The sequence below is a fragment of the Sinohyriopsis cumingii genome, chromosome 17, assembly GCF_028554795.1.
Source record: "Sinohyriopsis cumingii isolate HCF-2022 chromosome 17, ASM2855479v2, whole genome shotgun sequence".
In the NCBI taxonomy this organism is placed as follows: Eukaryota; Metazoa; Mollusca; class Bivalvia; order Unionida; family Unionidae; genus Sinohyriopsis; species Sinohyriopsis cumingii.
The window spans coordinates 63,035,620-63,100,950 of record NC_142977.1 but is presented as its reverse complement, the minus strand read 5'-3'; the positions used below and the strand labels follow the sequence as shown (position 1 = coordinate 63,100,950).

The window sequence follows — 65,331 nt, the reverse complement described above, 5'->3', positions numbered from 1 at the left end:
GTTATGGCAGAATGTAAAGGTAGTACAGAGGAAAGAACTTCATTGATTCGGCTTCGATTCAAATTTCTTTGGCAAAATATTTGTTCCAATCCTGAAGGGTAATGCAGATTTCCATTCACTTATTCTAGCCCACAAAACACTTAGCATAACTTGTATTGGTGCACACAATCACATATCGCCTTGCCTGATTGGAAATCTTGAATATACAATTTTTTTACATGTGACAATAGAGGAATGAAAACATATGAAAAATATTTTACCAATTATGCTCTATATTTTAAACACAGACACATACACACACATAAACACACACATATCTATCTTGGCCAGCACAAACTGCAAAGTCACTTTATACTTTAAAGACTAGACTTAGTCGGTTTGGTAAACTGTCTTAAAAACGTCTATTCAAAATAGTTCATATCAAAATAGCCACAAGTTTGAAATTATGGGTCGGAAGTTTGGGGTTTCGACAAAGCAATTAATATTGAAGCTCTACATGTGTCATTTTGCAAATATATTATTGATGTTACAAAATACACACCAAACGCCTTTCTTTATGTTGAGTGAGGTAGAATGTCAATTCAAGTAGTAAGATAAAAAAGAATTCTTAAGTACTGGTTCAAATTATTAAAGACTACTGATTATAGATTTCAAAAACACGGCTCTAATCTGCAATTGATATGGGGCGAAAACTGTGACTGTTGCTTACATAAAGCTAAGAATCTGCTATTTTTATACGGAATGGGACAAGTTTGGGTTAATCAAGGGGTGGGTCTTGAGAAACTCTTTTTCATTATATTTAAGCAACACCGTACATATATTTTTCAACAAGAACAAAACGGAGAGTTAAATTCATTGAATAGATTACTATTTTTTACTAAGATCGAAAACAATCTGAGTTGTCAATACTTTATCTGAACTTTTTATGCAGCGTGAGCTTCCTAAGCATGTTCAGAAATGGCAGTTGTTCCATCATGGCAAAAGTACAAAAATATCCCCTATGTTGAAAGATTGTCACCTTTTTGTGCAGATATAGAACATGAGTTTCACCTTGCTAATAAATATCCCTTGTATTATTATTTGTGAAAGGCATGTTTACCATTATACGTTCATTTTAATGTAAATAACATCAAGTTTTATAACTTCATCTAGAAAATAAATAAGAATATTAATATCCTGCAAAACGTTTGCTATTTATCCAGCAAAATAAATCTGTAAAAATGAATCATTGTCTTAATCTTAGAATGGTCATGTTTTGTGGTGTAACATATTTTTAATACTTGCATGTAATGTGGGCCGATGGCCTATTTTACGATATATATATATATATATATATATATATATATATATATATATATATATATATATATAGTGGTGGAGTATGGTAAAATCACTAGATAAAATACTGAAATACGGTAGAGATGTAAAATATTTATGACTGACAGTTTAACTAATGCATGAGACTTTGTGGGGGCAGAGAGCAGATTTAATGTTTTATCAGTTATCATAAGTATATTCAGTTATCATCAATTTACACATCAAATGACTTCGATGGTCTCAGTAGTAATGGATAAGAGCTACGGACTTCCTAGCCTGTAAAATAAGACACCAATGAGCACACAATACTGACATTTAAGTGATTGATACCGAAATTGAAACCACGTACTCGTGATGTTTATATGGTGTATTTTATTAAGACTATTTGGCCAAACAAATGTGAGGAAATGAATTAACACGTTTCAAGTAAGCAAAACACTTTAATTTTAGCAATCATTATAAGTTACATGCTTATGTTTTCCATATTCATTTTCGATCAATATAAGCTCTACCATAGCTTGCAGTCCCAGATGTTCCGTGTATGTTTCAAAAAAGGTGTTAAAGCCCCAGTACCACCGTTTTAATAAGTTTTATCATTCTTCCAATCTAATTGGAATGAAAAGTTTTGTTAGAAAAAGTACTATATTACAATGTTAGGTTTAAACGATGTTCAAATATTCAGTCGCCGAAGTCGCTTGCAATTCCGTTCTTCTTCGGGAACGCTCCATAAGTAGTGATGTCATACATTCGACACATCCCTTCGCTAATGACTAACCTCTGTGTGTGTGATTTGGATTTTTAACGTAGCTTTAACAATTTTTCAGTCATATCGCTACGATGTCTGCAGTGTGACAGTTTATAGCGATGTCTAACACTGGGGCATCATGCCGCATACATGTAGTATGATGTCCCACCCAGTTACATTATCCTGACACCAGGCCGACCAGTCATAACACTAACCTCTTAATGATGAGCGCCAAGCGAGGCAGCTGTTAGTACCATTTTTGTAAGTCTTTGGTATGACTCGGCCGGGGATCGAACCCACGACCTCCCGCTTCCGAGGCGGACAATCTAACCACTAGGCCACCGGAGCGGTAATGACTAACCTAATAACAACAACAATCAAATATTATCAAGTTTTAGAGGCACCCCAACGATATTTAGGACCAAGATATTTCAGGTGATTTGGCGCATACGACCCTTTGCACGTAACAATCGCATTGGGGCTTTAAGGAAACAATCACTCATATTGAAATAAGACCTCAAAAATTACTCACCCACGCATTGACCACAAGTCACTTGACATGGTCACCAAGGCATGGTTAATATTCTGATTACTCGGACTCAGTCTAGCAGAGAAGGTTTTATTTTTAAGATATTCACATAAGTTCATGGGACACGTGGCATTAGCAAGTCGAGCATCCAGGACACATGGACTCGCACTACCAAGAACTCTGATTGCGATACGTGCCTTGAGTTTAGAGTTACCTCTCCATGGCTCGCTCATTGTTTCCTCTGGGGCGCTTGAAAGCAATATGTGTGTGTGTGTGTGTGTGTGTGTGTGTTTGGTGAGATTATACACCAACTTACCGAGGCCACACCTCCAACCGAGGACGTACTCGGTTTGAAAAATGGTAAAATCTTGCATCTCCCAACTGTTTTAGCCTAGAATAACGTAAAATCATGATTTGTAGGAAGGTCCCCTTTTACACGCTTGGTACTTGTTCGCGATTTTGGAGTGTATCTTTCTTCCAAAGCTGGCGATACACACCCCCGAAACTATGTCCTCGATTGCCCGGAGGAAAACTTGTAGAGAGATCTCAGTTATCAAATTACACGTTGCAAAAACATATTATCTCCCTTTAGATCCAAGCATCAGATGCCAACTACTTAGCTACACTATAAGAAGATAAGCTGGTACATATAACAGTCCCTGGTATTTTTTATTAGTATTTCATGCATGTGAGACAATAGTGTTGGGAAACTCACGATACATTCATACCATACACGTCCAATAATGGCAACTAAATCTACACATGTACGAAAGAAGTACATCAAAATGCTATTAATAATACGCATGAATTCATTGTAGAGTTGTACCGAAATTGTAAAGTTTAAACGTCCTGTTTGCGGCGAGGTTTTACACACGTAAAGATATTGAAAAGACATCCTTGATACGCAATTTTTTTAATGATTATTAAATGAGCTATATCCGCCCCTATTTCATCATTTGCCTACTTAGTATTCAAACAGGAAAGAACAGATGTGAACCAAGTGAAACATCCCGTTAAGGTGAGATCGAATGGGATCGAATTATCACTAACCGAATTTGGAAGTTACATGCACAGAACTTCAGTAAATATATAGAAAGATAAATATAGTATACAGAGGTCAAACGATTATCATCAAGATGATCAGCACCAAAATGAAACATTTAATTACAGCAATATGTTTTTATTATCGCGCTCTTAAGACCTGCGACTAAACGTGCAAGTAATCATAGACTGTTGAATGCATTCAATGTTTTTTTAAATGTATATACTTGCTTCATTTGGTGATTTGATGACTTTGCTTAACATATCACGAATATTTGTATCGATAGTTCTGTTGTAAACGAAGTCATATTAAAACAACACACAACATGTAAAAACAAGACGTCAATCTGTATTGCTTTTCCAAATTTAAAGAGTTTTATTTTTTTTTTTTTTTTTTTTTGCAATAACCATGACGTTCTACTGGACCAGCTTGTATTTATAACTTAACAGAACATTTATTTAGAGCTACATTAAAATGTAATGTTCTTACTCATTTAGTCTTTTTTCAGTAGGTTTTATACAGAAGGCGACGCGGGGTAAAAAAAAATGTTTAAAATTCCAATCAGCTATACAAAACACCTTTACGTGGTACCTTGAATTAGCAAATGTATAAACTAAGTGATTTGGAAGGTGAACCAAGAGAGTGTTGCATCATTAAAGTATATTCTTGTTCATTCATGGCTCCAAAACAATACAACAGAATAAACTGTTTGTAAAAAGGTATTAGAAAATTATCCCCATCCACTAACTCTATACATACATCTACTCTCATAGAACTCTGTTCTTCACTTCTGCAATTACTGAACTTTAAAGCTATTTAGGAGGTTTCAATTCAGTTAACATCGATAAGTTGTTGTTGTTGTTATCAATGTTTTAGTCTATCATTATTGTTTGTGCTGAGGTTGAGATAAAACACTATACAGATTACAACAGAAATAATGTTGTATGCATCATCGATTTATTCAGCCAAAGTAAATTGAAAAATACAAAGCCTCCGTAAAAAACACAATATGGGTAACACAAACATTCGTTCTTATTTTCAACATTATATTTGCACATGCCCAAGAGAGAGAGAGAGAGAAAGAGAGAGGTTTCGTACGCGTGTTACGCGACGAAGATATTAATCTATTTTGTCAAAAAGCGAATAGTCATTGCCGATAAGGTGAGTTTCCTTCCATAAATGCTCAGATCCAGCCAAATAGTATTGTTACAAGCCATGGGTATTTGCCTCAGTGCTTAATAAGCTAATGAATTAAATTATTAGCATGTGATTTCAATAACTGAATTTACACACACACACACACACACACTCTCTCTCTCTCTCTCTCTCTCTCTCTCTCTCTCTCTCTCTCTCGTGTATGCATATTTCTTCTTGGCAAACTTTGATTGTATACACTGTTCTCGTTTACAAATGCCTTCATATTAACTTTGGCTACTTGCCACAAGTAATCCAAGTGACATTTCAAAGGAACTTGCTTTTATTTGTGTATTGCAACTACCATGTGTTATGGGGTAGACAAGTCATGTAACCATTCCTTCAATTCAGCGTCCTCCCTAAATTATATATAATTTTGTCCAATCATTATAAAAGGATTTTGCAGAGTTTATGAGCTCTTCGATTTGTACTGTAAATGGAGCCGAATACAAACATGTGTAATAACCCAAATCAAAAACGTAATTTATTTTTTCTTTGTACTGCTTTCTTTAATCATCTTGCTATCCGGGTTGATGATGCTAATTTCAATGTAACCAATAAAAGTAATCTATAATTCTGTTTCGTTTCTGAAACATTTGAGTAATTCTTAAATTTGAAATCAACAGATGAAAAATATTTTTCTCTTTAAATATACTTTTACACAACCAACTTTGCCCACGTTTTATCCAGTTGATGATATCGATATTTTTGTTCCTGTGTAAATATCGTTATATCTAACGCTTGTCTGTAATACTTTACAATTCATTGCAATATAAACATTTTTCATTATTGGTGATGTAATAAAATATCATCTACTATTTTGTTTTGTTACTTGTCATGATCGTCTAACTGATTGAAATTTTTGCAAAATAGCTTGTTCAGTAATCAAGTCTTGCTGGTCTAGTGCTTTTTAACTGGCGTTAACATTAACGTCTGATTGGCTCAGTAATATTTAGTGTAAAATACATATTCACAGTTCTGGATTTGAATTTTTTTGGTTCAGTCATTTATTTATGTCCTTTTAACCAAGTTGAAATAGATTTCCCTCTGTTTATTTAATGTCAGCATGAAAACTACCGGCAATTGTCAACGCCACACCCATCTTGAATGCTATTCAAATTGTTCACGTATGTTTTATACTTCCTCAGAACGCAACGCTCAAGTTTGTTCTATAGACATGTGATCTATGCAGGAATGGCAATATCGGGATTGACTCAATGGCCATTATCAAACTAGAACGAACCAGACCAGTATTGCGTAAATGAAATACAATCCATCAAGGAAGAGTGGATTTAGACTTAAAACATTTTTAATCGATCAAAGTCGCTTTAAAGTAAAGATGTACATATTGGCGAGCCGGTAAGTTTCGTAATATTTGTATGTCTGTTTATTTCTGTGTATTTTTTTTATAAAAAAGGGGGATAAATACTATCTTCTTTCTTACTTTGAATGTATTACAGTCCAGTGTTCAATTATTACGTGTGGTCTCACTTACCCAATTCTATAGTCTTTTTATAATCTAATTCGATTTGTTTTGACTAGCTGTTTTGTATTTTGCTATGCATTATTCTTGCTAAATGCCGTACTTGTAGGTGTTATGCCTTTTGTATTAATGGCTAGAGCTGGGAACCTCGAAAACGTTTGTAACACGGTATTTCTGAACATACCACACTTATATTACCGGGAAAAGGTTTAATTTTCTGGGCAGCTCTCAAATACCTGAAACACATATTGCTCTGATTTATAGTACAACAACACGATGTTATGTCCAATACATTATTTTTTTTATTACAAAAAAAAATGAATTATCTTCAGATAAAAGAAAATACAATATCCCAGCTTAAACAAAAATCTCACCCCCCTCACGCCAAAATTATTTCGTCAGTATGACATTGAAGACGTATTTGTTGTATGCATGTTAATTGCTCTATTGGTTGTCTGCTAAAACATGTAACTAAAGTGGGATGATTAAGTTCCACTACCGCTGACACGCTGTAAACATTAACATTAGATGGCATGTTGTTAAAACTATTGACACAGAAGTCAGCAGTTTACTAACTACACTTTATTGTAACAACAAGGGAAACTTTGAGTTGGGTGTCGACACCCGGTTAAGACATATATCAGAGAAAATACTAGTCTCCTGAAAATGATTATTCTTGGTCTTAAAAAGGAATGCATCTTCACAACGTCCATTTAAGCCGCCATGATGGTATACATGACACGTGTAATACATGTGATTCAAGGTTTATAACATGTGTACCTGTAATTCCCTACATCTCTAAAAATGTACAGCGTACATGAGAGTAGTACGTTTTGTTCACCTAAATAATTTACTCAGTTTTTATTTAGAAACATACAGAAATTAAATAAATAACTAAATATGTCGGTAGGACCGTAGGTTTGCGACTTATTCTTTGTGAATTAAAGTAAGATTGCAATGCATGCAGTTGAAGCTGAGAATCATCCTGTTTAGAGTTTCTTTGTCACGTTAACCGTTTACTATTTCTGACCAATGTAAGTGTGTGACAAAGCTTTCGAGTACCTTCCCGTGGGTCGGTGGCTCTTCACGGGGTTTTCCCATGTTTTTCCTCCACCATTTAAACTGGTCGCCATGTATTGCCTAACATATGCTGAAAAATGGCATTAAATCAGCAACAGCAACATTCCTTGTAGTCAAATATAACCTGTCAAATTACATAATTTCGTCAGGCTGAGTGCTGTTAATTTTTCAAAAAAATGAGAGACATGATATTTGGCTTTATCGATACGACTAGGTTCATTTACAACATATGGAAACAGACACATAAATAATTTTACACAGATCGCAATGTTAATGATTTGCTGTACTTTCGTGGTAAGACCGGTAATACATGCTTATATTCTATGCATTATATATTCAAGAGGAGACAATTAAAACAACAAAATTAAGATGCTGCGATTCTCTTCTGAGACAAATAACCACGTAGGTGCTCATTGTCGGATTGCTTCACTGTGATATCTCCCTCGTTACATCTTAGAGTACCTGTGAGATGACATCAATACAAAAAATATAACTGAGGTCTGCTATTACGTGTGATTCACCTATACATTGTCTTATTCACACAAAAAAAGAAAGAAAGAGGTTTGAATTTCCTGCAATTATTTCCAGCCAATCAGCGAAAGACAACTTTCCTCATTATGGTCTTTAATATTCCATGAAGATATTTAGTTTAGTTCGAGAACGAGGTATGTGTAATTTAGTATACGATTAAATAAAGGAATTTTAACTAAGAATAATGTTCTTTTAAATTCTATCAAACAGGAAATCTGTACAACGGCAGGAGTACTTTCTAATATATTTGACCAGAACATTTTCTTTCAGATGTATACCATCCTTTTTTCCCAGACGTTTTGACACGAACATACGTACTTAGGCTAAGTTAAATTAACTGTTGAGTCACATTTTATACTGCTTACTCTAGAAATCATTTTATCATTGCTATTATAGTTGTTGTTGTTTTTAATGTTGTTGACTGTGGTTGTTTGTTTTTTTTTTTCAATTCGATATGGTGCTTAAATGCTCTCATTGTAAGGTAAACTTCACCTATATACTGGTTTTACGGTGGTAAGTTTTCGTACCATCTGGGATTTTTTTTTTTTTATACACTTGCATTATAATCAGAAACTTATTTGTACATAAACGATATGTTTCCACTATTGCATAATGTCATATTTACACACTTATTGTATTGTATTCGTCCATAGGCTACTGTCTTCTTAACATGAGTTATTCCTTCGGTAAACACGCTCTTATTTTAAACTATGTATAAGTGGGCTCACTCCGATTACTTCGGTAAACATACTCTTATCATAAGCGGTGTATAAGTGGGCACACTCGGATTTCATCGGTATACACACTTATTACATATTGTCTTTATTGCTGTATAAAATTATGAAACAACCACAAAAGTTTTGAACCTTCCTAATGTCCAGTTATTTCTATTTTGATGTCACACATTCGTTGTCTACTCAGTTCTAATCGCAGTTAAAAGCTGCCACATCTTATGGAGTGATTATTGCATTGACTTGTATATACCATACCTGAATCGAACTTTGCCAAAATATGTAAATGCTTTGCACTTTTGCACTGACTATATACGTGAAGGAGTGTCATTGTTGTATTGGAATTAGTATGCATTTAAGCGTACTCATTTAACGCTGAATAAAAACTATGTACGACGAATTTGTTTAAACAAATGATATTTCAACCACAAGGAGTGTTCATTTAGATAAGGAACTACAACTATATGACGTACTTTATATGCCTGGACTACCACAGTGTCAAATCGTCGGTTTGGCTGCACTGATACTCGTCGCACATCAACAATATGGGATAGTCACAACCTCTTGTACCCAACTATGTCGTTTCCAAACAAACAAATATGCATGTATGCATATGTACCTACTGCGGAAATGGGGATCGAACAGGAGTAAGCGAGAACGAACTAAAGTGATTACGAACGACGAGGAACATACGAGATCGACGTAAGCATTCGTGTATGGTAGTAGCATTTTAAGGCACATCAGCACAATGGCGGTTATATTGTGCCAACTAAATGCAAAGTTAGGAGAAAGTAAAATTGAATTCCATGAAAAATTAGGAAGATAAGATTTTCTAAATAAATGCAAACATGAAGTACAGTACACGATGACACATTAAACATAAAGGCGTTAAAATTATATAAAATGTATATAACATAAAAGATAAAAATACCACAGGCAATATCCTTTAAAGATATTCTCAATATTTGTATATAACCGCCAATCCCTCAGAGTGGATCATGATACAGTTTCTTCATTCAGCTGACGTCAAAAATACTTCCGTCTCACAGGGGTGAAGTCAACATGCTCGACAAGAATGCTTTCCACTTGCAGTTTATGCACTGAGGTCGCGATTTATTCATCAGGATGTATGCCCGAGTCAGGTATATGTGTTTAGCTGGTATAATAACACCTCATCTCTGCAATCTGTTCTGTGATGGTTTTATGTTCTGAAGTTTGTGGAGTTTTCAAAATATTTTAAGTCAGTATATGGATTCCTCCATTCGGAAGCGAGTGACTGCGAGGTAGCTTTGGCTGCTTGAACTTTTCTTTTGTTAGCCTTTATACCCAAGTGTCTAGGTAGCAAACAGTACAGAATACTTTTCCCAGATCGTATTAGTACGTCATGTTTCTGAAATATCTGGTATATTAATGGATTGTCAAAGTACGATTTAGCAAGGTTTTTAATGTGGAAATGGATCCTAAAAATGATGAAATTTCTTTTTGTGAGGCTTCAGTGTTATTAATCGTTTTTGTGATCACAGGAATTTCTGCAATATAACGTATTTCTTTATGCAATAACTGGTTCTGCATGGTGCCATAGGATGCTGCAATAGCATCTCCAGCTTTGTCTCTATCTTACAAACCATCTTTACACAGACACAGGTGTCTACGGTAGGTAGCTTTTCTGTAACTGAATTTACCCTTTAAAAAAAGGATTTATTTAATAATGTTTTGAACTGGCAAAGATCAAATAAGGATTGCAGGGTTGTTGATAACAAAAGTATTGGTTTTGCAGTACAAAATTTTTGCAGCATTTCCAACGTTGATTTTCTTTCCATTTCTAAGTGATGAGAAATTCATATATCAAAAGGTGGAATAAAGGTTTCTGAAATAGATGGCACATAACGTAGTTTGGAAGTATACAGAATAGCCATTTCTTTTTTCTAAGATAAAATAATGTCTCGTTTGCCTCAACACGAGGCTTTCTTATATGGAAGTTCTAAACTCATATTGTCAAAGTCCCTGACTGTGTATCAGAACAAGCATCTAGACTTGACAGCCGGATCCATAGACAGTCATACTATCGTCAAAGTCCCTGACTGTATCAGAACAAGCATCTAGACTTGACAGCCGGATCCATAGACAGTCATACTATCGTCAAAGTCCCTGACTGTATCAGAACAAGCATCTAGACTTGACAGCCGGATCCATAGACAGTCAAACTAGAGTCAAAATTAGATCTTACTAAAGACCTTCAAATCTGCTTCCCAATCTGTATTTTCCACGACGCTTAAATCCAGATTTTGTTCATTAATCCACAATGGATTTATTGTTTAGAAGAGAAGTCCTTTGCAATTGAAAATAAGCCGTAAAACGTTTGTTTGCTCTGTAACAGGACTAAGAGGACCGTGGAGGACAGATATAAGTCCAGAAAAAGTTTTATATTTCAAAAGTCTTAACCAGGTTTCTTCTATTTCTGAACTCTGTTTTAGCTGATCTTATGATGCGCAATACAACTTAAGTTGGAGTGCGGTGTACTGGTGTCATTAAGGATGAGTGAAAGAGGGCCAGCTGAGAGTGAGTGAGACAGGTGAGATGGCGTATATGAGAGTGAGATGGGACTGCGAGCTAGGGAAATCCAGAGTGAGTGGGATCGCGAGACTAATTTACGGTGAAAGAGCTGGAAAGAAAACAAAATGAGGAAGGGTAACCAGACAATCAAAAATGAAGATTGAAACTGAGTTCAAAGATAAGTTATATCATCTTAATGGCTGTCTTTGCACTCCTGTTGATTGAGAAGAAAGAAATTGGAGAGAGATTTTTGTCCATGCTTGCGTCATATGTTTGTTTCAATATATAGTATTACCTCTCATACTCGAGATTCAGAATGTTGTGCCAAAACTAGTTCAGAGGAATATTTCAATTTTACGGGGGCTCTGGTTTCGGTAGTGAATTAGGCCAGAATTATATTTAATAATAATTTGGTTTTGTAATTTAAAAGGTCATAGTGATCAGAAATCCATGCCCTTTGGGTATCACGCTTTCTGCTTACGTATTCCATATGGTTCCTGCATTAACAAATTGGAAGCATGATAGGTCATTAATAATTTATTATATTTCAGCATCCTACACACGCACGCACGCACGCACGCGCACACGTACACACACACACACATACATAGATACACATATATATATATATATATATATATATATATATATATATATATATATATATATATATATATATATATATATATATATATTGAATACTGCAATTAGGGTATTATATCATGGTTAAAAAACCTTCTCTTAAAACAACCGGAACGTTTCCTAAAGTAAATTTTCTGTACAATTAGATAGTTAAAATAATGCTCGAGGAACGCTTAAAATGCAGGAGCTTCCGGATGCTTAGTCCAACTGACGTACTTCTTGTTTACAGCCCACCCGAACCACTACCAGCAACACAATATTTCTAGACCAGCCCCTGTTTATTAACATTACATATCAGCCTTGTGATTCAAAAGGTCTGTCAGACAGGATCAACATAAAAACAAGCAATGGACACACACTTTCTAAATTTCCTCTTTATTTTTTTTACAGGAAATTTGCAAGTTCTATTTTGTACTTACTGGTCGTCTGCATAGAAAGATGCATTGCATATCCCAATTTCCAGTTACTGATTCCAAATGGCGAAATAATCCCACATCCATGTAAACCCAACTACATCTGGAAGGGGGTTGGTCATCAGAGAGTAAATGGCGGAGGCGAGAGAAACTCTTTTGGGCGAGCCTTTGATAAAACTGGCAAGGTATATAAAGGAATAAACTTAATCTTCATTGTTACGACTCTATAACCATAAACTACGAAACAAAAAGAAGAAAAATAACAATTTTTGTAAAACTTAACGAGTTTAATTACCAATGTAATAAAATTAAAATTTAAGAGGAACTTACCGTATTATGCATTGAATCCAAAAATCCTTTTAAAAAAATGTCCTTTCAAATCCAAAAGAATGAAATGTTCCTTATAAATTTCAGATCCACCAATATGATCCGCCAACAGTCTTGACGTATCAAATGGCGTTGTCTAGAACTCCTTTGAATAATTCACAATAGTTTCAAAATAATAGTATAGTCCGATGAGCACTTTCTATTTCCTCTGAATAATCCAAAGAAATCTTTTTCCTCTCAAATAATATCTAAATGCAACATATAATATGTCTACAGAATTGATGTTACAACAAGATCACAAGAAGTAAGAATAAGAAAATTGCCCAGTAGTCCGGGCTACTTATATACAGTTGAAAGGGCTGAAACACGCATATCATCACTGAAAGAATTCACACGATTTAACCCATCCAAAGGGAATTAATTGAATTTTTCTAAGATACCCCCTGACTGACCTGTCCAATGAGAAAAAGCCCGAAACTTGCAAACATATTTACTAATAATTTTATTATTAGCAACTGTCAACACGTACGTAAGCACTTATTTAAAGATCTTATGCAATCTTACGTTGTTTAAATTCTTTAAATAGAACATATACACGTACGAAATTTCAACTAATGATAACCACTACAATTTACAGCCATGAATAAAAATTACAAAAATTATACATAACATCATAATTTATACATATTTACGACAAGGTCATCTTATACTTCTAATGGTTAACATGACGTCAACATAATAAATATTTTACACACTTTTCAGAGATTTTTGTGTATGAAATTCTGAAATTTCATTTTATCACCTTTGCAATATTATGTTCTAGCAAGCTGGAATCCTGTAGAGAAGTTGACTACAGTGGCTGCGGATAAAATGCAATTTTGATGGTTTGTTGGTTGGTTGTTTTTTACTGTACTTTCCGCACTCTCTCCTGCTATGTCATCACGAGGAGATGGAAGTTGAATCCCTTTTCCAACGACAAACCGAGGCGGCCTACAAGGTCTCGGCTAGCCGGGTATCGAACTCGCGACACTTCGATTACGAATCTGACGCTCTACCAACTGAGTGTTGAGAACAAAGACTGAGTACGTTTTCGAAAACATTCATAAGATATCATCATCACGATATTGAATTCATTATACTTTAATAAAAGCCTGTATGTAATATGAGTTCTATGTAAATCAAAATTATTTTCTTCTAGACATGGACAAGAGAACTATGTCAAGCAGATTCTGATGGTGATGGTTTAACCAATGGTCAAGAACTAGGCGACCCCAGCTGTGTGTGGACAAAGGGAGCTATTCCCAATCGAACAACCGGACTTTCCCACCCAGGTAAATATTCTATATGGTTCTTGTACAATCATTAACATTTTCACTTTTCTAAATGAAATGTTTTTTCGCGAACAATTGCATATATACTTAAAGAACGCAACATGGTGTATACCGAAACTTTCCCACATCAGAATGGACCAAAATTAGAATAAATGACAAAGTGACTTTCAAAATGTTATATGGGATAAACTGTCCATGTGTCCGACTCCAGTCAGCGAAGACGCGGACAAACATGGGACGGAAGTGACATTGTGTAATGACTATCAGCTTTCTACTTTTAACGCTGAGGAGTCCACTGGGATCACCGATAGGGAAGTGCCAATTAACAATTGTCGATAGGTCGATTAATATACTGTTCTGTATCATTGTTAGACTATCAATCATAGGATAATATGTATTACAAGGTATGAACGACCACTGGATAGTTGTGCAGCACAGAAGAAAAAAAATAACAAAGCATTTCATTCTTTTAGTTTTAAATTGGCATTAATTTAGACCAAGGGTTCCATCCGTTAGTGTGAATGAGCCATCCCGTACGAATGTTGGAGATTGAATATGCATCCAGACTTATGTCTTCTCCAATACAGGATGGGTGATCATTATTCCGAGTTAGGTTTCACAAAAGAAAGCAAATGACAACGAAGTGTCTTGATTGATTGATTGATGAGTGATTGATTGATTGATTGATTGATTGATTGATTGATTGATTGATTGACCAGAGAGAGATAATTCTGCAAATATTCGAAGTTGTAGTGGGTCAGTGGGGTGTACAAACTACATATTTAAAGCCAATGAGGTATCTTATTTGTAATCTCAGTTCAATCTGCAACTATTAGGTAGGTTAGCCATAGTTTCTATATATTGCATGAGGATCGACATATGAGGGAGAAAATTTCGGATCTTAAAACTGTGCAGACCCAACGTCGGAACGTCAGGTATGCAAAAAATATTGATACTTATATGCTGATGTGTTTCTTTCGTGTAAGTGAGAAATATGAATTCTATCCCAACCCAGGTGTATGTCAGCCGTTCGATAGTGCCGCTTGCGCAAATAAGACCGATCAGCTTAAATGGGTGAACTGCAACTATGAAGACTTTAAATGTGATGCTATTAACAATACAGGTAATGTTCTAAAAATCTCTCTCTCTCTCTCTCTCTCTCTCTCTCTCTCTCTCTCTCTCTCTCATGCTGCCCTTGTAATTATGCATCCGTGCTTCCTAGAATTTAGCTTCTCTATATAATTTTCTTCTTTTAGTCAAGGGCATAAGTCTTGCTCATTGTAACATTTTTTTAAAACTCCAGTAATTTCCAACAAAGTCGCCATGTTTGTATAACTGGGATTTGAGAAGAGTGATAGAGTTATTCCCACCTGTTTCCGTTTGAAGTATATAACTATCTCTCTCTCTCTCTCTCTCTCTCTCTCTCTCTATATATATATATATATATATATATATATATATATATATATATATATATATATATATACACACACAAGCAGACGGAGATATATATCTCCCATGATGCGTCTTTTGTCGTATGCTTTGAATTGATCTTGATTTAAGCAGTGCCGGATTAAACCTTGTGGAGGCCTTTAGGCAGTCGAAATCTTGGGCCCCCTCGCAAATTATCTCCTAATACGTTTTTAATTTTACCAACCAAAAATTTTAATAAACCAATTTTATTACACAAAACAAATATTAACAATTATTAATGTTATTAAACAAATTAATATATTATGTTGTTAAACGAAAATGATTAAATATTATTAAACAAACGTTGTCGCGGGGCCCCTAAAACGCGTGGGGCCCATAGGCCGGTGCCTACTCTGCGTATTTGGTAATCCAGCACTGGAATTATGGCATTAGTTTCAAACGTCAACACACTATTAATATCTTAGAATATTCTTAATTGTGTTTTATTTCCTCATCCAAATGACCACCCTACAGAGATTTTGCTACAGAGCGTATTTAAACAATAAATTGAATGTACTTTGGGATTATTATTTTTATAATGTGTTCTCTTTACCGAGCAAATCAAACACTCGCGTGTGTTCTGCTCTAAGTCCCTTGTTTTCCCCTATTTCCGAGAACTTCTAGACTACAGTCGTTGTCAACTGGAAGTTCTAGTAACGCGCCAAGACAATAGATCATTTTTCTTTAATCACTCAATGACCACAAAATATTCTAACTTCACATCTGCATCACAACTTCACATTTGTATGGCAATCCAACAACTGCATGGTTTCTCCTTGTTAGGATTCCTTAACGTAGCGCCAATACTTCACACAACGAAAAGATAAATTCAACTCAAACACTCAATACATGGAACTATTTTCATGCTCTGTCCTTTGGTCAGTCGAACCACGACTTTGGGCCTGACTTCACCTGTATCCCTCCACCATATTTCCCTTCATAGCAGCATTAAAAGGCGTGTCCAGATAATGGAACAACCCCTTCTCAGTTATTCCATTGTACTAAATACCAGTCTTTATCACAAATATTTATATGGAAATACACAACCAATCAAAACCTTTGGATTTAAATAGGAACTACCACTTATCGGCCTCTGACCTGAACTCAAATACGAAACTAATCCATGCCATGATGATATGTCATCAATATGCAATCTGTGACGTTTGCCCTCAGCAATTGGCAAATTACTTGGGCTGAGAATATATCTCCCCAAGACCGACTTCCCATAATCAAACGACTAATCAAGAAAATCTAATAAATCTACAAAATGGAGACGTAAATATTAATGGCACATACCCTAAGTATATTATATTATTATCAATTTCTATTCGCTTTAAAAATGGTTTTTATAACAGATCTCATAAAAAGTACAGGATGAAGGAAATGTTTATGGGAGATAACCGATGAGAAGAAGAGATCTTTGTTTAACCTTCAAACATTCGTTGCTGTCTTCCGTATAACTGTTAGAATAGTTATTCCTTTATTCTTTTCAGGTACATTAGTCCTTGAAAGATATAGACCAAATTTGATGTTGTGTGATAGCACACGCATTAAACTGAGGCCATTCTGATCACAACGCAAAGACTTTCTCATTCACATCCTTTACCTCAAACAATAAATATCAGCAACACCAACATTAAATTCACACAATCAGTACGAAACCTAGGTGTTACTCTGCACAGTACTCTCACATTGCACCAACATGTCATCAACATATGCAAGGTTGCATATCTTGAGCTGAGACGCATCAGCTCAATTCGCAAATATCTTTCAGTTGATGCCACTAAAACACTTGTGTGTTCGTTAGTACTTTCAAGACTTGACTATTGTAACTCAATTATGTCTGGTTCATCTCAATATCTGATCTAGAACTTCAAAAAGTTCAAAACACAGCAACTCGGATCCTACTTAGAGTACCATGATCAGAGCACACCTCCCCGCTGCTCTGTACCCTACACTGGCTATCCATTCGATCCAGAATCAAACACAAAATTTGTTCTCTGTGCTACGTTTCACTGTCAGACTCTAGTTCAACATACCTATCCGACCTCACCCATGTGTACACACCAACAAGATACTTACGCTCCACTTCTGACAATCGTATACTCATTATTCCCACCATGAAAACAACGTCATATGGACAGCGTTCTTTTGCATACCAGGGCCCAGCAACGTGGAATGAATTGCCCATTGAACTTAGACACAAAGACACAGTGATCACATTCAAGAGGGCTCTCAAAACTCACTTATTTCGACTGCAAGAACAAACTTAAAGACCTAATAATGTTTCATACCTTAAATACTCTCAGCATGTTTTTTTGTTTTCTAATTGCATGGTGTTTGCTTTTTGTAATCATATCATTATATGTTTTTTAATGTTATATGTGTTGTCTATTGCTGTAAAGCGCTTAGAGCTTCTAAAGATTAGGCGCTATACAAAGTCCTCATTATTATTATTGTGATTTGCACATTAAAATAACGTGCAAATGATTCTCAACAAAATGATATATGAATACATGATTTATGCCTTCATAAGCTTTCCGTATATAACTGAATTTCTCCATAGTTTTTGTAGGCTGTATAGCTTTCTAATTTGTACCGATATGATACTACTAACTTTAGTGTTTCCAAGAGTTGCATTTTATTGTGAATATATAATTTAAATATGTAGTTCTTTATATAGTTGTAAAATCAACTTTAAAATGTCATCAAATTTGTTTTGCTATCCTAATATTGTATCTAGTGCTAAGTTAATATGTACATGGTGTATGCATTTATATTTCAGCCACTTGAACAACTGTATCAAAAATATATAACTAAAGTGTCTTTGTTTTGTTGAATAATTGTAACAGAAATGACGTAGTTCGTCTATGTAACATAGGAATCTTCTAAATATTCTTTCGTAGCACCTAAAATATCCTCGTATTTTAAAAAGTTGATTCCATGTGGATACATTGTTTAAAAAGAATTAAATAATAAACTGATTGCACGTGAAATGCACGATAATATTAACTCCATAATTGTCCAGCCTTTTATTGAAAATTATGTGATCTCCGACTTCCATATTAGAATTGAACCACACTGTTTTAGCTAGAAACTATTGCTATGATTCAAACTTGCTCATGTTTTGCAGGTTTAAACAACTGAATAAAACATCCTTCCATAATAGTTTTTTATGACACCTATAGAAATTAGTTTTAAAAATTCGATTCAGAAGCAACACAATCTGATATTTTTGGACATTTCTGAATTAATATGTTGTTTCTACCTAGCTGTATCCAAAACATGTCCACGTGTCCAAGTTGCGTTCAATGCCGTCACAACAATTTAAATGTTAATCGTGTTCAATCCTCTTTTATAACATTCTTGAGCACAGAATGGTCACTTTATCTTATCATTTTGTTTATCCCATAACAAATTAAACAGTCGTCTGATTAAGTTTATTTTTATAATAGTTTCTAAATTCCCTGTTACCATTGTGAGTCAGTACGTTTTATTTCGTCAATATTTTTTTGATAGTTTACTTCTATAATTTCTGTTTATTTTGTTGTGAATATAATTCAAAACTGTGTCAAAAGACCCATTTCCCATGTTAATGTATTTTCCTGACAAAACCTATCTATGCTATTTCTCTTTTTGTCCAATCAAAGCGGTGCTAATACTTTCAATGTTAATGCTAAGACCAGAGAACTTTTCAATGAACTTCAAAGTATCTTTTTTTCAAAGACATTTTAGCAGCATCTGAAATAATAAAGACATCATCTGCATATTGGGATAAAACATACTCTATATACTCAATATTAATATCTTTAATCATGGGATTTAACTAAAATGTATGTCCTAGAAACTAGGCATATAAAATGAAAATATATGGCGATAAGGGATCACCTTCCCTGCAGCCGCGTTCATAAAAGAATTGGTCGTTAATCGTAAACTGCATTTTTGATTTAGTTGCAATAATTTTAAGAGAATTTACAGACAAAGCTTATTATTTTATAATATTCTTGATACTTTCCTTAACAGAAATGATATATTCATGGCCTCTTGAAAAAAGCATTATTCGATTTCCAATACGGCATTGGTTTTATTTCTTCCCGCACGTTCATCCTTAAATCAAGCATCATTAAAGAGTGATCAGATCTGTATTTGGCTTCAACACGGAAGTTCCCACATTATATATCAGTTTGTCTGAAGGAGGATGAAATCTCATTTCTTCAGCTTAAGTGGAGTTTTGGGCCTCTGAGAAAATCGTTTCTTTTCCATATGTAACTCTCCCCAGATATCAAATAATTTACATTTCCTGCCTACCACCATCTCTTACTTTATGATTATTTATCTGATTATAATTTTCTGCATCTTTATAAGGATTCTTAACTAGGTTAAAATTGCATGCCATAATTGCATAAGCATGTTGATCTATGTTTTCAGATGTGCTTGTTTTTGTTATTATTTCTGTATACGATGCCGGAGAATCAGTTAGGACTATATATCTAGTGAAACTTCACAAACGCTTTCTGCTGCCAGTGCAAATTGGAAATTTTCATACCCTTCATTCCTATTGAGATCACTGTCTCTCTGATCGTTGTTTTAAGTTAATTGTCCATACTATGGGGATATTGTAACTTGAATGCGGCAAGTGCAAGCTCCTGCCTCTTTTTCTTCATGTTTCATGATAAATCTGATGCAATTCTTACATTCTTGCGTAGCTGATTATCCATACTCGGCACTGGTGCTCCATCCTCAGAAGCAAAACACGTACAATAATTAACTTGGGTCCTGATCTTTCACTAAAAATCCTGTGTGAACCACATGCTTTCTACATGTTCTGGGTCCATTCATCTCGACTGTGTCTTTAAGGAAGCTTTTAACAACCTGGTGGATGTTTTCAAGACTTTCTTTTCAAAGCACAACGTATAAACGTATATTCATCTTTCTTGGGTATTTTTCAAACCTATGAAGCCTCGTTTCCAGTTCCACATCTGTACCTACTTTCGTTTGTTTATTTAACAAAATTTTCTTTACCGATTCTCTGTGCACCTCCATTCTCTAACGCTTTTCTGTCTCAAACTCAATTACCTTGAGTTAAACTGAATACTGGTCTCTTCTTCCTTCATTATCTCCTTCACTTGTTCTAACCGCCCCTGCACAGCACGTCTAGCAGCATCAAACTTACTTAAGATCTTGGACCGACTTATTAAGTTTTAATGCAAACATTTGATCCTTTAAAGCAAAACCTCTTTTGTTTTGTTACGTACGCTTTTTGTCTATATTTACATCACCTCTCCGATTTCCAGCTCAGAGTCCCCAGTGGGAGCCAACTGATTTAAACTGGAGAAATATAGGCTTACCTCTTACATGTCAAGGGAAATTAGGCCTCTTCAGGTATTTCTACCTTCCAGCCCTGACTTGCAAGAATTTATCCAGCGCTGGAGCCTTTTGGAGTATATCTATTTGTTGAAGACATCTTCTTTCTCTGCTATTCAATGGATGACCTCATGTTCGTGTAATTCATCGACATGTATATAACTATAGTAAAAAAAAAAATCAGCACGTTGAAATGCCTTATAATGACAGTTACGTTGACTAATTGTATGGTCCTCTTCCTATCCGTCTACACCAATAGTTGCACGCACACACACACTTTTAATTACCTCCTTCTTTACAGGTAATGTTTGGAAGATATTCTTACCTGCCTAAAGGGTACACCATTGCAAGTTCAAGCGGGAAACCGGAAGTCTTATAACATTCCTTACTTCATATACTTTTATCTTCTGAAGATACAATATTTATTTACTCAAAAGGCCATTAACATGAGACATCGATAACAAAATATGTCAATAAAGATAGTATACAATCTAAAACAGATTATTGTTCTCGGACTGTTATTATTAATGTATTATTCTAAATGTGTATTTTCACATTTGTATGTATTTTCATTCACTTTTCAATTATTTTTTAGATACAAAGAATGTTACTATTCGTCTTCCTGTGACCCGAGTTCCCGCCATTGACACGACCTACATGTGTATGACCTTTGACCTCCCAAGTGACAAGGAATATCACCTCATAGCAATTGAGCCGGTTATCGACAATGCGAACATAATGCACCATATGTTACTTTTTGGATGTAAAGATGTCACTCACGAAGGTATATATCAGAGATGTCACTCACGAAGGTATATATCAGCTATTTCATAGTGACAGCTAACATAATGACCACATGTCACTTTAAGATGTAAATATGTCACTCACGAGGGTATATATCAGCTATTTCATAGTGACAGCTAACATAATGACCACATGTCACTTTTGGATGTAAACATGTCACTCACGAAGATAAGTATAAAAACTATCATAGTGAGATCCGTTGATAAAACAAAATATCTTTTGCAATCGATTGAAAACAAAATCCATTAGTGTCCTAAGTAAGTAAACTAGGGTAGTGTTTTGACGACGCTACAATGACCTTGTTGTAATATTGCGACGTCATTGTTCCAACCGAACTCGGTTCACCATTAGTAAAATTGCGATACCAGAAATATGGGGTATATGTATTCTGATTGCATACACTGATGTAGGATGGTTGACTGGGGCTCTTTTTTATTCGTACCATGTCTGTTCTCGCTTGTGAACACGACCTTGCTTATGCTTCATGTTTGAATTAATGTTTGATAGGAACAGATACGTTTGTTCAGAGCCTGACACTAATCACCTGGGGTCAATATAATCCACATCATACAGAATACTCGGACTCTTTCTGTATGCTGATGTGTAAGCATAATAGTTTGAAGTCTTCTATAAAAACAGACTATGTGTTCGTAAATCTTTTCTTCCAAAATGTACTGAGTCTTCTTTGCTGTTATGAATGCTTTACGTCCATTTTGTCTTGCTGGCAAAAGGTTCGACGTGTGAATTTTATTCGACTTGAACATTGGTCATTTTGCTTAAACTAAATCCCCAGTTCTTATCGATAAGTTTGATTGCAAATGGCATCACGAATGGTATTGGACGCTGCATCTACAAATATATTAATGCACACAGTATGAAAAATGGCTAAGAGTAGTTTCTATTATTTTGGCATTAATAATTGTCTGGCGTTGTTTTCTCACTTAATACTAACTTATATATTTAAATCATCCTGAAAATGCCAAGTGCCTCGTAATGTTAAAATCGCCGCCATGATCTCAATGGGCTTTCACCAAGTTGCGCATGCTACAATATCTGGGTTATGTACCATTTCAATAATTCATCTTAAACATTTCGTTTGGGTTTGCTAAAGAATAATTTTTTAAAGATTATTATATTGCTTATTAAAAACAACATGATGTTTGCGAATTATGAAACTACATTTTCACGAGACCTATCATGTGCCCCCACACATGTAGTGATATACCAGTCTCTACCTGCTTGTTCATGCTACCACAAAGTAACATTACGAGCGACATCACCATTCGAGGATGAACTGAAGGCATATTATTGGCGTAAAGGATGAAACATATGAAACTCCTATAAAGTGATCCCATTTTAGTCACCTATTATAATATTTGAATTGATACACTATTTGATGTAGCAGCAATTCCATTCGCGATGTCATTTGAAAATAATGTATATATCTCTACATTACATGTGGTATAGAAACCCAAGATTGTCATTGTTCAGCAACTTCGTGCCAAAACTCACTTCACAGGTTAAAATAAAATCCTATAAAACACACAATTCCATCACAATACCTATCTAACTTCTACCTGCATTAAAATCTATTGAATCTACAGCCACGATTAGATACATACATACATGCATGCATACATACATACATACATACATACATACATACATACATACATGCATGCATGCATGCATGCATGCATGCATGCATACATACATACATACATACATACATACATACATACATACATACATACATATATACCTTGTCTCATGGCTCGTGTTTTGTTCCAGTGAACCAGCCGTACCCTTGTGGCATGTCGGCCGGTCATAACTGTTCTGATATCCTAGGACTATGGTCTGTTGGCTTAAGTGGACAATGTTTCAATGAAAAAGCTGGTTTCAGAATTGGACAGAAGGGCTTCAGAAAGGCAGCGATTCAGGTACACACATCTTTAGTGGAATTGGGTTTTATTATTATGTCTTCACATTAAATGTCCACATTAATAATCGGGCCATTCCAATAAGCTTGTTCGTGCAAATTTCATTATCTGAATCCCGCTAGTCCCATTTAACTATATGTAACATGCCGTGAGCTTGTCAAAGTTGGGCATTTGCATTTTGCCTTCTTGCAAAACTGCAAAATTCTTCATTCCAAATTCAGTACCGCGGATATTAAAACCGACGAAAATAATTTTTGATCTTTGCCATTGCAAAATATTTTCTGCATTGGAACCGTCTCTGGCCGATTACCGGATACAGCCTCCATTTGTACCGCATAAATTCATATCTTCTAGTTAAATTGAAACATATATATATATATATATATATATATATATATATATATATATATATATATATATATATATATAACAAAATGAAATTGCATCGTCTTCTCAGATTTCCTTTTCAAAAGGAAAACCAGGCAAAACTCTAAATTTTTAAAGCCTATTAATTTCCAAAATCTTTTATAAACATTGTTACTAACAAATCAGGAAAATGTATTTTGTACTGTTGTTTGACTTTACACAATTGTATTAATGATAATTAAAAATTAGACAAAGGAATAGGCTCTGCAGTCACCCGTTTTCTTAATGGAAGTGTCCATATGATAACTTCAAATATAATATTAATCGGTATGTCCGACATACTTGGTAAAATATGTGGAATGAGAAGTCCACAAACAAACTTCAAGACATCAAACCCATCACTAGAGACTTGGATCCTTCATTTAGAACAAACTCACAGAGATGATATGGTATTGCGCCACTCGCGTATCGGACACACATGCCTGAAAGTGCATACCTACTGAAGAGTAAACCTCGACCAGGATGTATGCCGTACTAATGTATATTTTTTAATGGGAACGCAGTTGCGAAGCTTTTTTGCTGATGCACCACTAACGATAATCTTGAACATTATAAAACAATTTTTTGACCCTGCACTTTAAGGAGATTAAATATCATCCTTTATCTTTTATTATAGTATCTTTAAAAGCATTTTAATAGCTTTACTATCTTTAATTATATTGCTAATTTTTCCGTTCACTTTACATTGTCAGAATTGTGCAGCATTTTTCCATACTACATGGCTTTAAAGTGCACGACGCGCATTTCTAAAAAAAAGGAGTATCGTGTATGAGTAACTACTTTGATTGCAAATAAACAATGTACGTACATGAAGCTTACGATTAGCTTTTGGTTTATTAGATTTCTTTGTGGATGAACCAAACAAGCTGTTTCGTCCTCTTGAAAGTAGAGATGATAAAGGTAACGATGCGGACAAGTTCACTGAGTCACAATAAAAACTTTCACCCAAGCAAACAAATGAACGTGGTATTGGCAATGTCCACAACTAACGTTAGACACGCAGTATTGAAAACACCACTCTAATCATTGAAACAGTTATTTCGGAGAAATGTTCATAACTTTTCGCAAATAGAATGATTCAGACTAGGATCGACGCTCTCTATGGTCTATAAAAATTAGCAGAGAAGTGCATGTTAAGGTTAAGGGGTATCACATATCTATCAGAGACATGCCATTTTACGAGTCAGTCAACTGAAGGTTTTGGTAGAAAATTAAGAGGCTCAGAGCCAATAAGCCAAGACGACAGAGAAGTCTTTTTTCGGCTGGCTACTGGACGGTCACACAGCAGTTACTTTGCAATTTTCTGCGTTTAACTTTTTTGAGACAAAGTTTTGGACTTTGGTCTATAATAGGCTCCCTAGAGAAGCCATACAGGCCATTTACCTAAACGGAGTGCCTTCCAAAAAGAGCATGCAAGTGACAGGAAATAAACAAATGTTTTCTTTAGCTGGTAATAAGAATGGCAATAAATATACTTACATTTTTGTATCTTGACTTTTCTCAAATATGCTTTCTTAGCTCTGCTTATCCGAATTACATGGCTCAAGTCACAGGTTCCAAAACTTGATATATAGAACAGAAACAGAGGTGCAGTTGTTCAAGGCAGGTACCTCCACTGCTCCAATCACTTATACATCGTACGGAATTGACTCAGCTAATAAATCCAGTCAGGCACAAATAGAAAAGCAGAAATGAGTTGGATAGACAGAACAATAAAATCCATACAATCTGGAGCAACTGTTGGTTCAATGCGCATTCATTCACAATAATGTTAACATTTCAATTTTGAGTAGACCAAAACGAAATGTTTTCAATCTAATGTCGAGCACGTGACGATGTTCAAAGGTCGCTGGGTGGTGCTTTGTGCTAGTGTTTCTTTGTACTACTGAATCTACAGTTGTGTATTTATATTGGAATACAGCATAAATTCAATTACTTTGTTTATTGCAGTGTATTCTTTTATTAAAAAGCCTTAGGTTCAAAAATAAATTGAGCATAAATAAAAAGGTTATTGCATTTTTTATGAGAAAATATGTACTCGTTTCTCGGAATAATCCTGCACTTCCAAGGGGGTGCAGTATTATGCAGAAAAACTATTTCATATTTTCCCATACAAATGCAATAATCTATAAATCTTGAAGGACTACATATTGCGTTTAACTGGAATGCTTTATCTTTCAAGAAACGTTTTGTTGTTTTTCTTGTTTTTGTTTTTTTTAATAGCTTCTTCCTTTTCATTTGTTTTTCATTTTTATGTGGGGCAGGTGGGAAATTTTTTTTTTTTACATTTTAGGAATATAGCTTTTTATTTGTACTATATAACCGGGAACCGAGATAAATTTGATGTACCGTTAAATTTTATATCTGTCTATCTCTCTCTCTCTCTTTCTCTCTCTCTCTCTCTCTCTCTCTCTCTCTCTCTCTCTCTCTATATATATATATATATATATATATATATATATATATATATATATATATATATAGAACGAGATATTGAGAGAGATTTACTTATTTATTTGTTTATTTATATATTTATTTATCTAAAGAGAGATAAGCGGCGTGGTTGCGTACTTTACGCAATCAGATTTAATACACGTGCACAAAACAAGGTTTTAATGCCTTCAGATCACGTAAAAAAATTAAATTTGAAACATTTAGCTCAAAGTTGACAACGTATTGTTTATGCCTTGAGCAAAGTCTTGATTTCACGACAGCGCATTAGTTGAGGATATATGAAAGAGATACAAGACGTTAGGACACACATACATTACTTTTTAAATATAAAGATGTGTTTGTGTGTGCTGACAAAAAATAAAATTGATGACTGATTCGTTCAAATTCCAACTCTGTAATACACCTCTCACTCTGTAACCCTTACCCGATGTATCTGACACAGCTAGAACACTTATAAATTTAGAAGCAATATCCTTCAGCTTCATTTCACAAATTATGATTTTATTTTATTAGTGAAAAATCATAACTCCAAAATGTCTTGAAATTAAAGGCCCTATTCTAATGTTAAACATTTTCACAGAGTTGATAGAAATTTTAAGTGAGTTTAACAACAAGCACTATTTTCGGTATATAGATATACTGTGCTTTGTCTAGAAGTTAAGGTGTGATACAATTATCGTCAAAACGAGATACGATGCAAAACAACATGCAACAGCACACAGGTGCTGATTTCTTCATTTCAAACATCAAAAGCGATTTACTGTAAAGTTTCGGAACAGATGCGGATTTACAGATTACATTCAATTATCACGACAACAAGATAGGAAGCATCACTCTTGATAGCATGACGACCAATCCTATGTCGCAAGAAGAAGCATTAAAGTACGAATTTGATGTAAATAAATACAACAATAAGAATTCGGCTAAATTTATTATAGTTTGAAGAACTGGAAAGCAGACAACGATGATTTATTAAAAGTAGAGACACAATGTAAGGAAACAAATTAAAATTTAAACCAGTACAAATGCCTCATGTGATGTACCTGTTATTTAATCGACAACAACAATGACAAAAATTGACAAAAATCTGACATCATTCATACGATTGCAAAATACACAATGGTGCAAATTTCTTTTAAGAAAGGGTTTATTTGTGGCTGGATGTTCTTTTGGATTATGTATAGCGCCTAAAGAAATTATGTCAAATTTAAAGTCTTTTCTGGATGTTTTACTGAGTTTTAAATTACCGAGAATGAACCGTACCTAAGGCATTTTAACTACGATCCTAAAGGTACGGTTGCTTACACAAATAACAGTCGACTGTGGAAACAAAATAAAGGTGAGAAAAAGAAAGAAAAAAAAATAAACTGATTAGAAGGAGTGGTTAATTAAAGAATCTACCTACACATTACACTAGCACGCGATAAAATTCCTTCCAGCATAGCCTATGTTAGTCACATCGATGGAAAATGGCAAACAGACATCGTTGACAAGAAAAAGGATGAAATATGCAACGATTAATATTTTTAAAAAAACTTCTTGACAGTGACCTTTCGAAAGTACACATGGGGTCATAAAGTAAATATAATAAAGGCAGAGTCTTTTACATCTTCAAAGAAAGAAAGTCTGAAATGATAAAATTTGATGAGATTAAAGAGTTTCGCAACATGAAAATCATGGATCTCTTGGATTAGTAAAATGCTGAGTACTTTTCATCCATCCTGATAAAAGTGTATATCTATTGGAAAAATTTAATATATCGCTCAAGTCTTGAAAATGAACGTATTTCACCCAATATAGAACTAAAATATGGTTTGATGTTTTACCAAAGTTGATTGAGTGATACAATAACTAAATGCATGTCAGTAAATACGACTTTAATTGAAGAGAACAAGGAGGATCGTGGGTCAGAAGGTGGGATCAGTCTATTAGGTTCTTTGACAACTGATCAATTGCGGAAATTAGATATTGATAAAACAATTAGAATTTCAAAATACACAGCAATATTTGCAAACGGCTATATTCCTTACTTTATCAAGGAACTATCAAAATCAGGCAAAAATTTGTGTACTCCGCTCATATGCAAGCTTGATGGAAGATTACATATAAGACATGCAAGGCGAGCGTACATACATACATACATACATACATAAAGTTGTGGCATCACCTATGACATGTGCAGCGTGATCATCATTTTGATAGCAATTTACAAGATTATGACAGTTATAAGACCGATCAGTGATAGCTGATTGATTGATTCCTTTGTATTTAACAGCGTATCCATAAATGGATTTACATGTTGCCGATCAAAGCGTTAAGAGTTAGCGATCTACAGGTTCCGTCTGTATTCGTGTATACGTTAGATCAACCTACAGACAAGATAATCCCAGATCTACCGTCACTTACTGCGCAGGCAAATCATGATGAATGTTCTTTGTTCTACAGATAAGTCCTGACAAATTACTTAGACTCAGATCTGCCGGTGTAGTATGCGACGATAGATTTAGATCGCATAGCGTGCTGTTGGATCCTACTTCTAAGTGAGTGAAGACAGTAACGGTAAGAGGCATTGGATTTCAGTCTGGGATTATAACGATAGTAAGGCAGTCTAATCTCTAACGTTTTTAATGCACATGGGAAAAGAGACTGGCATGAATGAAGGTCGATATCAGTCAAACGTGTGGGAGAAGACTAACACCCTGTACAGGAAGCCATGCCTTTACAATTTCAGGTTCACTGGAACAATCCTGAACTTCAATCAAATTACAATGACAGCTCTGGAATTATACTCTACTACACGGAAACTCTCCGACAGTATGATGCTGGGATTTTTTTGATAGGTCAAACTCGTCTCAACATTCCGCCAGGGAAGGAAAGCATGGCTGTCAAAGGGGGTTGCCCTGGAGATTGCATGGCTACAATAATGAGTGGTCCGGTATATGTCACTGCGGTATATAACCACATGCATTACTTAGGTAAGCCAACTGTATCAAAATACGATATCAGGAACGAAATATGAACATTATAATCGTCATCATTAAATATACATTTAGCAACTGAATCATCACCTTCGTGATCAGCAGCAACAAGCATCTCACCCTCAACACCATTATCAACTTTGTCGCCATCATCGTTACCGGCATTACCATTTAAGTTGATACTTTTCACCATCACCCCACTACCAAACCACCAAAAGAAGTTTAAATAAGATAGGTAGGAATGAATTTTCATTAAAATAAACAGAGAAAATAAAAGGTAAAAATACAAAGAAATTTCAAAACCAAAATTATTAACTGAATTATTTGAATGCAATGTCATCAGAAAGCTCCAAAACCCATAAAACAAACAATACTATAGATAACTCACGTTAATTGATGATGTTAAATCAATTGTAACATCTCATATCATCCTGGTATAGCCATAGACAGTGCCTCGAATCGTTGACGATTGGTTGCAGGTTATGGTTGTGTTTTTTCTGCAAGGTGAATACACTTAAAAACAGCGTGAAGATTTAAGCAAGCGTAGACATAGTTCACATTAAAACGAAACCAAGGAGAAGCATGTGCACATTAAATTTTAGCCATGATCATGATATTACGAAATCGTAGCAAAAGGAACTGAAAAGGTAAACATCGAAAATATCACATTTTGCAAATGTGGAGGCGTTCGCGTTCTTTCTGTTAAAAAGTATCCCCGCTACTTGGAGAATCAGATACGAGCCAGTCATATAAAATAGCCTTCTTGTTTTTATTGGTTTCAGTGTATTGGAAAAGAAGATACTGACTGGTTTAATGTCATGTGATACTTGTTTAGCAGTGCAGGGCTCACTTCTAGTCTCCCAACCTACCCAAGAAAATCAGGCACAGCATGTTTTCAATATTCATGCCCAGGAGATCCTCAATTGTACATTTAGCTACTCGCATCAACTTTGCTCAGATGCTATGAATGCATCGTCTCATGCTGAACATTGTTTTAAGACAGTTGCTTAATAGCGTCATTATTCAACCATGGTTTATTCACTTTATGTTCCGACCTTGGCACACAGCACTTGTTGGCACTTTAATAAATACGTCCGCCGAGGAGTCTGCCAGTCTTATATAAATTTGATCTCATCAACAGTAATTCCTTAAATCAAGTCCTTTCCGGGTGTTTTTAACCAGAGAGATTTTTAATAATGTAGAAACAACAAAGACAACAACATAAAAAACATCCCTGATCTTTCTTCAAGTAATCGTCTGTTCACCCGTTCGTCTGTACACTACCATATATCCAAACCGATGGGTGCAATTTCACCAAACATAGTAATTATCTCGTCAAATTCAGCACCAACTGCGTAAAAGGTGTATTATTATTTCAACCCCCTAGGGATCCTTGGATTGAATAAAGGCTAAATGCACAGATATCTCAGTTACATTGACATTTTCAATATTTACATGCTGTCATTGAAGACACATAACATTATAACATATTTAACGAATTTGTATTATGAACTTTTGCACACGATCTCCCAGGACAAGGCAAGTGGAGAGGAGGGGAAACAGAACAGTTGGCTTTCTCTATAATGCTTCTCAGTATACCGCTACCTCTTTTATAAGGCGGGTATGGCCATGCATCCCATTAAATTGTTTGAATAGTGTTTCATCATTTCTACTTGAATCCTTTCACTTTATTTTACTTATAAGATAATGGCAGCCAATTATAATATTAGTTAATATCATTACATAAAATATTTTAGTGGGGGTTTTTTTTGGTACTTTTAAGACAGAATTGTACTAGCGTATTCCTCTGTAACACGCTTCCTCACTTATAAGGCGAGTCACTTTAGGACTAGTATAAACAACGCTCTAAAGAGGGAGAACTGTAATATGCAATTTAAATCTTGTGCATTCTTTGTGGATCCAAGGAAGTATTTCTATTTTCTATGATATTTCCTTTTGTTGATTGAGAGTAAGGTTCTTTGAAACCGCATCTTCTTTAAAGTGCTGCATTTAGAAGCAGCTAACACAAATTATTTTCAAATCATGGCAAAACAGTTTTACATATGTTGCAGATCCATTTAGAGTTGATTGTATCCAATATAGATTTGGAAACATTGCGTTTAATGTTTTGAAGACTTTTTTTTTTTTTTTTTAATCCAAGTCCAGAGTGCACTATCTTCAAACTGAATATAAAGATAATTAACTTAATTGCACATCGTACATTCCTTTGAAGATACAGCCAAATGAATCAATGTGTCACACTCCGATAAAAGAGATGATAACAGCGAAGAGCCATTCGTAATTGTGTTAATTCTTTTTTATTATATACCATGATTAACCAACTCATGATAAAGGCTACTTTTCCCGGGGCTAATTTGAAATTTTGCATCAGATGCGCATCTGATACGGACTGAGATTCCTCGCTGCCAAAGATGACGCTACCTACCAACGGTCGCATGTAAGGACTACTACAGTTATGCTATATTTAAACATAATATACAATGTGAATGGATGGGTTAACTCAAAACAATAAAACTTGTCTTTGAATTATGAAATAATTGTAATGGATATATAATAAACACATCAGTACAGTAATTTTATCTGGTGCATGTGTCGTATTTAATTGGCAGAAGGACATCGGATCACGCTCGATAGTTTCGAATGAGACGAGATGCAAGGACCAGGATCAAGTTACTATACTGATAGCATGTGTATATCATATCTATGCAATGTGCTTGGTGAAAACATAGTACATATGGATAGAATCATGGAGACTAGATCATCATTCCTAATTAAAAAATGTAAAATTATCAAATAATGGAGATCTCCATGCGTTATAAAGTTTTTACTTTATAACAAATTATCATTTTTCGGTTCGTTTCAACAGGAGTAGGTCAGAGTACAAGTGTCATTCATATCAGAGGAAAAGAAGAGACCCTCGCAAATGACGAATTCTATAGCTATGACAGCCCTGTTGTGCATATGTAAGTATATGATAAAAGATAATATGACGATATACAGGGTTTGCTTCCCATGTATCAAGGAGGATTTGGCAACCATAAGGGTATTATGTAAATTTTTGGTAATATTTCTAATTAAAGTTTTATTTTCTATCTGTAATTACCTTTCTTCATTTGTAGTTTTCAAATAAACTCGATAACTTTGTAAAGAGCTATACTCTGCAAAGAATACATTGGGACTTTTGAATGGTACATGAAATAGACTTTGTTTAATTTATGTGTTTAACTATTAAAATGTACAAAATCTATAATGAATCTTAGTCTGTTTTTTTTCCTAAGTACTAAATAATCATATAATGTCTTAGTATTGTGTGTTCATGTGGTGATTTAGTATTGTATGCTCATATAATGTCTTAGTATTGTGTGTTCATATGTCTTAGTATTGTGTGTTCATATGTCTTAGTAGTGGGTGTTCATATGTCTTAGTATTGCGTGTTCATATGTCTTAGTAGAGTGTGTTCATATGTCTTAGTATTGTATGTTCATAGGTCTCAGTATTGTATGTTCATATAATGTCACAGTATTGTATGTTCATATACTGTGTGCGCGTTTGTCCACTTCAGCTATATATGTAGGTAGGTATTACAGCGGTAGTCTAGCTTCAATGAACATAGTTCAATACACATGTCTCTGTTATAACATAATTCAATACACATATCTCTGTTATAACATAGTTGAATACACATGTCTCTGCTATAACATAGTTCAATACACATGTATCTGTTATAACATAGTTCAATACACATGTCTCTGTTATAACATAGTTCAATACACATGTCTCTGTTATAACATAGTTCAATACACATGTCTATGTTATAACATAGTTCAATACAAATGTATCTGTTATAACATAGTTCAATACACATGTCTCTGCTATAACATAGTTCAATACACATGTCTCTGTTATAACATAGTTCAATACACATGACTGTTATTTCTAACATTTCTAACATTATTTAACGTAACGGCTAACGGTGTTAAGTTTAAATATTTTGCATATGTATGTTTTGACAGAGCAAAGTTATGCAAATTGTATTCATCTCAAGGATGTATATATATATATATATATATATATATATATATATATATATATATATATATATATATATATATATATATATATATATATATTAAAAATAACATGGCATTTAAAGTGTTGGCATAAAGCAATTTGATATACCAATACTACTGGTATATTAAATTGTGATCCGCCAATGGCGCACTAATACGCATATATAAACATTCTCGCGACCTTCTGCAGTTGATTCCAGATCAATGATAAATTTCCACACATTAATCATTAGTGACGTATGAAAATAATGATAAAAGTATGAATAATCCCCGTTTTCTAAATGAATTTAATATGGTACATATTTTCATCACAATCCTTTATGCCTTCTGTTCCCTCCTTCCCTCTCATGCATAACGGACAAACTACGCAGAAATGTGAAATAAGAGTGAAAAGGAATTTGGGCCGCATTAAAACCTTTAAACTGAAATTACACCATGTAACATACAAGAATATGGTTCGCTGAAATGGTATGTGCGCAATTTCCTTGGGATTTATCTACAGTGTTTATATAATCAATGATACAAAGTTGCAAATCATGTCGACATTATACGGTAAATATCTATAATGTTCTAAAAATTGATTATATGAAAAGCTCTCTTTCTCTCGATCGGTCGATCGATCGATCATCATAGCAAGACAGTGGCTAAAATCTATGAAATGACGAGCGTCGAGGATTTTCGTTCGTGTCATCCCACGATGTCTCTGGTCTTATGAAAATGATGCTAAAAGTTAAGTCAAATCGACCAAAGGATGAGAGAGAGAGAGAGAGAGATTATGGTTGGTGGTACTGTTACTAAAGCAAAATAATGACTTAGATTAACTGTAAATATATTAAAATATTTTAATTACCTCTTGTTGATTCGTCATTTCGCTTAGTTTCTATTATACATTAATTTCTATGCGCCCGTACGTGAATGACAGCGTTCATGTGAATGACGTAGATAATCATGTGTTTGTAGTGCTCTACTTTTATCATCAAAACCATCTTTTATGTTTAAATCATACGTATGTGTTATATTGATTTAATCGATGTGAAGAAAAATAGAAACTCAAAAAAGAAACCAATCAACTTATCAATATGCAAATGTGGTTATGAATAGCCACAAAAGGCATAGAACTACATTTTGTAGCGGACACACTCGGGGATGTAAGGAGTTCTTTCACTCGGTCAGTACACAGCTGCCTTTGGTAAATCTTAACTCCGTTCAAAGGATAAAAATATTCATTTGTATATGATATAAATAAAATATATGCACAGTATGTCCGTTGTATCAATGATATGCCACTAGTTGTATAAATATTTCATTAAAAGGAAACTCTGCAAGCCTCGTTTCCTTTTAATGAAAAATGTATACACCTCGTGGTATATCATTGATACAGAGTACATACTATATATATATATATATATATATATATATATATATGTGTGTGTGTGTGTGTGTGTGTGTGTGTGTGTGTAAGAGTAATTGCTAATCATTCGATCCGAATGATGGTCTCATCGTCCGCACAATGCAGCTGATGTGCTGTGAAATCATGTGCATACATACACACCTACTGGTGGCAGATACTATTCTTTCTGGGTAGTTCCTCTTCAGATTTGGAAAACAATTAAGTCTGGTTAATGGATGGAAGGTGTGGCTGAAGATGTTCTCTTCATAAATATAAATTTACAGCTTAGCATTTACACACACTGAGTAATTTAGCTAATTCATTTCACCAATTTCGGACCAGCATTTAAGTTAGAAGTGATTTCTTTCCGCGCAAGACCTTTAGAAGGTCCATAAAGCAAAAAGACGCTGCCGATAATGTACGTCTCTCAATACATAATGAATTCCGACTACGTATATGTTTATAAATATATTCGGTAAGGGTTGTGGCTACATTTCATTCATGAGGGTTTAAGATTGCTGGTTTACAAACTTTTTGTGCAATTGAATTACTGTCAGGAGCATAATTATCAACACCAAAATGTGTCAACATAAACACATGGGTCTTGGTTATACCTTACACTCGTGACACATGCACGCTAAGAGACATTACTTTTCATAGATATTTTGGTGTGTCCACAATGAAGCGAACTGGATGTTTAAGTATTGTAGACAGCTGACTAGTTTCGCTCAATCATTGTTGTGAGTCAATGTGTAATTGTGGGAAGACTAATACATGACGGAATGTAAGCAGGTGTGTCTTCAGGTTGGAATGACATTATGATATTAATTATAATAGTATGAAACTTAGCATATATTCCAAAAAGATGTTTAATGAAAATATGGTTTTATCTGTAACTCATTAATGCTTTAATTTTAAAGGTGTTGTAATATCTGCTATGATGTTCCGTGAACCGAGAACGATCAAGGAAATTGTCATTACATTATTCTTTATTTCCAAAGCTTTGCAGATCCGGTTCAAGTCAACAAATCCGATTCATTTACGTCAACATGCATTTACAAATCTACCTCAAGGTCCGAGTACACCTATTTTGGAGAGGCGACCAGGGATGAAATGTGCTTGGCTTTTATTTGGTACTACCCGAAGGAAAATATCAAAGAAAATATGTGCACGAGCTATGCTAATATCTCAGATTGTGACTGGATTGATGAAGTTGTGGAAGGTTGCAGTCTTCAAGGCTTTTCTTCTGTTCTACAACAAGTCTTCTTCAATGTAACTTCAGTCTGCTCAAGCCTTGGACAATGTAAGCCAGAATGTATATCTGTAGCAAACGTAGTAAAACAACAGCCTTGTTTCAAGGGAAGCATTGATCTTTATTTCAGAGATATGGCACGCATCACCAAAGACCAGCAGTCTATTTTATTTTACAAGGCCTTAGACTCGTGCGATGAAGAAATAATGAAAGAGAATATTTGTCATGAAAGTCATGTGTGTGCAGCAGGAATCCATATATGGGCTATGTCCAATGTGCCTGCATTGCTTCTGATCAACTGGCTAATGTTCTATACGACTGTACCATTTTGAGTAATGACTCAAAGCTTTTGACTTTTCAAACAACCGTAAGATGACATACATTTGCTTTTAATTCAAAGTTTGACTTGTCTCATTAAAACCTTAAGCTTGTTCTCAGTTGCAAATCGTTACATGAGAGACTATTAAATGCCGAGGTAACAATCTAACCCAAATAAAAAAACATGACACCCAGCTGGGACAGTCTGTACAGGACTCGAAACAATACCTCACCAATTGAGAATCCGGCAAACTAACTTCTGATCCGCTACGGCTCCCTTCAGTTGGTTAAATAAGTCATCCATTAGTCTGTTTCTAAACTGAAGAATGCACAGAAAAATAGATCAAAAGACCTTTGCAGTCTTTCTAAAAGATTCCAAATCAAAAACACAGTGAAAAACACAATTACAGTTATCCCGAAGCTGCTACACCATAATAAATTCTGAATGAAATGCTATGGGTTTATGTTTGAGTGTCTTCCAAATAAAATGTATAATATTTATCCAAGAAAACATTACCTTTGATGATGCTATATTAAATTACGCGCCTAGAATCTGGTTGTTCGATCCAACGTCAGAGACTCTGCCTAGATCATGCGTGGAAAGAAAACTAACAGTTTCATATGACATGAAACTGCAAACGTCAGCAAATTTAAGCATAGAACCAACTAAATTTTCATTCTATGAGTTCTTTAAATTATAATCAAATATGTATATCCGGGACCTTACAAGCATTATTTAATTATGTACAGATTGTTCCCATATAAAATTGCAGATTGGGTAAAATAATCAATCCTCGAGTATTTCAAGGCATTATCCTTTTCGAATCTTCTTGTGCAATATGATCACTGTTCAATGTCTTGTGAAAACTCCGAAAACGTTTTTTTTTTTTATGTTGCCTTCCATTTGCCGATGAAAAAAATAATTTCAATTACAATTTCAATGGCGTAGGATGTCTTGGATATTTGCATATTTTCCTAATTTGAATATATGATGCCTATTGCTTTGTGCAGCCTATTCACTAAATTACATTCAAGCTAGCCATTCTTGCCCTTTAATATGTCCAACTTGTTCAATTTCGATTATGTTTTGGTCTTGTAATTGTTTATTTGGTGATAATAATGCCGCAAAGCCTCCTTGGTCTGGTAATAGTTAAATGATCATCGAAAATCCACAAGTACGAATCGTTTGTTTTTTATTTTGCGAAAAACATGCTTCCCAATCTCAACCATATATTGAATTTTTAATATTTAATTTTAATTCTTTCTTATTCTAAATGAGAGTTACGGTAATTTGTATTCTTTACAAATTCGTAAAGATCTACATGACGAGCGTTATGCAGCATAAGATGTGACTCATTACACAATTTCTTTGTTAACAATAAATATCCGGTCACATCAACATTTATGATCAGAGAGTTGTATTAGTACAGTTATATGCATCTTCGCTAGCCAAGGTTCCGGTAACCCTGTCTATACCTTGGCGGATCAAACAGCTATATTGGATTTCATGTGTTACCTCCCTTAGAATGTAATGCCAACTAACCAATAGCAGCGTGGTGCATTGTACATCCGCCGAACAAAAGTGGTTGCAATTGACCTAAAAAGGATACTTTGGACGTTCAGCATCGAAAGTATGACTATGTACGAGAGGGAAGCAATTACAGGTCTCTTTTAATGAAAGGTATTTGTGCAAGCACGGACCGAAACTGGAAAATTGCTTATTTATCAGTCCATTCGAGCTGTGCGCTCCGCTTGTCCGGATCACGTAGGAACAGTGTTAAAATTTGAACAACTTAATTTTGATTGGATGTTATGTCCTTAAATCTGTTTCATCATTTGCTAGAAAGTCTTTTTACCGACCCCCACCCCACCCCACATATGCCGAAGTTAGAAGAGCAGCTGTAACCTGTTGCACTATCACTTCATCTATTTGCTAGTGTATCTATCGCAAGTGCGTTATACCTAACATCAATATACAGTTATTTCCCTTACTCTTTCATGAGCATATGCAATGCACACAAGGTGCCTCGTTAACTTAGTATTACTTTTAATTATTAACTAGTGCTCTACATGTCATTTAGCATATTTTTAGAAATAATTTCATTAACTTCTTTCCCCCAGAGAGGCTAAAATTAAATGCAGTGGTTTCTCGCACTTTTCTTCCGTTCTGCAAATTTGGAAAAAACATCTTGCTATCATAAATCCATGTCCTTCATGCGGAGTTTTATTTTTCCGACTATCTCCATGTATTCCAACGTTGCTTTGGTAAAATTCTCTTTACAAGGATTCCATATCCCTTCAGTGTTTTCCTTTTCAAGAAAATCTATCTCTCAAACATACGAAGAACCAGTGTTTAATCACCTTATATTTGATAGAGAGCACTGATTGTTTAGAGAAAGGGAGATAGGGACTCATTTAGCCTGCTTATGATTCAAGAGACCTGTTCGACTTTCTATTTTTCACAATCTAAGGTTAGTATAATAATACTAATAATAATAATAACCCCTTACAAAAATTAATCGAAACATTTGCGCTAAGAAAGATCAAGAATACACAGAAGAGCCTTTACGTAAACCCCAGACAAGTACAAATGTATCAGTAACAGTGCTCAGTCGCAACGGCTATCAGAAAACATGGACCTACCAATAAAACAAAGCAAGATTTGCGTGTGTGTTTTGAATTTTTAACGTAGCTTTTTTCAGTCATATCGCTGCGATGTCTGCAGTGTGTCAGTTTATAGTGATATCTAGCACTGGGGCATCATGCCACAGACATGTAGCATGATGTCCCACCCAGTCACATTATCCTGACAACAGGCCGACCAGTCCTAACACTAACCTCTTATTGCTGGGCGCCTAGTGAGGCAGTTGTTAGCACGATTTTTGCAAGTCTGTGGTATGACTCGGCCGGGGGTTAGAACTCACGACCTCCCGCTTCCAAGGCGGACGCTCTAACCACTAGGCCACCGGAGCGGTCCAAACAAGATTTAAAGAACGTTCCAACTATCAAACGCTAACATTTCCTATTCGGTTATCTTTGACATGAATTTTCGACTACCTGCATCAAATAATACTGGATTAGGTTTATTTAAATCAATGTTTAAAGAATTTTTAGTATATTTTGCACTATAATATCAAATATTTACTCATTTGTCTATGCATCAAAGGATGCATTATTTGAAAACAGCATAGCGGTTTCAAATTTTTATTTCATTTTATAGCACACACTGTCCGGTATATGCTGTATTTACATGTATATGTATTCTACCTTAATGTTGATTTCCCGTCGTACGTGTTTAACGTCAATCATCTAGCAAACTTCAATTTGAACGAAAAACACGCTCTCCTTCCCACACTACATACCTAGATAATATGATTAATATTTGTTTCTGTGGTCCCTTGCCTCATGAAGGTTAACTAAGAAATTTAGAATAAACTCCATGGATGAATCAAGTTCTGGTTGCCAGCGTCAGGACAATATGAGCACTGACTAAATATGAACGTTACAAAATTGGTTTTACCAAGCTTAATATCACCTTTTAAGGGTATTCAGGAATTTACTCCCATCAATATAACATATTAAGGTATGGTTCATAAAGATGCATCACCCATCAAAAGACTTACGGATTGGAAACGGATTTCTACGTTTGGAGATGTAGCCATGCTTTTTAATATGAAAAACGATGCAAATGGACATTTATAACTCGCATTTCGGTGGATTTAGAAGAGTGGAAATAACAGTGCTATCACAAATCTTATTTTTGTCTCAATTTATTCATTTATTCAAACGGTAAGCAATCCCACATACACCAGACACCGCCGAAATTAGAGTGACCTGTTTTTAAAGAACGCAGTAGGTTGCAGATAGTTATTGTTCTAATCGGTCTATATCTATCCGGAACACACTGAGCGAGTAGATCTCGGTCAACAGCTAACGTCTCGATATTTATTATAAAAAAATTTGGGGGGGGGGTATTTTTTTTTTCTTCTTGAGAATAATTTGAAGTTCTTTTTACTATTACACATGTCCACTTCAAATAGTGCACAGTTGTCCATTATAAGGTAATTTCGTAATTTTTTGTGGGTATCAAATTCCATACTTTTGATACACAAATTACCTTTTTGTCATTTATGAGTTCGTGTATATGCCGCAGATTGTGATGTAATGTAGTTTTAGTGCGTCTTTATATTTGTAGTTTGTAGCAAATACGAAATATACGAAAACTGGCACCATACGAATAATAATCAATTCAGTAAAGGTATTCCCGTCAGCTTTATGGGGAAAGCTCCTAGCTCTCTCTCTCGATCGATCGATCGATCGATCAAACAATATTGTTTTAAAAAATAATAAAGAATATATAGAGGGAGAATGTGTTCTTATCCTTCGTTAAAATCGGACAAATTGCATCGTGTGCTACACATGAGTTAAATGTATCGTTACGATCCTACCTCAAGGTGAATTATATCCAGTAATGATGAAGAAATAGACATATTGTATTTTTATACGCCAAACCTGCTCCTTAATCAAACCTTTAAATATTAAGCCCGCTCTTCACCATCCCCACCCACCGTTTTCGAAACATCACCTCACTTTCAAGTTAAATCACAGTTACTTATTCCTTATTGAGTCGGGAATAAGGAATAAGTAATCAGTAACCAACTTGATTTCAGTGTATAAAGGGGCATAACTAGACTGAAATCAAGTTGGTTACTTATTACTTATTCTTTATTCCCAATTCAATAAGGAGTGAGTTACCAGTTACTTATTCCCGATTCAGATATTTTCACACACGCTTGAAAAATTATTCCTTATTCACACCCAGTTGTTATTTATTCATTATTCCCAATTCAGAATGTAACTGGTTACCACTTAGATAATGCAGATGAAAGCTCTTCAAAGCTGAATGCAAACATATCACGGACTATATGTAGGAAGGGTTTGGATATTGGTAGGATTACATGATTAGTACTTTGATATAGGATTAGTTAGTTGTGTTAGGTGTTTGTGTGTTTCTTGTGGTGCATGGCGTGAAGTATTAGTTTTTGGCTTCCAAAATCTTACTAATGACTCAAGCTTAAAGTCTTAAAATGAAGATAAAATGTTCTTACGGAAAGTGTTGTTCCCGACCTGTTTCATCTAGTCGCGAATTTCTCGAAATCGGCTAGACGAAATTTCTTCAAAACTTTTCCTACTGTACGACCGAGTCCCTAGTTAGATAATATCCAAGAGGCGATGAAATCAAAATCCTCTAATTAGAGACTGAATCACTACAATCTATAAATATTTGCTGGGTTTTTTTTATATCCCCGGTACCTATAGGACGCCCCTTATTTAGTTATTTCCTCAAGGTTAAATTCGTTAGGACTTACATGCTGAATGGACTCTATCCTTTAGAGTGACTCTCAAAGACGGGTCCATGTCAATACTATATAAAGAGGTGACGTAGTGGCCCAAATGCAAATGTAAGATATCATCTTACGTCATGTCTTCTGCTCAACGTCCTTTATCTAGCCGCGAATTTCTTGATAACTTTTCCACGAATTTTCCTGAAACATTTCATACTGTTAGAACGGGTCCCTAGTTAGATACTGTCCAAGATAGGTTGAAATCAAAATTCTCTAAGTTGGAGTACAGTTAGTACAAACTATTGATAGAATCTATTAACATTTGCGTGTTTTTCATACTTGATACTAATACGCTGGTATTTATCTTGCTGTTTCCTCTAGACGAAATTCGTCGAGACTTCCTTCGCGGATGGAATCAATCCAACTAGAGATATAATGTCAAGGAAGGGTCTATGTCAAACTCTATAAAGAGGGGACTAATGACCAAAATAAATATGTAAGATAAAATCTTCTTAGGACATGTGTTGTACCTGACCGTCCTTATCTAGCCGCGATTTTCTCGAAATCGGCTCAACATATTGTTTTAATAACCTTTTCCTATTGTTAGTACGGGTGCCTAACCAGATACTGTAAAACAGCCGTTGAAATCAAATTCCTCTACGTAGAGGTTCAGTTAGTACAAACTATTGGTACAAATCTGTTAAGATTTGCATGTTTTTCATACCCGGTTCCCATCGGACGCCCCTTATATCGCGGTTTGCTATCGACGAAATTCGTTAGAACTTTCTTCGTGCGTGGACTCTATCCCATAGAGATAAAATATCAAAGAAAGTTCCACGTCAAAACACTATAAAGAGAGGACTTAATGACCCAAATGTAAAAGTAAGATAAAATCCACTTTTGACATGTGTTTTTTGCGACCTGCTTCATTTAGCCACGAATTTCTCAGAATCTGCTCGCCGAAATTTTTGGAAACGTTTGCTACTGTTAGATCGTTTATCTAATTATATACTATGTGGAAAGACGGCGAATTCAAAGTCCTCTAAGTAGGTGTTCAATAAGTACAAACTGTCTATACAATTGCTAAACATTTGCTTGTTTCTCATACCTGTACCAATATGGCGCGCCTTACTTCACTGTTTCATCTCGACGAAATTCGTCAGAACTTCCTTCCTGGATGGACTCTATCGCCCTAGAGGTAAGATGTTAAAGAAGCGTCTATGTCAAGCACTATAAAGAGTGAACGTAATGGCACAAATATATGTCAGATATAATTTTCTTACTGCCTGTGTTGATGCGACCACCTTCATCCAGCTGCGAATTTCTCGAAATCGGCTCTACCAATTGCTATTAAAACTTTCCATACTGTTAGGAAGTGTATATATTTAGAGACTGTGCGAGAGACGTTGAAATAAAAATTCTCTAAGTAGGGGTTCAACCAGTATAATCTATTTCAACAATCGATAAACATTTGCATGTTTCTCATACCCGGTACCTATAGCCCCCCCCCCCCTTATTTACCCCTTTCCTCTATACGAAATTCGTTCGAACTTCTTTCGTGGATAGACTGTATCCCCCTAGAGAAAAAGTGTCAAGGAACGGTCTATGCCAAAATACTATAAATGTGGACGCAATGGCCCAAATGTATACGTAAGAAATACTTTTCTTACCCCATGTGTCGTACGCGACCTCCTTCATCTAGCCGCAGATTGCACGAAATCGGCTTGACGAACATCCTTCGTGACTCTATACTATCCTCTAGATATAAAATGTCAAAGAAGGATCTATGTCAATCTCTTTAAAAATGATAAGCAAAGGCCCACTGTATACGTAGGATATAATCTTCTTACGGCATGTGTTTTACCCGCCCTCCACTCCCCTTTATATAACCCGACTTTCTAGAAATTGGCTACCCCTATGATAAGTTTCCCAGTTCCAAGGACTTCAAGGCAGCAATATCCTAAATACTCCACATAATTCTCTTCTAAGGACATGATGACCACACAATAGAAATCTCCAATGTCACACTTGTATGGGTTTTCCGTGGTGTCACGTTTGCTTGAGTCATCAGTAAGCTTTTCGAATCCGAATACTAATACTTCCCGCCATGCACCACAAGATACGACCCGAACACCTAACACAACTAATAAATCCTAAATCAAATTACTAAACATGCATTCCTACCAATATCCTAAACCCTTCGTACATATAGTCAGTGATCTGTTTGTATTCAGCTTTATATAGCTGGTACCAAAAGAACACTTGCATTTCTCCAATCCGGCTAGAATAACACCAATGCATGCCTAAAAGAGCTTTGATCTGCATTAATTAAATGGTAACCAATTACATTCTGAATTGGGAATAATGAATAAATAGCCAAAATATGTGAATCGAAATTAAGCAACTACAAAAAAAAAAAAAAAAAAAAAAACATTACAGCAGGTATTACAATTAGAACCGGGAAATTCAACGATTTATATACAAAAGGAAGATGGATATACAGAAAACTTTAACTGAAAAGAGAGAAGAATACAAAGATTGACAAATTTAAAATAAATAATCAAGTGATACAAAATAAAAACGAAATATCAAATGAAGTTCAGAACTATTATAATAAATTGTATACCTCCCAAAAAATTGATCCAAATGTAATGGATCAATACATTAACAACAGAAGACTCAAGAGAATTACAGATGAGGCAAGAATAATGTGCGACGGATTCATCATTATTGATGAAATCCGTGGCACAATAAAATCCCTATTAAAAAAAAGGTAAGACGCCGGGATCCGATGGACTCACAACTGACTTTTGCATAAAGTTACAGGAACAATTATGCCCTATATTGGAACTTTCATTTAACAATATTCTCTTTAAAAGAGAAGTGACAAACTCAATGAGAACAGTGATTATTACCATGATATATAAAGGGAAAGACGAGCGGGAGGCCATCGGAAACTGGCGTCCTATCGCCTTACCTAACACTGAATATGAAATACTTAGCAAGATACTAACAAATATATTAAGTACATGTATAAAATTATTATTATAATTAGTTGTTGTTGTTGTTGCGGGATTTAACGCCATTTTTGCAGCACACGATAGGTTATGCATGGCGGCCAGTATTACTGGTGGAGGAAGAACCCGGGAAAACCCCGGGAAGAACCACCGACCCACGAGAAGCTCCTGGCAAGCTTTCTCACATACCCACATTGGCCGAATCCTAGACTCGAACTCACGCAGACAGAGGTAACATTATTAGTAGAACCCAACCAAAGTTGTGGCTGTCAAGGGATAAATATTTTAAACAACACTCTCTCAATTGGCTCCATCACTGATTTGCTGGAGCAGAGGGAGGAGAGAGGAGCCATGCTGCTATTCGATCAGGAAAAGGCTTTTGATCGGATGGAGCATGCTTTCATTTTTAAACGTTTAACTAAATGAAGATTCGGCGAGAATTGTATCAGCTGGATCCAAGCCATGTATAATGAAATTTCATATAGAGTAGTAGTTAATAGGGCACTGATGGGAGGCATCCCTGTATAAAGATCAGTGAGACAGGGGTGTCATCTGTCCATGCTCCTATACGTGTTAGCGATTGATGCGCTCAATAAAAATATTTTAACAAATAATAAATAGAAGGTATAAGGATTCCCGAAATGGAGAGGGAATTTAAAACCCTTCTCCATGCTAATGACTGTACAAATTTTATTCGGAATGGAGATTCGTTTCAACACCTGAATAAAGAACATGTTAATTTTGGTAGAGCCACAGGCTCTGCCATAAATCACAATAAAGCGGAGATATTGTGAATTGGAGGGGCAATCATCCTGGATTGCATCCCCAACCTAATTAAAAAATATGTTAAGGCACCAGGAGTCTTCTATGGGAAAGACTCCATAGACCTTAACTTTAAATATATTCTAAACAATGTGGAAGATAACATAGACACATGGCAATACGTCCCACTGAATATAATGGAACGGATACAAGTTGCCAAGACGTATATTCATGGTCAAATAAAGTATATCAATAAAAATGTAGATCTGTCTGAAAACATGTTACATGTTTTAGAAGACAAAATCATCCATTTTATATGGAATAGGAAAATTCACTACCTCAAAACAAAACTGCTGTATAAAGCCAAAAGCGAAGGCGGATTTGGTCTTCCTCACCTAGGGAACAAATAAAAATCAAATATCATTAACAGAATAAGAAACTTAAAAAATATTTTCCAATATCCATGGGAGGCAATATATGTATATCTCTATGGATATATATGTAAACATTATGACTTCATTTATAAGAATAACAAATTAACTAATTGTTTAGTAGCTCCACGTAAGTGTAAACGTGTGAGTAATATAATATACAAATACAGAGACATAAAAGAATACTGGGGAAAATATCAAGACTACACAATTTATTTAAAACTTAATGAACATCTATTGAAACATATTAAAATGCCAGTAGTGATAAGAAATCCAACGTTAAATTGGAAGTAAATATGGAGGAAATGGGATGGAATTAAATCCTCCTCTAATCAAACAATTATGTTCCTATTTCTGCATGATGCCTGGATGACCGGAGAGGAGGCCTTTAACAGAGATATTATCCACATATTATCCATCTTATCCCGTACCATCTCTACGGGCAAAAACACGGACTCAAAGAAGCACTTGATCCTGCACTGCTCTCAAATGGCGGTTGCAAGAAACAAAATAAAAGAAGTTTTAATTAAAAAACAAGGAATAGTTTAAGATAGGAACTTCCTATATACTAACGAAATCAATGATGATGAACTGTATGAAGATAACTAAAGGATTTTATAATCAATATTACAAAATCCAAAAAAGAGACATGTTTTAATTTAATACACCATAGTAGGGTGTAAAAAATGTATAAGAAATGTTTTAATATAAATCATCTTTCAAGGTGTTAAAGTGTAAGGTGAGAGGGGAAAGAAGGGTGAGGGATGGATCCTGGTTTATCACCCATTAGGTGGAGATTCCAGCAATGCAGGGCTAGAGTCCGGCTCCTTACCCCTTCACAATACCCTCGTCACCTGCACATACTTATCAAATGTTAAATATAAGTATAAATTATATACTTTCATCACATTATATAAATTTAGGCACAGAGTTTCAAATAAAAATATGGCTGCCTCTTAGGCATTCGAATTCATACAGATGAGAGGAGAGGCATGAGACGGATGGGCGATGGAACTGGTTTATCCCCCCACTAGGGGAGGATTCCAGCCAGTGCGCAGGGCCGGAACCACTCCCTCGTGCCCTCTCTAGGCCACTCACCTCATCCCCCATCTTATGAGAATGATAAATTCGATACCAATGTTAAATTTTTGTCAACTTTGATATCTTCTTTTTTTTAAATCTTTTTTTTTCTTCTTTTTTCCCATTAAGAGGCAGACCATAATATAAATAATAACATTAATTCTAATACTACTATCTCGTAGAAAACTATTAATCTTAACAACGCTAGGTACATCGCAAAAACGACTGGGACCGGACCGAGTAAGGAGCGCATGATGGAGTGATACCAATGCTACGTGGCTAACGCGAGGTAGTACGGGTTACACCTGATCTCCCGCAAAAGGAAAGTCAATAAATAAGAACATTGCGAACACAAAAAAAACCCCACAGGGAACATATAAATACTACTAACAACTACGAGATAGTAAATCACACACATAACATGCACTCACTCAATTTATTTTCAACTGTATTTATTTTATTTTTATACGTCTATACTCTCTTTAACAAAGATAGAAATCTGGTAGGAAAATATAAAAACTTCCATTTGCGAGTTTTAGATCCTACCAGAGCACTTTTATTTTATTTTCTATATAGTCCTCTAAATAAATACCAACTTGAACAAGATTTAATCTCTTATAATGCCGTCCAAACAAAACACAATAACACTTACAACACTATAGCATTATACATACAACAAACACTGGACAATACCGATCAGGGCAAAGATCACTAATTAAAGAGACTCGGTAAACCAGCCTAGGTTTACTATTTGAGTCTATACATAACACTAGATTAGGGTTGTGCACAAAACCCTTTTCAAAATAATATAAAATCAAAATTCTATACGATTTTTGCAATGCACTATATCATATTGAATGGAACAACATATAGACAAAAACATTTAATCTTTAGGAAATAGGGGGTTCACTCTATGCTGAGAATCTGAGCGGAACCGCAACAATTAAAGGAATGAAGTAACTGGTTCCTTATTTATTACTGAACAGGAAGAGAGGAATAAGGAATAAGTAACCAACTGGATTTCAGTAGTGAAGGCCTCCTAAACTCGTAATTACTTCGAATAATTCTTCTCTAAGCACATTATGACCACAAGAGATAAATCTCAAATTTTACACTTTATGGATTATTGTGGTTTCACGTTTGCTTGAGTCATTAGTAAGCTTTTCAGATCCGTATACTAATAATTCACGCCTTACACTACGGGACACGACCCAAACACCTAACACATTTAAAAAATCGCATCTCAAATTACTAAATATGTATAACCACTAATCTCCTAAACCCTTCAAACACATGGTCCGTTTCTGTCTCTATTCAGCTTTATATAGCTGGTACCAAAATAACACTTATTTCTCCAACTGGGTTAGAATAACACCAATACGTTCCTTGAAGAGCTTTTAATCGGCAATAAGTAAGTTATAACCGATTACTTATTGAACTGGGAATAAGTAATGAATAGCCAACTGGATGTGAATAATGAATACGTATCCAAATGTATGTAGAAATAGTTCTATTAGGACATAATGTTTTAGTACAAGTAATAAGATTGAATTTTTCTCTAAATTGTATTATAAGCAATTTTTTATTAAATTATATTGAAAGTAATTTTCTATTAAAATATATTGAGATTAAATCCATTTATTTCGGTATTACAATTATATGCTATTTAATAAAGATTGCGCCCTTATGAGCGAAAAGGCAAAACCCTCTTGTACATACATTTCCCTTGTACCATAAGTCAGCAAAAATTACACTCGGTAAGTTGTGTAGACAGATGAACTAGACGAATTCCAGTGATTTTTCTAGATGAGTAAATGAGCTGATCTAGCAGAATTGTCTGTCTAATGACGTACATAGACCCAGACGATAGTCTGTAAGAAACTATGAAGCCTCACTTTGAGATTCTGGCGAACACAAGAACTAGACGCATGTCCGTATTTGGACGTGTCCTAAGAAACTGATATAAAAAGCTTCAATCCACGGACATGCCAATTCATTCGTCAGAAACTCAAAGAGACTTCTGTCTTTACAGCTAAAATTATCGTCTATGTATAATTTTGTATATAGTATAAGGATTTTTAGTGTTAAGATGTTAATCTAACATCAGTACGTTGCAACATTGGATTATTTTAATATTTCTTTACTATTCTTTAATATTATGTACTGGAAAGTTTAATTGTTTGAAGAACTTATATCTACTTGTAACTATATTATTGATTATAGTAAAAAAGCAACGTTCGCTACCAACTTCATACTCAGTAATAGTTAATTTAGAAATACTCTTTAAATAATAGAGCTTAATATGTTGACATTCTAAATTAAATTCAGTAAAATATATTTCTACTAAATGATTGCGTTATTAGTCTGAAATATTGAATTTTAGATTCTTTAGCTATCGTGAATCTATTCGATATTTAATTATCTGTATTATATTCTAAAAGGCAGATATTATACAAATGTATGATGTTGGTAAGTGAAGGAATGTTGTAGTTTTCTATGTATCTCTTACATCTGTAATTTAAGTTATGTAGATTGATATTCGAATGTAATTTTATATGTTGATTATTTCAATAAAAAGAGACTTCTGTCTTTACAGCATCCCGTACCTCCGTTTGCCAAATCCCCCAGATGTGGCCATATCTTCGTTGTCAAAGTGACACCTCTTTCAAGAGAGTTGAACTTCTTCTCTCTCTCTCTCTCTCTCTCTCTCTCTCTCTCTCTCTCTCTCTCGGGTCATGGAAACAGCTTGACTAAGAGTTTATGAGACAATCAGTCTCGTAAAAGTTCAATTGAGCATAAGTAACTGGTTACTTGTTCCTGATTGAATCGGTAACTGATTACATATTCCGTATTCAATCGGAGATAAGGAATGAGGAATAAGTGACCAACTTAATGTCAATAATTTGTATCACCACTGTACAATATTTTGAATTTTAAAATTTTATAACATCAACACTAGAGCACGAAATATAATTACTGAAATTAATTTATATTAATTTTGTAAGCGAAATATGTAAATAAGTACAAAAAAGCTGGATAATAAAGAAGGATACAAATTTTTTAACTATAAAATACACCTGTATTGTTATTTTGATTAGTTTTCTGCAAACAATAAATTAAACTACATAAGGAGAACTATTAATTGACATTATATGGCAATCTTGGATATTAATGCTTTTTATTGACATTACATGCCAATCTTGGATAGTAATGCTTTTCAAGTTTCTCTCGTAAGGCAGATAAACTGGCTAAAAGCAATGCAAAGTAAGAAATTATCAGTCTGTATTTATTGCAAGGGAATAATCAAGTCAGGTATTTTTTTACCGACTATCGCGCTTTGTTGGTGCTGGTAAACAGAGTGTAGAGCGTGTTACATACCTTAACACTAACACAAAATGATGATGATGTTGAACGCATACCAACGGATAGCTATAGCAGTCGGGTCTGCCGTTGTTCTTTGTCGGCGCTTGCGCGAGCGCAGACAAAATGTTGATAGTGTAAAAACAATACTAATGTTCTAACAGCAAAAGCATGCATTTATATCACATTATACAACATGTACATGTAATTTTTCAACAGCCATATTTTAATACGCAATGTGCATTTTTACTTCATATTCATACTGCATTATAAAACCCAAAATTTAAATTCAAATTAGAAATGAAAACTAACATCAGCAAACTATGGAAAAGTACTACTGAAAAACAAAAACTTTCTAAACAGAAAGTTAACTTTGAACAACTAGATTTAAAAGTGAAAATTCACGTCAATAAATGAAAGAGATACTTTTAAAACAATTATTTGAAAATGAAAAATGAAAAAGAAAATTGAAATGAAAACTTGGTTATGAAAAATAGAAAACAAATATCCAAACATGAAAATTCAAAATGCATATTTTTTAAAAATACATGTAAAGAACTATACTGGACATTAAACCAACAAATTATTGACAGAAGAACGAATATTGAGATGAAATTTGCTCAACAAAGGACCATTTCAAATTGCAATGTATAAAAAAATGAAAATAATTTTTTTAAAATTTAAACATTAAATCTGACACAAAAAATTACTTAAAAAATGAATGTGACAAATCAGAAGCAAAATTTTAAAATAAACAATATTAAACAAATATTTTCAAAAAAGTTGAAAATTTAATTTTAAGAAAATATTTGAGAGTGAAGCAAAATAAATGGGAGAAATTAAAATTTAAAATGAAATCTTTAAGAAATGAAACTTGAGAAACTAAATTTGAAAATGTGAACTGAAAATGACGCATGAAAACAGATAGTATTTAGTAACCTTTTTTCTCATCTTGGCCATCCTCTCGGGTAAGCAAGGCTTTATTTCTGTCGGATTAATTCTTAGTGAAAAAAGACACATTTGACCACCAGAGAGCCAAATTACATCCATGGCTTTGGGGACCCAGTGACCGAGTGGTGTAAAGAGCACATCTTTACCGATCACTGCCATCTCACTTCTGTCCGTGTGTGTGTGTGTGTATGTGTGTACTTTTAACGTAGCTTTAACAATTTTTCAGTCATATCGCTACGATGTCCACAGTGTGGCAGTTTATAGTGATGTCTAGCACTGGGGCATCATGCCGCAGACATGTAGCATGATGTCCCACCCAGTTACATTATCCTGACACCAGGTCGACCAGTTCTAACACTAACCCCTTAATGCTGAGCGCCAAGCGAGGCAGTTGTTAGTACCGTTTATAGAAGTCTTTGGTATGACTCGGCCGGAGTTGGAACCAGCGATCTCTTCGTATTCGTGTTTTCTGTGGGTTCGTCCTCTGCCAGTTATACTGGTCGCCACGTATAGCCTATCTTGCGCTGAAAATGGTGTTAAACCCAAAAATAGCAGCAACCACACACCCGACTTTAATATGCCGATGCCAGCATTCACAATATGTATGTTCTTTTTTTCTCCTGTTGTTGCGAGAGCAAGATTAATTGAGATTTTCCAGATTACTGATAATATATTCTTCATGTTTAACCATGCAGTATGGAACATAAACTAACTTTAAATATTTTACTGTCATGATGATTCTAGATTTCGTCTGGATTTTTTATCTTATTTTTTGGACAAGGTTAAATTATGTGGACTGCTTTAGGTTACCAATCTGGCAACCAATGTACTTGTTTATTTTATACGGGCAAGAGTATCTTAGTATGTCAGAGGTCATAAATCAGTTTAGTTCTCCACATCCAATCCATGACGAGAGTATCTGGAAAGGTTGGAATTATAAAGTTTCAATTGTCATGGTTGCGTATCTGTGGAGCTGTACATTGGTCCGTCGGTTACATTTGCAGGGAGTACACAAGGCGGAAAAGGTCTATTTCAGTTTTATAAAAATATGGTAGTTGTCGAGCTTTGCAATGTTCTGACCTGGAAGGTGATTTACTTTAATCTCAGCTGTTAGGCGATAGTGGTAGTGGTTTCTGACAGCATTGTGTATTAGTATTATGCTCTTTTGATCAGAAAAGAGACAAGGGATACAGCGATCTTTGGTGTTTGTTACGACGCAATCCTTTCTCGCACAGTCAAAATGTTCATGGTTCACTGGTTCCCAACTGGAACCTTTTTGCCTTGCGCCAAAAACCCTAAATATGAAAGATCTAAGACCGATACCAGAATGTTGCGTAGTTGATTCATTGATTAATATTTCACGGAACATAAACTAGTTAATGATAGTATCGGTCTAAGACTATTTAAATACGTTCTCTTACTCATTGACACACTAAAACAGCCCACCTTGTCATGCATGGAAGGATTTAAACTTGTGTCGATCTAGTTCAGATTCTGGTGCACCTACTACCTAGCCACTGTGGCTCCTAAAGATCATTCAATGACGATGAGGCCAATCAACAGCATATCAACAACATTACCTAAAAAGTCATCATTAAATGTATGGTTGTGCTATGTGTCCAGTGTGTTATGTCGTCACTACCCTTTATTGATAGCCTAAAAATTCTGTTTGGAAAACTTAATCTGGATTTTGTTATGTGTATATATTTGTTTGTATATTGTTGTTGTTTTAATGTGTTGTTTTCTTGGGGTTTTCATGCCCCTGACTAAAGTGTAAAATATAATATCACTCAAATCAGATCACCACTGTCATACGTGAAGATCTGACATTGACAGCTTACGGGTCATATTGTGGTGACCTTTGAATTAGTAAATAGAAGTCAGCTTTCAGAAACCTGAAAGCAAATCCAATTGTTCGCCACACCTTGATGTTCTTCTGCAATACTGCCCAGTCTCCCAAACGCGAAGATATAATACTTCATCTAATTGCCTGATAAAATTGGCTATTCTCAGATAGTAGATGTACTGCTCGCTTCCTATGATTAGGTGGGTATTATGGAAGAAAATATATTTCACATATGTTAAGAAAACATGCTAACGTGTTGGACTTGGTATGTTAACTTAGTGAATATAAATAAAACGTATGCAATTTTCATGTTAAATATATTCGAAACAATTGTTTTATATTACATGATATGCTCTTTGTAGAGGTTCATGTTTCAAGAAATTGTTGTACATAGTATTATTTTCACGCTCTAGCTGGGTATAGTGCGATATTCAACGTTTATCCGTCCTTCAGAATATTCGTAAATCGGATCAAAACCGCGGTTGGTGATTCATTGGACTTCGAGGCACAGGCTTACTAAGCGGTACTAATCCGAATGGGAGTGTATATTTATGTGTCCCTCAAGAGGGAATGAATGGTCAAAGCGACACACAATGTAATTAAAGGGACAGTAGATTGATTATATTTTATACATAAAGCACAACTGACATGTTGCGGAGATTGAGGTTTGACATTGTGGATCACGGTCTTGAAGGGGTTGGAGGCACAGGGAGGTTGAGATGCGCGTGATGAAAGGCTTAAGAACCAGGTAAGTTGCTCTTTTGCCATTAGATAATGCCCTTATTGTCCCAGGACGTAACAAACCAATCGTTGAATGCTCCACGTACTGTCAAATCAAAAGAAAACTAACCAGTTTTAATAAACCTGTATATAAATACGTGGCTGCAAATGAAATGTAAAGCTGTGAGATCTTTAAACAGGTTGTCATCGCATTTAGAAATGTTTACTAATTTATACTTTTTTCTTAGCACTGCTGGAACATGCTTCTTTCATTAAACTTAGATGAAAGGTTTTGCATATAATCAAGCCTTCACACCTTGAAGACAAATTTGCAGATTTATACAAGGCCTTGGACTCGTGTGATATGGAAATAATCGGAAATGATTGTCAAGATGGTCATACAAGCCTCTAACTTATACCCAGTGTTCTTACCTTTAATTGCATATGTATGGTACTTTAAACTACCGTCACAGCATTACCACTATCGCCTCGGAACTTTTCGATTTTCTGACAATTAAGTGTCACCTACCATATAATCTTTTAAATACATGCAAAGTTGTTTGCATTTCACGAAAGTTATGACGTGGTTCTGATCAAACGTCATGAATTCGTCTGGACAAATTAAGTTACATGTTAGTCTATTCTGAAGATTAAGGGCTTCGTAATCTATCTGAAAACTGCCCAAACTTAGTCAACATTAAGATATTTATGTGTAATAAGAAGAATGTGATCACATATTATTACCTCTATTCATCAATATATCTTGTATTGAATGTCAACTTCATCATATAGTAAGATTTTAAATGTAAAAGGCTTCTAATTTTCTCAAAATAATTTTTAACTTTACTGCGTCATTCTATCCTTGTTAGATCTGGTATCTGCTGTTTGAAGAGTGAAAGCATTTCTTATGTCGCTCTGTCAAGCAAATCAACAGTAACACAACGCATATATTAGTACATACCGAGATTTGTTTAATCTACAGCTTTCGTTTGGAAAACAATTAACCGTCTACGATTTTAAAAAATCGGTTTGGATTATGTCATAAAAGTTTACATTTTTGTTATTGAGAATTGACTGCAGGGCGAAATAATAGCCTCGGGTAATCTTAAACATTTTAACTTTGTTTAATTGGGTTCTGAAAATACTTTAATTCCGCTCTTATAAGATACGCTCGTGGTCCGTGTTCGGCAAAATGTATATGCCTTTTACGACGCGTTTACATTAATGTTTACGTTGCTGAAAGCAGATAGGACACCAGAATTGGTTTTTGCATTCAGTTCCAAAGCGTCTTAAAGAAACACCTTTATTAAGTAAATAATTATTCAGTTACATCTGTCTTTAAATAATAAAACTGTATATATTTACGACAGTTACAATGAACTTCAGAAGTAATAAATTGCAATTATGTCGTCTACAAGCATTCCAGTTATGGTTTTTGAGCCATCTCCAATATATATCTGAATGTTTCTCATAAACTGGTTGACAGGTATCACGGAAAATATAACAGTCTACCAATGGAAGTAACTGTACGAGAAATATATGTAAATAATAAATGATTCCTGTTTTACAGTTTTACACTTATTGTAAAAACACGGTTATTAATTACCTTTGCAGAGTATGAGTTTGGTTGTCGTGACAGTAAAAGTGTTTAACTGTGAAACAACTTTTAATGCATAGTATGTGTTCGAGTTCCATAATGGTATTTCTTTCTATAGAAGGTCATGGTGAAAAGAAAGTAATTATGCTTCTCATCTGGCACGAATGGTGATAGACTAGAAGAGTATATGGGATGAGCTTTAATTTGTCGCATTCCGTCCGTTCGTCCGTCTATCAGCACACTTTTGATAGTCCTACTCCTCGCAATCAACATTGAGGATTGCCATGAAACCTTGCAAACACACATTCAAATGATGGCCTAGTTGGTTCTAAGATAAAATGCTTCCGCTCGGACATTCAACATGACCGCCATGGCAGCCATTTTAAAACTGTTGTTTTTGTTACTCCTCCAAAACTAAAATTCATATTGAGTTCTGCACCAAAAGATTTATTGTGCTATAGATACAATTAGAGTTCAATCAGATAAAAGAAAAACGTTTGCGTTAAGTGGAAGACTTAATAGATTTGAATCAGAATGAGAGAAAATCATAGCAGCTTTGAAACTGAGTTAAACTAAGAAGTGGCCATATGAGTCATGCAATAAATATTAAGACTGATGAAATTAAAAACGGGTCAGATGAATACAGAATTAAATAGAGGACAAAACTAAATGTATGCCAAATTCTATAGTGTTTACTGATTTTCGCAATTTAGCAAGTCATTTTGATTAACCATTTTTTTTCTTTGAGCAACAAATAGTGAAAGAAGACACTTTCTAGAGCGTGTTGGAGCTTACTTAAGCCTTAGACTCGAGCAAGTCGGAATACAGGTAGGTCATTTATGATCATACAAACTTTTATGACTATTGTTGGGTCTTTGCACAGAATTAGTTAGCAGTAGTATATGGGGACGATTTAGCGACAAGGGGTCTTTAATGTTAAAATAGTGAGTTTGCCCTTTGGCGACAATGGGAATTTAACATGGGGAGCACAGGATAGGCATTATAGCGACAAGGGGAATTTAACATGGGGAATACAGGACTGGCATTATAGCGACAATGGAAATTTAACATGGGAAAATTTTGAATGCCTTATAGCGACAATGAGAATTAACATGGGAATATATTTTGGGCCTATATAGCGACAAGGGGAATTGAACATGGGAATATATGGTGGGCCTGTATAGAGACAAGGGGAATTGAACATGGGAATATATGGTGGGACTATATAGCGACAAGGTAAATTTAACATGGTGGGTCTGTATAGTGTTATGGAACAGGGGAGATTTATAGAACACAGATAATAGACAACATACATTTTTTAAAAAAAGAAATGTAGGCATGAAATTGAATGTCTTTTCGAGACCTATGAGTGACCCTGAAAAGGGCCTTTGTTTTTATGTTAAAATACCATACGTTAACATAGAGGGCACTGCTTAGGTCTCCTTCTTGTCCTTAAACTCTGTCTTACTTCGGGACCGTAGATCATCACTCTCTTTAAACAACCTTGTCTTTCTACGTAGATTCTTCTTTTCCACACACAGGTATCCTTCGTCTTGACAATAGTCCACGTAGATCGGACGTACATGGGTAAGTCCGTTCTAAGCATCATTGAAGACACAAGAGTAGAGGATTCCACGTCGGTCCACATCTTGGTGACGAGAACAGGTGAAGATATGCAGCGAACTGCGAGTATTTATAGGGAGAGGGAGGATCGAAACGGATTGAGTAGATTGACCAATCCAAACACGTGTTACAAATTCAGTCACCATTCGTCCAATCGGAAAAGAGCAGTCCGTGACGTCACATTCCCTATATAGAGACACTAGCGTTTGTGCGCAGTCAATCCATGCGACACAGTGAGCATAAACATGACGGAAACTCAGGAGAAAATGAATTGGGGTGCACCGACCGTGGAGACTACCCAAGTGAACCCGGACTTACTTCCAGAAGAGGTGAATTGGGATTTTGTGGATTTTCTTTTGCAAGAATTTGTTCCTGAACCAGTACCTTCATCACCTTCTCCTTCTTTACCACACGTGGAGAATTTTAAACAGAGACAGAAAGAAGAATTGGAAAAATTTATACAACAGCAAAAGGAAGCGGAACAAGCTTTTCTCCTACAACAGCAAGAAGAAGAGGTAAGAAAGAAACAACAAGAAGAAGCAGCCAAGAAACAAGAGGGGGAACGTAAAACCGTGACGGTACTGTAAAACATTTTAGCAGAGTTAAGAAGTCTGAAACAAATGTATCAGACTTCTTTATTACGACCGAAGAGAAAAAGACCTTCCCGAGCTAAACAATCCAACCCTGTGACAACACCTACCATACCACCCTTAATAATTTCTACCAAATCATCATCATCGACTGTAGGCAGTCCAGAAGTAGGCCTTGGCCGTGGCAAAGACTTAAGACAGTTAAAGTTGATTGATTCCTAAGTTTGTTGGTTTAAACCCACCAAGACTCAAGGGCCCTTTTCAGAGCCACCCATGTCTCTCGAAAAGAAATAGTATTTCAACAGCCAACATCAATTAAAACTCAAAAATCCCTTTCTTTACCCCTATAGTACGTGTGAATGATTGAGTGCGTGAGTGTAGATTCTTATTCTAAAAATCAAAACCAAGAGACACTTACGTTTTATAGACTGTTTATTCTGGTACAAATTTTACAATCTAATTCACAACTCCACATAGCACTTTAAAAAGTTCATAGGCTTCTTCTTTTTCTTTCTTCACTCTCTCTTTTTTTTAAATATCTTCACTTTCACAGCTTTTTCCTCCTCTTCATTCTGACTTTCTTCCCTTCTTTTTGTCTCCTGTTTCTGTTTCTTCACCTGTCTGCTTTCTTCCTCTTCTTCCTCTTCATTACTCCCCTCTTCTTCTTGCTACTATTGTTTCTTAGGGCAATCTGGAGACCAATGTCCTTTTACTTGACAATGATAACAGGTATCTTGACTTTTGTCTCTTTTAACCCCTGTTTTTTTTGTTTTTTTTTTGACGGTCTGGACACTCTGAAGACCAATGCCCTTTCTTCTGACAGATATAACAAGTATCTTGACTTTTATCTCGAAAGGAGGGTGAGTAGTCCCTCGGCTGGTCTGAAGAAAATTTTCTGATGACCCCTCGCAAAGCTCTGATGAAAAGTTCGATCTGTCTACTCTCATCCATGTTTTGCTCGGCTTGAGAGTGACATGAATAGTGGAAGGACAAGACACACACCCTTTATATACGCTGGTCTGTCATGGATATAAAGTAACCCATGGTGTTTAAACTTTAGTCATTTGACTTTTTGGAGTCAAGATGAAACGATTCAATTCAATAGAGAAGAAAGGAGAAGAAGAACGTAAGAGACAGAAACGTGATATATCGCCTCGTACCATTGCTGAAGTCTTGGCACAAATTCATGCCAGTGGTTTTGAAGATAACATGAGTGAACCAGAATCCAAACCCAGAGAGTCTGCACCTAGCCCAAGTTCGCCACCCTTAGTCAACCCTGAAAAGTACTATCACATTCGAGAGACGGAAACGCGCACCTCTAGAAAATTTAGAACCACGGCTTGCAAATACAAGGTGAAGTTTAAAGATTTCAAGTCCGACGTACCACCGGAGAAAGCAGAAGAGTTCATCACCGAGATGTGGGATTCTTTGCTCACCACACTAAAACGACAATGTCAACCCAAAGAAGACGATCGCTTCAGACTTTCCATACAACACGACGGCTTGAAATGCCCTGTTTGGATCGAGTTTAGTAGTTCTGCAGAATTGACCCCTTCCAAAGTCATGGACAAGATTCAACACGTGCAACAATCCGTTGACAAGTTTGACATCACCGATGGAAAAGCCGCACTGGACATGACCCACGTCTTTACTCCTCAAGGGACCGGACAACGCAAAAAGGTGTTTTTGGTGAACGACCTTCGCAGCACCAAAAAGAGCCTCGTCCAAATTCACAACCCTCAAGACCACATGTGTTTAGCCAGGGCTATTGTGGTGGGACGAACCTATGCCAACAAGAACGAGACGGCAGAATGGAAAAGAGCATGGAACACTATTCAAAAATCGGACCGAGCCAAACAACGAAGTGAAGCAGAACTCCTGTTACAACAAGCCGGCCTGTCCAAAGACACACCCTGTGGCATTCCTGAAATGCAAAAATTCCAAGATGTCCTAGCTCCAAGCTACAACTTGAAAGTGCACCCTCAAGAAGTGCGCGGACCTCTCTTGTTTCGAGGTCAAGACCTTAAAGATGAAAAATGCATTCATCTCTATCATCACAATGAACATTTCGATACCATTACGAGTATCACCGCATTCCTTGGATACGGTTATTACTGTGAGACATGTGACTATGGCTATAATAATCGAGAGCAACAGAAGCATTGTGGATCAAAATGCTCAGGATGTTTGGTCTCTCAACCCTGTATGGACGAAGGACAAGAACGAGTGCATTGCCCTACTTGTCAGCGCACTTTTGTCAGTCCAGCCTGTTACCAACAACATCTGAAGACGCAAGGTTCACAGCAGAAAAGTGCATGTCAACTCCTGAGATTGTGCCCTACGTGTGGACAAGGCATACGTACCAATAGTGCCAAGTTTCACGTATGTCGAGGAAAGAAACGACGTCATATTTGTCACCAAATCGTGGACTTGGAACACGAACGCTACATGCAAAAATACCAACCCCAACAAGAGGAAAATGAGGACCACAAGAAGAAAGGGAATTTCATCTTTTTCGATTTTGAATGCATGCAAGAGACCGGCATTCACATTCCTAATTTCTGCGTGGCTCACCGAGCGTGTAAAAAGTGTATCCAAGAACCTATCTTTAGTCATTGCCTTCACTGCAGTAAGATTCCTGGAAGGCGTGAAAAAATCTTTCGAGAACCGAACACGCTAGCCGATTTCGCTCAATGGATCTTAGACCCCATCGACGAAATATGGAGCCAAGAGGACATCGATCGTTACGGAGATTGTCATTGCCATGCCACAGTGATGGCCCACAATTTCTCGGGATACGATGGACAGTTTCTTCTCAGATACTATACGGAACAAGGTACCGAACGTCCTAAAGTCACTTTAAACGGAGCCAAAATCATTTTCATGCAAGTGGGACAAGTACAGTTTAAAGATTCAATGAGTTACTTGGCCATGCCTTTGAGTCGAATGCCTAAAACGTTTGGAATGACAGAAATGACTAAAGGGTATTTTCCTCACTTTTTCAATACCGAAGCCAATCAACATGCCGTTTTACCCTTTTTGCCTGAGGCTCACTATTACGACCCCGACAACATGCGTACCGAACAACAAGAAGCTTTCTACACTTGGTACCAGGTCCATGCCTCCGACCCTTTCGACTTTCAGGAAGAAATGTTAAAGTACTGTCGTTCCGACGTGGACATTTTACGACGTTGCTGTGGAAAATTTCGAGAACTGTTCATGGAACACGGAGGGGTCGATCCTTTGAAAGAAGTTTGCACCATTGCCAAAGCATATTCCTTAGTCTACCGACAACAATTCATGCCTGAAAACATCGTGGCTGTCATCAGTCCTCAATCGACCAACTATGTCAAACGTCAATACTCGGTCAAAGCCCTACGCTGGTTGTATTACTTGTGCGACAAGGAACACAAATGGATTCAGCATGCCCACAACGGAGGGGGCGAAAAGACCATCGGAACGTATTCGGTCGATGGTTGGGACTTAGAAAACCCCAAGAATGTGTACGAGTTTAACGGTTGCTTATTTCACGGATGTCCCGTCTGTTACCCTGATCGTAACACTAAAAATCAGTTTTTACATCGAACCATGGAAGCCTTGTACCAGGCCACTTGTCAGCGACGCCTAAAGTTAGAACAGCAAGGATACCAAGTGGTGGAAATGTGGGAACACGAATATGATCACCGTTTGAAAACTGATCCCGAGTTTAAACGCCTTGTGGAAAGTTACCAGTTCATGGACCCCCTGAATCCGAGGGACAGTTTGTACGGAGGAAGAACCAATGCTACCTGTTTGCTGTACCAAGCCGACGAAGAGAAAGGAGAAGAAATCAAATACTCGGACGTGTGTTCGCTGTATCCCTACGTGTGCAAATATTGTCGCTTTCCTGCAGGGCACCAGCAATTGTTAACGGAACACATTGACCTGAATCACATTCGACAATACGAAGGCTTAATCAAGTGCAAAGTTTTGCCTCCCACGGACTTATACCATCCCGTGTTACCTCACCATTGTCAAGGCAAACTGATGTTTCCTTTGTGCCGTACTTGTGCCGAAACGTGCAACCAAGATCAACCTTGTCAGCACACCCAGGAAGAACGCGCCTTGACAGGAACGTGGGTCAGCGTAGAATTGTTCAAAGCTTTGGACATGGGATACCAACTGTTAGAATTGTACGAAATTTACCACTTTCCCAAGAACAGCAATACCACAAGGGTGACCAAACTCAGAAAGGCATTTTCGCCGACTACGTGGATGCTTTTTTGAAACTGAAACAAGAAGCCAGTGGCTATCCTTCCTGGTGTCACACTTCCGAAGACCAAAATACATTCAAAGAGAAATACTGGGCACAAGCAGGCATTACTTTAGACCACATCTAGAAAAACGAAGGCAGGCGATCGTTTGCCAAAGTGATGTTAAATTGTTTGTGGGGTAAAATGGCACAACGACCGTGTTTACCCAAGACGGAATATTTGACAGAACCTTCCCGCTACTTTCAGATGATTCACGACAAAACCAAATACATGAAACACGTGGACGTCGTTCGCGAGGATTTGATCTTAGTGAATTACGAAGATCTGGACTTTGTAGAAGCCGACGAATTTGAAAATGGCCTCATTGCGTCTTACGTGACAGCTCATGCTCGCTTAAAACTGTACGAAGCTTTAGAACTGTTAGGGGAACGTGTCCTGCAATTTGACACGGACAGTTGCATCTACATCGATCACCAGAGTCAACAGCACCCTGACATCGAAGGAGACCGTTTAGGAGCCTGGACAGACGAGCACCCCGACGAAAAGATTCTAAGTTTCGCTAGTGGCGGTCCTAAAATTACGGCTACGAATACCGGGACAAACAAGGAGAAGTGCATACGGAGCGTAAAGTGAAAGGATTGACTCTGAATTATCGTACAAGTCGAGTGGTGAACTTTGGCGTATTGAAAGAAGCCTTGCAGTCTGGAAAAGATGAACATTTTAGAGTGACCACCTATCAGCCAAACAAGATTGTACGTTTACCCACTCACCACATCGTCAGTCGACCCTTGGAAAAAGTCTATCAAATCGTGTACCAGAAGCGAGTGCGTCTTCCCAATCACTTTACTTTGCCTTATGGACATGTTGGTATAAAACATTGGTTGTAAGAGGATAGCCACACACCAGAAGGATGACTTCGCCACAGCAAGAATCGGGTGAGAAACCCAGTGAGAACTCCAAGTTCAAGCCCCACCATTTTCCGGTCTTCTTGCCTGACTATTGTGATTGTGCCCATCGATTGGAAACGTTTCAAAAATGGCCTACGGATAGGGAAGGATTACCTACTTCGAATGTTTTAGTTAGAACAGGATTTGTCTACTTGGGACCTGAGACTGGATTGGGATACGAAGTACAGTGTTTCAGTTGTGGCCTGAAGTTACGAATGGATCTATGTATCTATAAAGATTCAGCTATTCTGGAACATATTCGATGGTCTCCGCACTGTCCTTACCTTTCTATGGCCTTTCCACCCATTACACTACGGTACAATTATGACGGCACCTTAGAGACGGTACCTTCCAAAACAAGACATAAAAAGGAACGATGTACAAGCTTGAGACTTCATTGCGACTAGTATAAAAAGGAACCATAGGCAAGATCGATAGTTCATTGTGACTACCAAGACCAAGCGAACAAGATGAATCCTTTGAAAGAGACAACATTTCAGTTTGGGAATTGTAAAAAAGTTTTACCTTCCCCTAGTGTGACTAATATTGGATGGATAAGACCCATGCATTGCGACGGAAAATGTCCGGAAGGAAACTGCAAGTGTCCATGCGGTTACCATTGTAATTGCGTAACGGAGTTTGCAGACGAGTGCGATTGTGAGCCTTGCGGTGGGAGCGATGCTGTACGTTGTGACCTTAGCGATGCTGTAAAGCATCATGGGAACTTTGTTCTCACTACCCCTATCATGGAAAGTGATGCTGTGCTTGTCAAACCTGATGGATACAAAATCGATGTCCCTGGTCATCGTGGACACTTTATTGGGTTTCATGGTCAATGTGGATGTCAACCTTCATGTCTACCACCCTACGGATGTCATCCAGCCCTGAGCAAACTTCTCTCCATGTCACCCTTCCCTCATCGAAACGAACCTGTGAAAGACGAATATTCGTTCCCTGTGCGTTTGTCTGAATACTGCAACTTTGAAAATCGTTTTCAATCGTTCAAAGGAAAATGGCCTAAGTATCTGGGAGGACCAACCGCCGAAGAATTAGCCAGAGCCGGAGTCTTATACTTGGGCGAAGGGGATAAAGTCAAGTGCTTCAGTTGCGGTGTGTCACTTCACCACTGGGAACCGCAAGATTCAGCTTACCTGGAACATGCTCGATGGTATCCCAGTTGTCACTATTTACCTTTAGTAGGACAATATCAGTAATACCTGAATGGATACTTTACAAGAGAACATTCGTGCTTTGCCTGTGGAGTTGAGAGAACGCATTTACCGAGAACTGGTCAAAATACAAGTGAAACGTAAAGAACAGTTTCATCCGTTACGTCACCGGTGTTTGAATCATTGGTACCTGAATGCTATAAAAGGACTGATTCGTCAGAAAGTGTTTCATTGGTCAGACCTTCATCAACTACCTCATGGTTTTAAAAAGGATTGGCTTGTTATTGATGCTTCTATTTCTTACAATGTAAACATACTGCACCGAATTCCAGAAGAAGAGTTAAAGAATTACCAACATCTTTTACGCAACGTCAACTTAGTGAAAGAGGAAACTGCTGAACGAACTGTGATCTGTAGGTTAGTAATTGAACCTTTTAGATTCGCTACTGGAGTAAAACCATGTCTGTGTAGACAGTACATTTCTTGTGTCAGACAAAAGAGGATTTAGTATGACCTATTCATGGATACTTTACAATAGAACATTCGTGGCTTGCCTGTGGAGTTGAGAGAACGGATTTACCGAGCACTGGTCAAAATTCAAGTGAAACGTAAAGAACAATTGCATCCGTTACGTCACCAGATGTTTACCCACTGGTACCTAAATGCTAGAAGAGAACTGATTCGTCAGAAATTGTTTCAGTGGTCAGACATGGTTCAACACTTTGAGGTCGCAAACGATCGACATGTTCATGTTTTTCGTTACTTCGAGATAGACCTACTGCAACGAACTGAGGAAGAAAAGTTGAAGAATTACAAACATCTTTTATGTAACATCTGTTTAGAGAAAGAGGAAACTTCTGAATGAACTGTAGAACGAACTTTGGAGTGTAGGTTAGCACATGGAGTATTTAGATTCCCTACTGGAAAACGAATATCTCTAGGCAGAAAGTACATTTATTGCATCCGAAAAAAGAGTATAAAAACAGGCTGACATGCCAAGGCTTTTCTCACATGTGATTGAACAGATTCCGTGGAAGAAACTCAATGACCATATTCAAACCGTGGATCATTACCATCAATTATTACCAGAACTGTTTCCGTTCAATTTGGGTCGACAAGTGGAGTTTGTCTTAGTGACTTATTTTCCGGGATTTCGTTTACCAGCCGACTCTTTGTGGACTCTTTGCGAACAGTACTTACCACCCAAATGGCCTTAAATGGTCACGAAAGAT

General features: G+C 36.0%; 1 protein-coding gene across 3 annotated transcripts; it reads left to right on the top strand.

Moving 5' to 3' along the window:
- The first annotated feature begins 5,956 nt into the window (after positions 1 to 5,956).
- LOC149779091 (uncharacterized) lies at positions 5,957 to 36,919 on the top strand. Of its 3 annotated transcripts, none has more exons than XM_089939644.1 (9): positions 5,957 to 6,186; positions 12,238 to 12,445; positions 13,786 to 13,918; positions 14,934 to 15,041; positions 21,351 to 21,539; positions 23,351 to 23,499; positions 29,111 to 29,354; positions 32,245 to 32,341; positions 35,840 to 36,919. In XM_089939644.1, exons 1-9 carry the CDS (start codon positions 6,089 to 6,091, stop codon positions 36,420 to 36,422), a joined length of 1,809 nt encoding a protein of 602 aa, XP_089795770.1. In that variant the 5' UTR covers positions 5,957 to 6,088; the 3' UTR covers positions 36,423 to 36,919. The 3 variants fall into 3 exon arrangements, with proteins under 3 accessions (XP_089795770.1, XP_089795772.1, XP_089795771.1); XM_089939646.1 differs by lacking the exon at positions 5,957 to 6,186 and adding an exon at positions 9,682 to 9,794; XM_089939645.1 differs by lacking the exon at positions 5,957 to 6,186 and adding an exon at positions 9,833 to 9,935.
- The last annotated feature ends 28,412 nt before the right edge of the window (positions 36,920 to 65,331 follow it).

What these genes read in the sequence shown, in the direction of transcription:
- LOC149779091 (XM_089939644.1), top strand. Translation starts at nt 6,089, where the DNA reads ATGAAATACAATCCATCAAGGAAGAGTGGATTTAGACTTAAAACATTT. An exon ending in AACCGGACTTTCCCACCCAG is followed by an intron (nt 13,919 to 14,933) that starts GTAAATATTCTA and finishes ATCCCAACCCAG; the next exon opens with GTGTATGTCAGCCGTTCGAT. An exon ending in TAACCACATGCATTACTTAG is followed by an intron (nt 29,355 to 32,244) that starts GTAAGCCAACTG and finishes TCGTTTCAACAG; the next exon opens with GAGTAGGTCAGAGTACAAGT.